Here is a 72,089-nt window from a genome sequence, read left to right as displayed (position 1 = left end):
GTAAAGAGACCCTTTATGTCCCCAAAATATTATAAAGATAAAATTCCAGTACAGTAGAGTAAATTTACTCCAGCCTCTATTTTTGGTGTACAAGGATTTATTTCTGAATTTCTGATGGAAAAAAAGGGGTATGGGTGGAGGGATTTTTTTCATCAGAGGCACTTATGCTTCAAACCCTCAGACCCTCAAGATGAAGCACACCACATATGAGTATTCCATACTCGAAAATACACGGAAACCACTAAGTTGTAAAATAAGAAACTGTATCAGATGAATGAAACTGTATAAGACCATCTGCATGAACATGAGCTGACTATAGTGGGATCGGCCTTCTTCAACTTAAATCACTGTCTTGTACTGACTGACTGGCTATTTTAGGTTAGAGTTAGGCCTAGGTCATAATATGAATGCAATGGCTTATGTATGTGATTTTTATTAGGGTTAATCCTAAACCTAGAAAATATTCTGCTTTTATGTAGGATAGCCATTTCTGCAAGCCAACCTATCCTGATAAAATTAAAATGTTATGCAATTGCTTAAGTGCAGGATGAAAATCACGTTTTCAATACAGTAGCCTATAAAACCCTCTGAATTATGGACACTTACTAAAGTCAGCCTAGACCTATCCAGATCAGCTAACTTAAAATATTGGAAAGCAGCCTAGGCCTAGGCCTACAATCTTTTTGTTTAGTGTGGGTGGAATTTCTTTCTTTTTTATATACTTACAATGACGATGAAGGTCTATTAAGGGTAATGAAGAACTGTTGTGGTGTTTGTTGCTGTACAAAACTTTTTTTTAAGAACTAAGATTGGGAAACAATGTTGTCTAATAGCACTCTATTCTTTGATGTCCTCACATCTGACATTTCACCATCTAGTGTTCGATTGTGAAATCTGGTGATGAAAAGGAAACCATGGATTTCTAGCCTGGATGAACTCAGTCCCAGACGAACTTCTTGTCTGGGTCATAATTTCTCTGCACAGGCGATTGCTAAACAAAGCAGGCGATAACTGGGGATAGCTAAGGGTCCTTCGAGAAGAACGTATAAGTGTGACGCGTCTCCTCGTGGCTGGTCTCAGTGAGAATGGAAAGCATGTGCTGTTGCTGCTAAATGGTAGGTAGCACTAGGCGATAAAGATTTAGAACTTGTGCTTTCAGTACTTATCTGACATGATAAACATGTGTGATTTATTTGGTTTGGTAAGCACCAGAGGTTCCCTAGGCAACGTTAACGTATGTTTGTGAAATGTATTAAATCCAAGCTCACACCGGGACAAACCACATGGCTAACGTGGGTGTCCTTGGTAACATTACGCCGTCAAGTGGCAAGTTAAAATTAACGTTATATTAGTTTGTAATGGTCTCTTATGATGCTTTGCACTGGGCTCTGAATTTCTGTGGCGACGATGTGCTGCTCTGCTCCTGACATGGCAGAGTCTGAGGAGATGTCTGGTAACCGCTTGTGTTTCCTTGTTTTAATTCTTGGCGGAATTCTAATGGTCTCCCTTTAAATTTACAGATGGCAGTATCCCACCGAAGTTGACTAGTCCAGAGGTGAGTTTATTTGCATTTGTTATAACGTTAATGGCATTGGAAACAAACGGTAACGTTATAAGGCCTTCAATGATGTCTTGCACTGGGCTCTGAATGACTGTGGGGATAACGTGCTGCTCCGCTCTTGACATGGCGGAGCCTGAGGTGGCTGTAAACTGGAGAAGAGCTATTGGATACGTTCTCAAATGTGTGGCTTTGTCTCACTCAAAATTGTTTTTCCTTTCAGGTGAATATTGAATCAACTGGAGACATCAGTCAACGCAAATGGTTAAGTTTTAAATGGGTGACCAGTGACGTGTTTAAGGTTTAGCTTTAAGCAATGTAACAGTCACTTTTGGCTGCACGTGAAGGACCGAACACACAACCTTTAGGGAACGTTCCCTAAAGGTTCTCTGAAGGTAGCAGCTAATCCCTTTAGGGAACCTTCCCTAAAGGTTATGTGTTTGCTGGGCGCTAACTTTACTGTGAATAATCAGGTTGGTATGTCCGGGCCCTAAAGCCCTCCTTACACTGACAGACTTTGCAAATATTTGGAAAAGACTTTTGAAAGACTACAGTCTCAGACCCTCTCACATCTAAAGACAAGTAGAGTTTTAAGTCACAGACTATGATTTTGCAATGACTAGGGATCTTGCAGGGTCACTATTTACAAGACTGCAACAAGATTCCTTTAAATTATTATCCATCCCCTAGCGGAAATTCCAGTAGAAATCCAGTTGAAAATCCAGTTGAGATCCAGTAGGAATCCAGTTGAGATCCAGTAGGAAACCAGTAGAAAATCATTAGGAAACCAGTTGGAAACCAGTAAAAACTTCAACTGGTTTTATTGGTTTTTATATGGAAATTGGAACACTTCTACTGGTGGGTAACTGGTCTCTACTGGACTGTATTGGTAAGGTCCAGTTAAAGAAACCTACTGGTTGATGAACTGGTGTTAAATGGTATGAACTGGTTTAAGATTATATTATATTTTTTTACTGGTGGGTAACTGGTCTCTACTGGATTGTATTGGTAAGGTCCAGTTAAAGAAACCTACTGGTTGAATGAATTGGTGTTAAATGGTATGAACTGGTTTAAGATTATATTATATTTTTTAACTGGTGTGAATTGGTCTGTAATGGTTTTAACTGGTGACAACAGGTTTGTACTTTAGAAAAACAAAAATAGATATGACTCAGCTTAAAACTCTAGTTGTTTTACATAGGCCTACAAATGTTTTCAATTATCAACTTCTCCTTTTTTAAAATGTGCAATTCTATTTTCCTACTATTATACCTACTCCCAGAACAATTAACAAAGAACAACATATTTCAAAAGGTATGATTAAGGCGGTTTTTATTTTTTTCTGTTAAGATCTATGATTTTTTTCTGAAATGAATACTCCTATTTTCTTGTGGCGTACAGCCACCTCAGCTTCTCCTACGCCATTGTCCACAAGCCATCACTTGAATGTGTCTGAAAAACAAAAACAAAAATATCAGAAACAATTCATGTTCATGTTTTTGTTTTGTTATATTTTTTAATAGAAATAGAATCGGTTCTCTGTTAAACGTGAATGAATTGAAACCCTTTACTGCCTGATATTTCTCAGGAGTGAGGGGAGGTTTTGCTGTAACTGTTTTGGTAAGCTATGGTTTGAATGTATCTTGCCATCTGAGCAGGGAGGCGATGGCAAGGTACATTCAAACCATAGCTTACCAAACCAAGCATAGCCTTGACATACAGTGATCTGCGACTCCGATTGGGCTGCACAGGATATTGACAAAACATATTGTTAATCAGTTTGATTCAATACACGTCTTTTAAAGAGATTGCATTTGAACTTGCATTTTTTTATTGCATTATTATTCACTCACCCATAGGCTGACCTCCCAACACTCGGGAAGTGTTTGTATGAATTGCCTCTATGGTTGCCCAAAGACCATCCCTCTCTTTTTTTATTTTTGTGTTTCCAAATCTTTGTATCTGTCATTTAACACGTTTGAGAGAAAAACACAAAAAACAAAACAACTCAAATAGTTATCCTTTCTTACACAAGCTGAGCGTGTGCGTGTAAGATAAGATCTTGAATTTACCTTTGTTTGAGGTCTTCATTTTCGCAGGATATTTTTTTGTTTTTGGTCTTTAATTGCTGGTAAGCTTTTTTGATGTTTCCAAACATCCTTTGGGGAACAACACCATCATCTGATACATCAGAATCCTAAATGCGAAGTAAAAATAAAGTATGTAATTTATGTCAGCACAAAGGGTCATCAGAATCTGTTTTTCTGTAAAACCATACACATTTTCTTGTAAAAAACTTAACATGCAGTCATCATGTGCAAAGCACTTTACCTTGTCATCAGACATCCAAAAAGTCCTATAAACACAAAAACCTTAGTATATTCAAATGCAGTTTATAATAGTTGGATCCATCTAAAGCAATAGTAAAGATGGGATATATCCCCACAATTGCAAATGGACATGATAAGCATTTCATTACCTCAGCATCAAAGAATGTGGGATTCCGACTGGATGGTCCGACTCCCTCCAAAGCATCCTAAAAACAACCAATAAGATTTTTTGCTGATTGCTTCTTTTCTGTTCTTATCGTTTACTTGTATGTCCAATGAACACACTCAGTGAGGTGAAGCACACACTAACCCGGAGCAGTGAGCTGCCTTGCTAAAGTGGCGCTCGGGAGGCAGTGAGGTTAGGTGCCATATTCAAGGACACTTCAGCCGTGGATGTGGACATGGGAGAGCAGTGCTCAACCACTTCCCCTGCACACATTTTTCCTACTGGTTGGGGATCGAACTGGCAACCCTTTGGTTTCAAGCCCGAACCCCTAACCAGTAGGCCACAGCTGCCCCTGCCTGTGTTGTGTGTCATGAAGGTTTGAAGATATGGGCATTGTGTGAGGAAGTCTTACCTCAAACTCAGAGGGGACCAGAGCCACTTGGTTGGGAGATCCCTCCACACCATGCTATATGACAAAAACCTCAGTAAACTAATATGTATTCATCATCATTCATCAAATATATGGTCAATGACTGTAGAAGTCTTACCTGAAACTCTGAGGCTGTTTCATTTTTTTTGAGAAGTTTCTTTTTTTGGGGGATGGGTGATCTCACAAAGGTTGCGTCCTGTAAATAAATACCTTTGTAAAGGGTTCGTTTTTCGTAAAGACTGCAGTTCTATTTGGTATGTTGTTATGTATCCCGTTTAATACTATTTATCTTAGCCTTGTTTAGCCTTAACTTTACATTAAAGAAAGCAAACTTACCAAATCTGACTTTTGACAAAGGGGTTTCCTTTTCTTGGCAGCTATTTTTTTTCCCCTATTATTTTCTGCATGAATTGTCTGTCCCCTTCTCTTTCATGTGTCTTAATTATCTGAGAGGTGATTGAAATACAATGTGCCGTTTTGGGCTTGTTAGTGACAAAGTGGCAAATTGCAACTTAAGACAGTGTTGCAGTTTTCCTCAGTTGCTTTGGTGCTTTTCTCAGATCAGGAATAAAAATTCTAACTATTCACAACTATTAGTTCAACCTCCACAACATTTATTCATTTGTGCACATCATAGTAGCAATTTCTCCTTCCTCTGAACAAATTGCAAATGTGAAGCGTACATATTCACTAACTGCTGTGCAAATGTTAATAGTGATGTGAGAAAAGCATCAAAGTGACTGAGGAAAAACTGTAAATGTTGTGGGGATGCAAATCTTCTTATTGCTTTTTCACAAATGCTAAGGTATTAGCAGGCTTAGTGCTGTGTTAGTGAATGGCAGGCTTACTTTTTTGGTGCCATGGAAGGCTGTTTTCTTTTCTTTTCTCATTGGCCAACAAAGGCTCTTGCCTGATCTTGGGCACAGGAGGTCTTTTGAGCTCCATTTGCTTCCTCAGATTGTCCTCATCCTCTGTAATACAAAAAGATAGATAGACAGAAAGATAGATAGATAGATAGATAGATACCAGAGGGCAATTTTAGATATGCAGCAACTTATACAGTACATACACACATATCTCACACACATACAATAAATGTAATCACCCAGTTATATAAAAGTAAAGAGTGAGGATTACTAGGCCTGATAGTGCCAGTAGGGACTGCACCTATGATACATTGACCCTGATTGGTGCTATGGTGGAGTATGTGCAATGGTGGTAGTGCAAAAGTAAACAGTGCAGGGGCATCATCAGTGCAAGCACTGTTTTTGTTATAAGAATGTGGAAAAATAAGAGTATGATTAATTGACACAATTAATGTAATTACTTGACACAAAAAGATATACTAGGAGAACACTAGCACAACAGGAAGTCAGAATGACAGTCAGGCCTACATTGTGCATTATCTTATATATAATAGGCCTATATTATTTTGAACTAGTTAAAATCATTAGGCCTACTACAGCAAAGGCCTACCATGGCCTAGCCTACACTCATATGTCTACAGTGGTTACAATGTGTGAGCCTAGTTATTTGTTAGATGATAGGCTACAGTCCACATGTAACGTTAATAAGAGAGGCGACCGCCTGACACAACATTAACGTTAGTGCGGCGACCGTCTGTATCAACAGGACATAAGGTAACCCAAGCAAGCTGTCACCCCTACTGCTCATGATGACTTCATGTAACTGAAGGTAAGCGATCAGGCTAGTGGACGTTTCATAAGCCTACACTCAGCAAATGTGTCATACCTAACCGCTAAGTTAAGTTAGCTACCTTTGGAACCAGATTTATGCATGAGCCTGTCTGACGGCTATGCTAACGTAACGCTAGCTAACGTTAGCGCTAACAGAGTCTAGTATTTGTTACTACACCGTATCAGAGAGCTAAATTAATAATGACATTATAAAGTCTATGTAAGCCTTTTATACACATGGACTGTAGTGTGTGTTATTCATACTTACCAGACAAGAGCAGTAGCATTTGGGCTTGGTGGTAGATCACATCACCCACCACGTCAAACAAGGGATTTGTTTTGCTGCGTTAACGTTGAAGTCCTTAATGTCCTCTCAGGAAACAATTCTTCTATAGCACTTCTAATTGTCTGCTAAATATCGTAAGTTACTAGGGCAAACATTTTAAAGTTAAAATGTATAACGTTAGCTTCCACTATTGTACGTTAAGCTGTACTCGCTATGGCTATGCACACAATACGTTATTAACGTTAGTAATTCTAGAGTGCTGTAATTTAAATAGTAGCCTATGTGCGCGTGACCTTATTTTCGCGTGAGAATTTGGTAGTTTCAGGCTCGTGCAGTAGGCTACGTTAATGCAGCCAGTGTTATCTTTTCGTGGCTCGTAGGCCTACTTGAATTCATGACTGGACAGATTAGGCCACATTGTCACTAAGCACGTGATCGTTTTCCATTTCTAAAAAGTTTTGTTATTATAAACATCCAATATAAGCAGGTCTGTGTTCATTTACTCATATTTGTATTTATAGGCCTATGCATATCCAAGAAATGACCTCAAGGACTTACAAACAGTTTTTGGACCCACAGAGAGTGTCCTGAATTCCCAGGAATTCAAGATGGAGAAAGACCAAGACCAACACCTGTACAGACCAGACCAAGGTAGCCTACAGTCTGTTGATGGCAATTTAGGACTCTATAAGAAGAATAAATTAGCCTACTGCAATCTAATAAAATTGATATCTTTGACAGGAATGTGACAGAATGATCTGATGCTGTTCATTTCAGTCTAATGAAACTCAAGGATTTCTATGTTTTTTCAACAGAGACATGAAGAAGATGAAGAAGAAGGTGGATATTGTATAAGGAACAAGAGGTGCAGCCACACAAATAATTCACAAATTCATATTAAGGAACACCTTGCTAGTATTTTCAAAAAATGCATTTCAAATAATACCATTTTAGCATATGACTATTGACAATGCGCTCTTAAAATAACATACAAACAACTCGCCATAGACTTCTGACCAGGTGTACAATAGCGATTTTTAGACAATGCGCTAGGCCATTCCCTCGGTTGTTAATTGCCACACCCCTGGGCGCATTGTTTAAAAAATCAACGTGCAAAATAAGGAATTAAACTTTGCGCCGGCTGGAAAACGAGTTTTACGCCATGCACCAGGGTGCAAAATACAGCCCATAATCTGTTGGTGATTTATCTCACAATGAAAAAAAAAGTTATTTTGAGAAAAAGGAAAATCTCATAAAGAAATAAATATTTTTTAACAAAAACATGTCGCTCATAATTATTGGCACCCCTGCTTGTAATACCTTCTTAAGCCTCCCTTTGCCAATAAAACAGCTTGTAATATTCACCTATGACACCCCATAAAGTTGGAGAATACAAAGCAAGGGATTTAAGATCGTTCGTCTTTACAAAATCTCCCCAGATCGTCCAGATTCCTAGGTCCACACTTATGCATTCTCCTCTTTGACTCACCCCACTGTTTTTCTATGGAGTTTAGATCAGGGGACTGAGATGGCAATGTCCGAAGCTTGATTTTGTGTTCAGCAAACCATATTTGTTTTGATCTGGATGTTTGCTTTGGTTCATTGACCTGATGAATGATCCAATCATGACCAACTTTTAGTGTCTTGGCAGAGATTGACAGATTTCCTTTTATTTGAAAATGTTTAGTTTTTTCTTGGTGTTCATGATACCATGCACCTTAATTAGGTTCCCACGGCCTTTGGGAATAAAAACAGCCCCACAATAGCACAGCCCCTCCACCATAATTCTTATTAGGCACGGGGTTCCTTTCAGTATAGTCATTCTTCTATATATGCCAAACACACCTAAAGTGTTTCTAGCCAAAGAGCACAATTTTCATTTCATCTGACAATAGACCACACTTCCAGACAGAGTCACTGTACCATTCAGTAACTCCTGCCATTTATATTTGGTAATTAAATGACTGGACAGGCTTTTACTTGGCATGCCCTCTAAATAAGCTATTAGCAATGAGGTAACTTTTGAAGATTTTTGGGGGGACTTTTTTTGACCCCCAAGATGGCACCTTTGTCTGTAACTCTCCAACAGTGGTTCTTATGGAATGTTTTGCCTATCTTACCATCCTCCATACTGTACGTGTGGACAAGATAACCATGGGTCTTTGTCCATTTTAAACAAAGTACCTAGTTTTCATAGACATTCTCTGACTTACAAATGTCAACACACTTTCTTTTTATTTAAGTTTAGTGTATTATCTTGTCTTTCCGATGTTGAGAAATGACTAGAGGATTTAGCCTCAGTGTGACTTTATTTTCATACCATAGTGAAAAAGAAAGTCATGAACTACTTCAGAAAGTTCACAGACACTCTGATTAACTTAAATAAATTGAAATTAGATAGGAAAATACATTTTTCAGGGATGCCAATAATTGTGAGCAACGTGTTTTTGTTAAAAATATGTATTTCTTCATGAGATTTTCCTTTTTCTCAAAATACATTTGCTTACCTTCAAGGTTGGATTTTTCCTATTTGTTTTCAATGTGAGATTACAATAAATTACCAACAGATAGATTAGCAGAGATGCCAATAATTCTGGAGGGTAGGCTACTGTAGATTCAAAAAAGAAAAAAACAATTCCAGAATGCAATTAACAAACAATACATTTGGAGAAATCAATCAAATTCTTACTTGTAACTTAAGTAGCCTAAATCTTTCAATCTTGGTTACAAAGTTGTAAATCTTGAATTTCCCCTTGGGGATCAATAAAGTATCTATCTATCTATCTATCTATATCTAAACACAATGCATATAACTCACAGATAAAAACATGATTGTGTCACCAAGTGAAATTGTAAGTAAATGCTTAATTATTAACCACACTGATAAACTGTATGTATGTACATTTCCCAATTTTTATGAGCGAGACTATGGTGAAGTAAGAAAAGAAAAATAAATTACATATCAAACTCAAATCTGGTGTTTCTGTCATTTACATTACCCGTTTTTGTGTTAAGTTTTCTGAATTGTGTTGTTAAAATATGTAAAATACGTAGTGGGCTCAAAATAGCACGGTTTTGCATAGGCTATTATTCAATGCAGAAATGTAAACAGTATTGTTATTTTTTTTCACATAATAGCCCAAGGTAAATTGAAATGTCCTATCCATTGTCCATTCATTGTAAAATTGTAAATTGGTTTACTTCTGGTTTGCCAGACCAGTTGAGACCAGTTACTGAACCAATTGAGACCCATAACCATTGAAATTGCAGACACCAGTTACATTCAACTGGTTTCAACTGGATTGAACTGGTGAGCATCCCCAGTCCAAAAGTTCTATTGGTTCTATTGGTATTTAAATGGTTTCAACTGGTGTTACTAACTGGGTAAACCAGTAGAAAATCAAAAACCCAGTTGGAACCAGTTGCAACCAGTACAGACCATTTCAGACCAGTTCAGACCAATAGGCTTCCTATTGGATTTTCTACTGGAATTTCCACTAGGGTCGTGCAATAGATGAACAGGAACATAAAATTATAGCCTATTAAACTCAAAGTCGTATTTTCGTGTTTCTGCAGCATTGTTTCATGCGTGACATCCTTAACCGATATAGAGGAGTTCTGTCACGTGGAAGAGCCGACTAAATATGTATAAGAAATGACAAGTATTATAAGAATAACATAATTATAGGCTACAGCTGTCGCCTACACTTTGCCCCTTCCTGTTTGGTGTTGGAGAGGTCACTATTGTTTTTTTTATAAACAATTGTTTTCACGTCACTATTTGCATGAGCCACGACTAGAAAGACTTGCGATAATATCAAACATGTTTGATATTGTCGTAACGGCAAAACTAGAAAAAGACTTAAAACCGCTAAGATTGGCACCTTGCACTTAACGATCTAGTTGACGGGAGCGCGCCGCGATTCCAGTAGGCTACAACTCTCATGACTTCTGTCCGACTTTGGACATTTAGTCGCTGACTGTGAAAACAGACCAAAATCGTACAATGTAAGGCCGCCATTAGTTGTAGTCATGGGAATATTGTGTTTAATTTGTCTTTGTGCTATGTTACTGTAAGAACAACATAATGAAACATAATAAATTGCTTTAAAATTGTGCCTTTTGTGTGTTATTTGCAAGAGGATTTGGTGCATTGCAAACAGTTAGGCCTATAGTGCAGATCTTGCTATTTAAAGTGTGTGTATATATATACTATTTGATCGTGAGGGAAATTTTAACTTTGCACAAATTTTAAATAATGCATGGATTAGTAAGTCATATTCCTCCAAATATAAAGCACTTTGAGCTGCATTCTGTGTATGAAAGGTGCAATACAAATAAAGCTTAATAGCCTTGTGACTTGTCTGTAAAGACTTAACATTTTAAATGGACAAAAAAAACCTTGTAGCCTACATTTGTGTGGGGTGATTGCTCATCAGGCCCCACTTTACTGTTTCTGAGCACCTTAAGTGTGTATGGGCATGCTCCTTATTGGCTAGCCTACTTATTTTCTGTAGCCTACACACCTGATCTAGAAGTGCCATTCTTTTAAGGAACATACCTGCAAACTAGTCACCTTTCGGCGAAAATCGCCGTTTTTGAATCAAAATATGGCATTCACGTGAATCGTGTAGATCCGGTGAGTGGAGTGAGACTCGTCGATTTCATGCGAGATTGATAGGCAAGTGATTGGCCTCTATTTGTGCTATTTTTGAAGACCTACCTATCAGTTTCTGAGGGCGGGCTTTATCTCACTTTCTGTTACGCATAGCCTGCCTGCTGTGGCAGCAGCGATATGACCAAGGAATAAAAGAAAATGTTAGCTAACAAACACGGGCCACATGCTACACTCTCTCTGACTATAAACTCAAGGTAAAACATATTGTTAGGATACTTTTCTCTTGCCCTCGGTGGGTTAAATGAAAGACTTGCTGAGGTGAGGTTCAGGGGCGCCTGCAGGAATTAATGCTATGGTACGCACACCCATCACCCCCCCCCCGAAAAAAAAAAATCACTCGTGAACAATATTGGTCCGTGCATTGGTCAGTCAGCAAAAAAAGTAGCCTACATAGCATAACAACATCCACATGCAATAATACAACGACAACGTCTACAATGACCTATTTATTTGGACAACTTGATACAGCCCTATACAGGCTAAAGTTACCTTTAGTTTTGTTCTAGCGTAACGTGACGTCTGGCTTTAGTGCAGTCTAACGTTCTGACAAGCACACCGATTGCCTACCTTGTCCATCTGGAATAACTCCTAGCTTTGCTGCCTCCATCCTTTCTGTTTTCGTTGTTTAAAACTTGTGATATCCATGATGAGTATTAAGTTATTGAATTAGCTCAACATTGTGTGCTGATAACCATATATAGATAGCCGAGTAAAAGAAAACAAGTAGCCTATTGCGTGCCTGCGTGCGTATTCTCTCTCCTGCTCAAACAAAATGTGTGCACGTTAATTTTGATAACGTGTTCACTAACTTTACGTAATAGAAAATGGTAAATAGCCTGATGGCATGCAGCTAATGGGATACTGTGCATAGTTGGGAAGGTATGGTAGGCCAATTTGGTGTGAATACACACACACACAAGGGAAATTTTCTCTCGCTGTTGAGCCTGATGGTACGCACAGTGCGTACGGACGTACACCTGCAGGCGCGCCTGGTGAGGTTAACAAGTGTTTACTCGCAAATTCACATTCTCGCAGCTGGCCTTTTTGAATTGCTTTGCGAAACAAAACGACTCTGAGTGCGATTGTGAATTTAGCTCGGCTTAATAGTTTAATATTGTCTTGGAAAGTTATTGTTTGTTCACGAGTTTCATTTAGCATTATATGTTCCATGTGTCGATGATGGTTAGACATGACGTTCTCAGGGAGCGCAGACCTTTCCAAGGCCAAATGTAGGCTAGTTATTTGCAACAAATCTGAAAGTGGACCTAGCAAAAATGTTTGACTTCCTCAGTGATAGGTGTTTAATTTGTTTGTTTTCTGTGTAGCATATAGATCATAATTCTTGATAATTAGCATGTAAACAAGCGAGACCTAGGCTTCTGGAGTAGACTGACATAACGCACCTATTGCTGAGACCCGCCCCTTTAGTCGGAATGTGATCATTGCAACCTCTGTAGACACGAGAGGAGCAGAAAGACACCAACATAACATGAGGGATAGATGTATTTCTTCACACAAAAAATATCAAATAATAATGGATTGAAAAGAGGTACTAATAAACCAGACATGCTAGAACAGATACCAGATAATGGACATCCGCAGTCCCTTTCTATCAACACAGTGATTTTCATAGATAAGGATTAGGCTTTAAAACAGATTGTCAACATTTATGTTGTTTGGTCTGTTTTTGGCTGCATACATAAAGCCAAGGTGGGCAATGTGTTTTATATTAAAATATCTCCTCCATCATTGTTATTCAATTAGGCTAAACATGGCCTTAACTCAAAACAGCTGGTAGGCCACTGACACTGTTAGGACTGTCATTTTAATATGTAAAAGTGTCAAATGCAGCCATATTTAATTCTGCTTACTGCACGTTTATTATAATATATGATAATATTCAATATTCATTATTGCAGGTCTACCCATGTGTATGTAATGGAAATGTCGGTTAATCCCGATATCCTTTCATTTACGTGTTAAAATGTAAAATCTTTTTCAAATCTTCTGTGGGGGGGGGGCGTCTTTCAGAAATATGTCACCTTTTTCAGCCCTTCTGAGTTTGCAGGTATGAAGGAAGAAATTATGGGGGAAACCCGGCCTTTGGAGCAATACCAAGAAAAACCATGGTAGTGTAATTTTTTTTGCTGAAAAGGTTTTTACTACAGACCTTTTTGTGAACAGGCTTCATTGCTGAATGTTGTGCGATTAAAAAGCCATATTAAATTGACCACATGAGTAGAAGTAATTCTTATATTGTAGCACCAAATGACCATGGACACTTGGCTTTGCAAATGCAGTGTATTTTTGGCCAGGGGAGTTGCTCATGACTCCCAGTTACAATGTTTTGACCAAATCACTGTATTGGTGAATGTGCAAATGCAGAGGTCACTGCATCGTGAAGATGTATAAACAAACAGTGACGATATAAGCATATTGCTGTATAGTCTATTATCCAAATTTCTTTTGATTAAGTGCATTTAAGTCTGGCACGTCAACTACAGTGTGATCAGATCAGTGTAATATGAAAAAGGCTAGACACCTTTAAAGAGCACTCAAGAGCTGCTGTAGTCATGCACTGTAATTTACATCAGTCTTGCACTATAATACCACTTAACAAACCAGAAAATCAGATGTTTTGCTGAGTACACTCTCTATTGGAAGTCGCACCAAACAGAAAGAAAACACGTTCCCTGGGGAAAGAAGCAGGCTCGTCTGGAAGCATCACACTGTAACAACTCACAGAATTATTCCTGCATCTTTATTATAACTAATAATTTATTCATATCTTAAAACATTTTTAATTCTTATATATGCGTATATGAATGTGTGTATATGTAGATCACATATACATATATAGTCTGTAAATAATCTCTCTTCTCTTCATAGTTCATTTTTTTCTTTAAAGGAAACAAAAACAGATGCTCTCTACACCTCCTGGCCAGCCACCTCATTCATTCCACTTTCCTCCTTTTTTTGTTTCCTCCCGCTCCTCAACCTTGTGTACTTGGGCACAGGCCACTTGGGTGCCCGGAAGAGCACTTAAGTGACCTGTCGCCCCCGTCACCAAAAAGAAGGTGGCCCAGTCAGAATCTCTGTCCATGCAGATGGGGTACAGCAAAAAATTCACAGTGGGATGGAGCAGGTCTAAGGACTCGGCACGGGCCACCGGCCGAGCCTCTGAGGCGTTTGGGTCTCCCTCACAGGAGGTGGCAGTGAGCGGTTGTGTCGAAAAAGACAAGGAGGGGGGAGGGGGGAGGGAGGGGGGCGAGGCAACTGCGGAGCAACGCAAGCCATGGAAGAGAGGGAGACTGGGGGAGGGAGGGGGGCAGCGGCGGAGAAAGAGCGGGGGGCAGATTGTGTAGAAAGCATTCTGAATAAATAACAAATCAATCTTTTTTTTTTCTCTCCATGTTTAAACAGTAGCTGGAAGACAGAGATTGTTTAGAACTTTTGAATTCTTTTTTTTTTTTAAGTAGTAGGTTTAGGATGATCATGTGTTTCACTGTCCTTGCTGTCATCACACTGACAAATGAGCCAAATTTGCAAAGAAATAAGAAAGGGGTAAAAAAAAAACAGTGAGGACATGGATCCTCATTTTAGCACGGTGGACGAAATATTCTTTAGTGGTTTTGGTGTGCAAAAGAACTCCACTGATGAGTGAGAAGGCTAGAAGAACGCAATTTATGCCAAGCACATCGTTAAAAGGAAAGGAACAGAAGGATGGCTCCAAATATATGGTTTCTGGAAAAGAGATGGAGAGAGAAGAAATGGGTCATGAGGAGGATGGTCATCAACAGAGCAGGGATGGGCTAAGCTGGTCATGGTGTGGGGATGGAGGAGCCCTTTGTATTGATTTCAGCAAGTGTGAGTGATGTGGTGAGAAGGGGAAGGAGAGAGAAATAGAGGGGCAGAGCACCAACAGGATGACACATGGAAAGTTCCAGAGATAGCCAAACAACTAAAAAAAAAAAAAAAGTGCAGCCCTTCTCACCATCTTTTTTTTTTGTCCTCTTCCCTGCAAGTGATAGTCGCTGCATTAAAAACATATCAGTGGTGACTTGAAATATGAAGAGCTCTACATTTTTGATTGATGTAAGCACAAGGTGGCTGAGTAGTCCAGAGTGAGGACCTCCTTGGTTTATGATACAGGGACAGATTAGTGTTAAAGGAAATGCAGCTTTCAGAGCAGCTTTCATTAACACATGGAAATCAAGATGTGGATATCGAGGTGCTGAAATGGAGCAGTAAGCAATGTTCAGCACACAGCTTTCATCCCAAAAACTCACACCACTTGAAATCTCTGCCATGACATGTCCATAGCCTTACCATGGACAACACAGTGGAATTCGGACAGCAAAAAAGGGGTAAAAGACGAAAGATTAAGGTGATAACAACGAGGCCAGTGATATTAATGGCAGCAATAATAACAATAATTCTCTATATCAATAGCAGTATTCCATACCATTTTTTTTCTCAAAGTTTAAAAATTGTTAGAATAACAATTGTCGTATTAAAACAGATGTGAGTGCGCATCCCTTTTGCAGCCTTCCTCTTCCTCTTCCTCCTCTGCTTCTGTAGAAAAAGTGCCATGTGGATTGTCCCGGGGCAGGGGAGGAACGGGTTGGGAAAGAGAGAGATTTAGGCAGTTTTGACTCTTTCCTCCTCCTCCCCTCCCCCTCTCCATCTCACTTGTTCTTCCAAATGGGACTGTGACCACCCCCCCCCACTCCCACCCCACCCACCCCTATGGTAGCATTGGAGTTGTTGGTCTAGCAGTCAGTCAGTTCAGTTCCTCAAGTCTCTTGTAAAAAGTTTGACAATTCTTATAGTATATTTTTTGTACAACGTTACATCTCATCTTACAGAATAGATTTTTTTCAATGTCCATGTCAGTGATGATTCATACAGACATTGAAGGTGTCCCATTATTTCTAATATACGAAAGATTGATTGTGTATGTGAGTGTGTGAATGTATGTGTGTGTGTAGTATACTGTATGTGGAAGGTTTTGTTTTAATTGTTCTGTACATTTGGTGTCTGTTTCCTGTAAGATTGTGTTTGTGTGAGTGTGTGCATGTATGTGTGTATGATCTACTGTTGGTCTGGGCACTTATTTTTGCTACAGATTTGAAATACAGTGACCAGTCTGTATATATATATATATATATTTATATATGTATATATGTCATTGTAAGATGATTAAGAAGCTGTAGCGAAATACAACAGAACCCAGAGGTCTCTCTCTGTGGACACCAAGCCCCCCCACCCCACCCCCCCAGTGGTGAGGTAAGAACAAAATAAGCAATCATGCTGACTCCTACCAAACACGTCTCCACCAATCACATTCACACTATTACAAAGGGGTGGGGTAGGGTGGGGTGTAGGACAAGGGAGGGATTGGGCTTTTTTTCAAACTGCTGGGGTAACTTGGTAACCTGGCTGCTGGCGGAGTTCCCCCTCGGATGCGATGCAAACTCTGGCCAAGCCCACAGCGTTCCCAGGTCACTCCACAGTGCGAAGCGAGCCAACCTACTTAACAAGTGCATGCGTAAGTGCCACCGATTAAAAATCTGTTACTCTAAAGTCTTCATCCGCTCCAACGTACACATTTCACCAATCATACCTCTGGCTTGGGTAGACCTGTCGCCGTCACAGGATGGATTATCTTCTGTGGGTGACAAGGCTCTACAAATCGCCGATGGCAACCACTCCTACTGAAGACTCAGCCAATAGTGTTTGCTTGCACCGAGCTTCGATGATTTGAATTAAGCTGAGAGTTTTCATCCGCAGTAGAGATGGCTCTTTTGAGAAATTAACCCAGAGGCTAAATAAAGCACCGAAACTCAAAGTCACTGACAGTAGTGTGGAGAGACGAGCAGACAGGCTTAGCCTGGTTCTCCTCTGTTTCTACACACACTCTTTCTGAATTGCTTGTTCTAATTCACAAAAGCTAAAAAAAAAAGCTAATTTTTTAAAAGGTAATTGATTGTTTCGGTTATTTTTGGCTCTTTTTCACCAAGTTGCCTGTTATTTTGGTCATGGTTGGTCATGAATTACCTTTTGTTCATTCAGGATATTTTTCTTAGTGAATGTGCTTGTATAGTTATGTGTCTGTGTGTGTGTATGTGTGTGTGGGGGGGTATACGGATATGTGTTTACGATATATGTGTTGCTGTGAGGCACGTGCTTGTCAGAGTGTGTGTGTGTGTGTGTGTGTGTGCATTTACACATTTAGGTGTATTTGAGTGTATACCCTGGGCATATTCACATATATTTATCTTCAGCCCTTTAGCCATCCAATCCTCAGTTGTGATGCATGTGATGTCTGTTGATGGTGAAGTCCTTACACTCCAGGCCGTACCATTTGAAAAGTCACCTTTGATAGCAGCAGTGGTTGAGTCTCTTCTTGCCTCTGCTTTCTTTTTCTTTAATTCTCGATGTCTCACTCTCTTTCTCTCACTCTCTCTCTCCCTCACACACTCACATACACACACGCACACACACACACACACACACACACACACACACACACACACTTTCATTGTCCTTTTTTGTACTCCGCTTCAGCTTCTCATTCCCTCATCCCTCCGTCTCTCTGTCTGTCCATCACGAGGAGAGAGAACAGAGATGGGGAAGGGACTGCTGGAGAGCCTTCAAAAGAGTAAAAAAAAGGAAAAGCAGGGTTTGTGTTTGATAAGCTGTACCTCTATATCTCAATCTCTTTGCATGCTCTCACTTTCTGTCTCGCTGGTTTTTTTCAACACTATGGTGCAAAGATCAATCATGCATGTCGCCAAGAGTTGAGTAGTCTGGAATTGGGAGGTATGCCTTGGCAGACACAACTGCACCATCTTTCTCTCTGCACCATCTTTCTCTCTCCCTCTCTCTCTCTCTCTCCCTCTCTCTCTCTATCTGCCTCATCTCTCACCTCTCTCACCTGTCCATCACGCGGCGCAGTGCCCTCTCGATGTTCATACGGTGGCCCACGCGGGTCACCCCCAAGTCCAGATAGTCCTCCTTGGTGAGGGAGGGCAGGTGTGTGCCGTCAATCTCGTTGTCCAGGAAGCGCTCGCGGTGCTCGGCCAGGTTCAGGTAGCCCAGCCAGTCAGCCACGTCGTACTTGGTCCAGTAGGGCAGCGGCTTGGAGGCGAAGGGCTTAGAGGGCGAGGGGGGCGGCAGGTGCGGGTAGCTGAGGCATGTGGGGGGCGGTATGGGGTGCAGCGGCGGTGACGACGTCCCCGAGAGGAAGTGCGTGGGCGAGAGCGAGCGCGACACCACCAGCGAGGCGTTGGACGGCGGCGCCCCCGACTGCGCGAAGAGGGGCGGCGACGGCGAGAAGTAGGGATCGCCCAGCGGGTTGGCGGGCGACGGCGGCGTGATGGAGCCGCGCAGGTCGTACAGGCTGCTGTAGAGCGGCGTGGTGGGGAGGATGGGCAGCGAGGAGGGCCGCGGTGGGCCCAGCCTGGGCCGCTCCGATGGCGAGATGAGCGGGCTGGGGGCGCGGCGCCGCTGCTGGACGTCGCCCTTGCGCTCCCGACTAGGGATGAACTGGAACTCCAGCGCTTTGGTGCGGTACACGGGCCGGTGCTTGGGGGACGTCGGATACGGGGAGTAGGCGCTGGGGGAGACGGGCGAATGGGAGCGGGCCGGGGCCGCCTGTGAGAGGCCAGAGGCGCCGGACGGGGGCTGGGGCGAAGGTGACCGCGCCCAGCTGGAGTAGTGACCCGACTGGGAGCCGGCGGTTGGGGAGGGGGCCAGGGACGGCTGGGAGTGGGACATGGGGGAGGGAGACGGGGACCGGACAGAGGGAGGGCTCAGGGCAGCCGTGGAGTCCTCGGAGAACCTGAGGGAGGGAGGAAGGAAGGAGGTGAAGTCGAGCATGAGACATGGCAGAGCTGGAGACAGATGGACATGAGACTGTAAGTAAAGAGTGCGCGGTCTCTGGGCACGTTACCTGTGTCTAGGTGATTGACACACAGACAGATGTTGGGGGTGAGTAAGCGCAAACACACGGTTGGTGGGGGAGGGAGGACACAAAAAGAGAGGCAGAGTTTAAGCACAGACACAACAAACAGACTCGACTGCAATATGCACACACCTTACAGACAAATAAAGCACACATTTCCAGCCACTGACACAATAATAAACAGACACTAAACAATTTAACAGTGGTTTCTGAAAACACAGTAGCAGGGCTATGGGAAACCTTATAACATGAAAACCGTATAACATGAAAACCTTATAACATGAAAATAAGACAAACATTAAGCAAAACATTTCGCAAACAGAGTGTGCAACAATAACACATTAGCAATTCCATTAGATGAAAACAGTAGGCTAATATTTATCTATTTACAGGGCAAACTAAAGTGCCTCCACTGACTGTCATTTAGTATACAGTAGACTGCCCTGAAGTATACAATGCTGACATTTTTGAAAATAAACAGCTGAAGCCATTACTCCCTTCACCCTTTCCATCTTAAAGTCTAAACCAAGGGGTCGCAACCCACAACTGTCTGCCTCTTCACCCCCTCCATGTTTGAATACTGTCTGTCCACTAGCCACTTTTTACCACTGTCTTTCTGCCTCACTGTTTGCGTGCTATATTAGCATATGCATAACCCCTCCCTCCATGCCACAGCCGAATTGTGGTCACACTTATACCTTTTCTTAATATATATAGATATAGTGTTTTTATATTACGTTGCCTACTCGCTGATATGTCCATATTTATTTTATGCTGGTCTCTAGACTTTATTCTTGCACTGTTGGACTTACTCATTTGCACCATCACCATGATACTCACTCACACAGAGCACCTTACCTTACCTTAATATGCACAGAGAATCACAGGCTCAGTCCCTGCCTCAGTCATTGGAAGCACCTCTTGATTAATCACCCACTATGTGGTGTTTTTAGAATTGATTTAGATTAAGTGTTATTTAGTATAATTTGTATTTTAGTATATTTAGTATATTCTTTATCTTCTACTGTCCTTATTGCTTAGTTGTGTTTTTATATTATATACTTTTAATTACTTTTTTCTGCTGTGAATGTGTGCGTGATCTCTGTATGCTACTGAGACATTGAATTTCCCCTGGTGATCAATAAAGTATCTATCTATCTATCTATCTATCTATCTATCTATCTATCTAAATACTCTCTCAAGAGGCTCCCTGGCTTTGTCTAAAAATGGAAATGAGTGAAATATTTCACAGTTTGATACCTTTTGGTAGAGCACAGCACACTTTAAGACACCATATATTTATTCGAATTTAAACATATGGAGCCATATCTACCACTTGAGTACTACATGTTAAGCATAAAATATTTGCTCAGTACCCCTGTAATGTCGAAGGCCACACCTTCTCATCATACGCGATTTAAGAAATTAATTTACACGATTTCGGCCATATTTTGTGGAGTCACATCTACCAAGTCAAAAGTAAGACTTTTTTTCTTCATTATTATGTTAAAATGAAGTGGAATAACACATGTATTAACTATATTAATATATATTTTTTCATGGTCAAATATTTTTTTGAAAACATGCTCAACCAAACAGTTGATGAATTAATTATATTAAGCATTATATACTGTTTTTAAATGTATACTACTACTGTAAACACGGCATATATATGTGTAAAAAAGCATATAAGCATGAAATATATCAAATATGCTTAAGTATGCAATTCAATGCAATTCAATACATTTTGGTCTGTACCATGAAGGGGAAACTGATTCAACTATATAAACCATTTATTTTCTGAAAGCTTAGACCATCAGGATATGATCTAACATGACATGAGACATGTCCCACCCTCCTCATAGTATCCTCCTAGTATGCTGTCCATACATAATATATTGGGTATTGGTAAATAGTGTATATGGCTAATACCGTTTTGGGCTATCATGTCATGAGGCGGGTGACAAATGTCAAAACCCATGTTAGTTCACATCTTGAGGGTATATGCTTTCAGACAATATATATTGTTTAGGTGGTTTAATTTGTTTTTCCTTCAAGATACAGCCCACAATGTATCAGCAATATGCTTAATTTACTAATACCCAATGTGTTAGGTATGGGCAGCATACTAATGAGGAGGGTGGGACAAGTTTCATGTCATGTTAGATCACATCCTGAGAGTATACGCTTTCAGAAAATATATGGTTTATATAGTTGAAATCATTTTTCTCTTCATGGTCCAGGTCAAAATGTGTTATGTATACATTTCTTCACCTAAATCCATAAAATCCCATTCATTTCAATGGAGGATTTACTTAAGTGGTCTACCAGGTACAGTGGGAATGAATTTATTTCTTGTTAACATGATTGTTCTTAAACTCTGGGACCAGGGTTACAAGATAATACTACTTTTTTCAGATAACGGACTTTTACCATAAACTGACGCCTCAAGCGTTTGGTAGAGGTTCATAGAAATTGAATGGGAGGGTCCTTTGAAAAAAAGAACATTTTTTTTATACTACAGCCTAATAGAGCAAGATAAAACAAACAAAAACAAAATTCCATCACTTTTATCATGGTGTGCCAGTTAAAGGGTTTTAATGTGTCCTGGTGTGTGTATGAATTCATCTGCTTCTTTCTTGTCCTTCAAACCTCTTGCCAACCCCAGCTCATTTCAGTATCTACTAGTTGCCTTAGTACTTGCTTTAGGGGGTATCAGATCTCAGTTCTGTTAAGCATCTAGAAACCATTTCAAATTTTCTTGAACATAAATATAGTTGAACTGAATTGAATCAATCATGGATCGAGCCTGAGTTCTGAAACCAGGGATTTCCTTTCAAGAGCTAGATGTGAATAAAACATACTTGTCCTTCAATCCTGCTCTAAACACACTGTGATTGCTCTTAGAAACCATACATTCACATGGCTACAAATGCCTCAATAGTCTTGAGAAGAATCAGTATTGCCATGGTTCACTCCCTCTCACACACACACACACACACACAAAGCACAGAGAACATAAATAAGCACAAGCTTAACACAAGCACATAAACAAGCTGCACTGAGAGTAACATAACAAATGTTTTACTGCCTCAGTCATGTTTTATTCCACAGCCCACTGTGTCAGCAGTACTCACAGGCACACCATGACCGAACACACACACACACACACACACACACAATTACCTGTGTCTGGCAAGTGACCTCTGGCTGCCCCAGCTCTCTATGCCTTTGTTCCTCTCGTGCAGCTTGCTGCTCAGCTCATTGATGATGCTGGCCTTCATGCCGGACATGGGCGGGTGCATCTTGCGCCCCTCGATGAAGCTCTGCGCTCCACCCTCGTCCCTGCCGGAGGCCCCTGTGGACATCTGCGTCCCGTCGCCCCACATGGACTTCATCTCGGGCGTGCGGGGCCTCTCGTAGTACAGCATCGAGGAGCGGCTGAGGTTCTGCGACTCCCGCAGCCGGTAGCTGTCCTCCTCTGCCTGCCGCTCCGCCGCTGCCGCTGCCGCTTCCGCCTCTGCCTCTTCGTCATCGTCATCTTCCTCCTGGCGCTGCTCGCGGCGACGGTAGGCAGCGGGTGCCGTGCTGGTCTGCCGGCGGGCTACGCCCTCGCGGTAGCGCTGCACTTTGGGGTAGGTGGAGACGGCCGAGCCGCTAGAGGCGGCTGAGGTGGACGCGGCGGCAGCAGCGCTGGCGGCCGTCTTGGTGTTGTGCATCTCGAAGGACTGTCCATCCAGGTAGCTCATGTAGGACTCGAGCAGGTCGGTGCTGGCGCGGTCGCTCTCGCTGGGCAGCACACCGCCGCCCCGCTCCAGCCGCTCGGCGCGGCTCATGGCCAGGATGCTGTCCAGGTGGTGGTCACTGCTACTGCGGCTGTCCAGCTCCTCGATGCCCGAGTCCACCACTGTCTCCTGCGACTCGCCGACGCTCTTGGAGGATGTGGTGGAGGCAACTGTGGGTGTCCGGTGGTCGGACCCCCGTCGGATCCCACCGCCCGTGCCCACTGTGGAGACCGTGGCCGGGCGCTCACTCGGCGCGGAGCTGGTCACGGAGGCGGCGCTGGACGTGGCGGTAGCAGTGGCCAGTGAGACGCCCCTGTGGGCAGCAGAGGATGCAGATGTGGGCACGGGCGACGGGCTTCGGTAGGCGGGTGGAGGAGGCACTGTGCTGATGGACTGGGGTGGAGGGGTGGGGGAGGAGGCCCGTCCCGTCACCGAGTGGGTGCTGTTGTACAGGTGGTGCTGTGCCTGTGTCTGGGAGAGGCCGTAGGACCGGTGGTGGTGGTAGGCGGAGGTCGACGTCGGAGGAGGTGGAGGTGAGACGCTGGGTGGGGGAGGAGGACCGGACGGCTGAAGGGCCGAGGAGTGGGAGGTGTGGGAGTGGCCGTGGGACGGGGAGGCCGGGTGCTGGATGTGGGGGGAGGAGGGCGAGGGGGCCGACTGAGTCAAGTTGGCCACCTCGCTGTCATAGGACGTGAGGCTGGACGTGGTAGAGTCTCCGGCCTGGGGGGAGGGCAGGGGCGTGTGCGGTGAGTAGCCGGTCAGGATGTAGGACTCCTTCTGGGGTGGTGGGGGCGGAGGAGGTGGAGGAGGCGGAGGTGGAGGAGGGGGCTGGGGGACGCTGTACTGCTGCTGCTGTTGGAGGTGCTGCTGCTGCTGTTGGAGGTGCTGCTGCTGTTGAAAGTGCAGCTGCTGTTGCTGTTGCCGTGACACCATGCTGTTGGCCACCAGGCTGGCGTAGGCGCTCATGCCACTCGACGAGATGCCCCGGTCGAAGCTGTTGGCGAACTCCAACGGCGGAGGCAGCGGGTCGGCGAACACAAACTCGTCGTCGGCATCCACGGATGGCGCGGGGGGTGGGAGGACCATGATGCCAGAGCCACCGGCGGCAGCAGCGCTGCCCCGTTCGCCCGCTCCTCCTCCTCCCTGGGTCTGGCTGGCCACAGCTGGTGGGGAGGGAGGTGTGAGAGACAGGATGTAGGAGCCCGCTTCGCTCTCCATGCGCAGGAAGGACGGCCGCCGTGGCTGCTGGGATGCCTGCTGCTGCTGCTGCTGCTGTTGTTGTAACTGATGCTGCTGCTGTTGTTGTAACTGATGCTGCTGCTGTTGTTGTAGCTGATGCTGCTGCTGTTGTGGCGGCGTCTGCGATCGCTGTGCCCGCTCCGCGTCTCTCTCCCGGGACCTCTCGCGCTGGCGCTCCCGCTCCTTGTAGCTGGGCTGGTAGTGCTGCTGCTGGGCCTGGTAGTGGTGCGTGTGGACCGTCTTGTCTTCCGAGAAGCGGACTCGCAACCCTTCGCGAGGCGCGGCGCCGCTTCCACCTCCTCCGCCTCCCGCCGGTCCGCTGGTCTCCCGCTCGCGATCCGAGCCGGACCCGTCCTCGCCCCAGCGCAGGATCCTGGGCGAGGGCGGCCGCGTGGACGTGGTGGTGGCCGCCAGCGAGGACGAGGTGACCAGGTAGGAGGAGGTGCCCGAGGAGTGCGAGGGCGTCGAGGATGAGGCCGCGGGGCTGGCGGACGGGTACACGCCCACGCTGGACAGCTGCCGGGTGAACATGTGCTCGGCTCCTCCGCCTGCCGTCCGGTCGCGCCGCATGCGGCTGTCGTCCTTCAGGGCGCGCTCCCGGGCGGCCAGGGCTAGGCCCAGCGGCGACGATGGGTCCAGGACCTTCCCCGTCAGCGGGTGGATGAAGGTGGTGGTGTGCTGCAGCTGCTGCTGTTGTTGTTGTTGTTGCTGCTGCAGCTGCTGCTGTTGAGTCCGAATGCTGGCACCGTAGAAGTCGACCGGGACCGACTTGGGCTGGTAGTCGCCCAGCTGCCCCGTGGCGGTGGTGGAGTACTCGGGCAGCCCGAAGGCCGGCGGCATGCTGCGGGCCTGGTGGATGAAGGTGTCGCCCGAAAACATGCCCTCGTCTATGGACTTGGACGGGCGCAGGCGGGGGGTGGGCTGGGCGCCCAGCTGATGCTGCTGGGAAGCTCCCACTCTTCCTCCAGTGCCCACTCCGCCTCCTCCTCCTGCTACTCCTCCTCCTACCATCGCACCCCCGACGTCCTCCTCGGCCGAGAGGAAGAAGGAGGCACTCTTCCGGCGTGCCTCGTGGAAGCGTTCGCGATCACGCCGGGCCGCCCCGACGATGGCGGCGCCGAACTGGCTGGTGAAGTCCATGCTGTCCTGTGCCCGGATGGAGGGCAGCGACGGGGGCAGAGCCGGGGGCATGGAGGGGGGTGGCGGGGCCGGCGTGGACGGGGGAGCGGGCGGTGTGACGGCCGGGGGCGGCGGGGCCGCTCCGGGCGGGGGCTGAGAGCCGTCGGCATCTGCGGAGGTCCCCTGGGGAGGCTCGGCCTCCACGCTGCTGCCCTGGCTGCTGCGGCCGCTGCTGCTGGTGGAGGGCGCCTTGACGATGATGGTGGGGATGGGGATGGAGCTCTTCTCCACCGAGCCCTTCCCTCCCAGCGCCGCCAGCTGGGCAGAGCGCATGTCCTCCACCTTGGACTGCTTGACCAGAGGGCCCTTCCCCCGCCGGGCGCCGCCCTTCGGCACGCCACCACCACCACCACCGCCCGCCCCTGCTCCAACCCCACCGCCACCCCCTGCGCCGGCGGCCCCTCGCTGGTCCCCAGGACCCCGTGGCTGGCCCTGGGATGCCTGCATCTGCTGCTGGGGCATCACTGTGGCGATGCTGGTCGGGGGCACGGCATTACTGTAACCCCTCCTCAAGCCCGCCGCTTTCCCGCCACCCATGCCCATACCGGCAGCACCCCCGGCCCCCGACACCCCGCCCACTTCACCTGGGTAGCCAATCACCTTTCGGGACGCGGTCCTGGTGGGTGCCTGGTGGGCGTAGGAGGCGGCGGTGTGGTCAGGCGGTGGGCCTCCGCCACCCCTGTCCCTGCCGGTGTAACCGGACTGCTGGTAGAGCTGGTAGTGTGTGGAGGTGGCGGTGGACTGGGACACGGACACGGCGGACGACTGCTGGGCGGTCTTGCCCCTCCAGCCGAGGGGAGGCGCCGAGGAGAAGGGGGGGTCGGGCGGAGCCGTGGTCGGGGGTGGGGGGATTTCGTCTGAGCCAGGGACGGATAAGCTGCGCGCAAACTTCATGCCCGGAGGATGGAGGTAAGACTTCTCCTCCTCAGGGACCCCTACAGGGAGTAGGAGAAAAGGAGAGATGAAAGAGAGGCGGAGAGAAGGAGAAAAAGAGGGAGAAAGAGAAGGCAGGGGCAGAAAGAGAAAGAAAGAAAGAAAGAAAGAAAGAAAGAAAGAAAGAAAGTAAGAGAGAGCAAGAAGGAGAAAAATAGAGGGAGGAAGAAGGAGAGGGATGGAGGAGTCATAGGAGCAGTAGATTGAGTGAAAGATGTCAGAGGGGGAGATGTTGTGGAGAGGATGAATTCACCTTGAGGAAAAGAGTGGAACAATGATGGAGAGAACAAGGCCACATGATGGACAGAGCAGCCTGTGAACAGATGACATGGAAGAGGGAGAGAGAGTTTATATGAACGGGACATGGAAACATGTGGAGAGGAGGGCACCTGGTAGATGGCATGCGCAAAATGAGAGGAGGATTCTGACTGTGAGTCTGAAATGATTGACATAAGAACACATGCCATCAGGGTACAAGTGAGAGTGTCCATTTTGAAGTTGGTCTGTCTGCCTGGTCATGTTCAAAGATGTGCTTTCATCTTATGTGTTATGTTTCATGAGAATGATATCTCACAAGTACTTTTATCTTACCTATAATTTCCATCAAATGGTATGGTATGTCACAGTACTTGTGTTTATCATTTGCCTGCCCAACATCAATGTTTCACCATTTAATTTCCTCAAACATAACTAACTTAATTGACATGAAATTGTCCACTTCTACATAGTTCTAGTATGGAGACTTGAACATGGACACTTGTTGCTTATTCCAGGGTAGCTGCATTACTTCTCTTGTCTAAATAGATGAGCTTATTCTACCCCTGCACCGAATGGCACTGTCAATTGTCAGTCACTAGACACACACAGAAACTCAAACACACATTAAGCATAGATTTGACTCCGCTGAAGCTAAAGACTCACTCTAGAGCAAGACAGATAATGCCACAACCTGCTATCCCTTTTTTTAGCGCTACATGTGCTATAGCCCCCAGACGCCGCTACTGCACAGAGAAAGAGGACTAGGGCACGCGGAGGTTGCGCAGACAGAGGCTTGAGGTGGGGCGGACAAACAGACAGGCAGACAGACAGCTGGGAGGTCGGACAGTCTCACCGATGGACTTCTGTCGCAGCATACCGTGAGGAGGGGCGTGGCCAGAGGCAAACTGGCCCCGGTCATAACCAAGCCCTGCCCCAGACGACATCATCCCCATCCCCGACTGGTCATAATTTGGCTGCATAAGGAGAGCGAGAGGAGGAGGGAAGCACAGTCATACCACAGACAGACAGACAGACAGACAGACAGACAGAGCCTGCATTATATCACCAGTAATGGGCTTGAATTTCAACAAGTGCCACACACCACCACCACAGTGGATAACATCAGACTACTCAAATATCATTTTACCAATATGTGAATTACTGCTCCCTTGTGGTGAAGATTTGCCCACACAGACAATTAAAATGATATGGAGAGTTTATGAATGCACTTTCAAATAGGGGTAAGTGAGACATTAGAGCCATAATTGAGTTCAGTTTGAGTTTGTGTTTACACAGCTCATGTGATTCAGTGTTCTGGAATCATAGACACACACATACATTATGCAGTTTAAATGGAACTTCGCCACACATACATTGGCATACATACACAACCACACGCACAAACACACACACACACACACATACACAGAGCACTACATATAGGCTGCATTATGTAAATATATGTAAAAATATACAATATACATGCATACCTCATTGCCGTAAAAGCTGCGGCCTCGCTCTCTCTTTGACCCCTGCGCCCGAACCCCCGGCCCCTCATTGGTGCTGATTGTCTGTTGAGCTGCAGCCAAAATCTCATCCAGTTTATCTGAGGAACAGACAAGACAAAGTGACTCTCTGGATTTTAGGAACTCACACACAAATTTTTTTTCCAAAGAGCTGTTTTGCTAAGTTTGTCTACATTTGAAGAACTACTTTTTTGTATCAATCTAATATAGGGACTTTGGCTGTTTGGGAAACTAGTCTAAAACCACATAGCCACAGGAATGTCACAGACAGACTTACTCAAAGCCATCTGATAGACTGTCCTCTTCTTCTCGGTAACTTGGGAGGATTCGAACTCTACGAATATAACACATTAAAAAGTGCACATTAATAGGTTATCTGCAGAAATAATGAAGTCATACTATCCAGTGTCCTGTGTTTCAACTTGGCAAGTATAGCTAGTCTCTTAAAAAGGATTGAGGAGTTTTTTTTCCCTAAAACTGGCAGGCTGATTTGATGACCCACTTGCTTTGCAAACATCCACAGCATAGCTGACTAATATAAACTGGCAGTGCAACCGGAAAGTTTTCAGACTCTTTCAAGTTTTCCACATTTTGCTATGTTTCAAACTCATCTTAAAATGGATTAAATTGATTGAACTTTCCGGTTGCACTGTTTTTGAGGATGTTCTGTTGTAAAACCAATATGTTAGATAGCCTGGGTGGCCATTTCGGAATGAATTTCAGGATATCAGGACAGAAACCTTCCTAAAACAATGATTAAAAACACTTACTAAATATTAACACTTTAACATCTGTGTCACCATGTTTCCCAATTAATTATTTTTCTCAAATGACTTCTTTCACATTACAGTCATCTCTATGCCCAGTCATCAAACCTTGTGTTCAGCAATTGTGTGTGTAGGTGTGGGTTAGTGCACAGACTGGTCATCGTACCTGATTTTTTTTTCCATGGCGTAGCAGCTGCAGATGGGAAAAGAAGAGAGACCGGGCTCAGTATTCCACAGGCATATGGCCAGTGCGCATTGCTACGGATATTTATGCTCACTCCAATCACAGCTATATCCCCTAATAACAATAATACGACTGCGCTCTCACTGGGTCCATTACAGTATCTTACCACTGGCTCTGCAGAATACTACACACCTACACGCACACACACACACACACACACACACACACACACACACACACACACACACACACACACACACACACACACACACACACACAGATACTAACCATCCGCCACTGCCTTTAAGCACACCCAGAAACTCACACAGAAAGTAATTTATCTCTACGTATTTACTTTGATCACATACATAAAAACAGGCAAACACGATGTCTGAAAAGACACACTCATTCTCTTATTCTCTCACAGGACTTTGCATGCGCACACACACACACACACACACACACACACACACACACACACACACACACACACACACACACACACCATGCAGCTCACCTCTGTCCACTGTTAGGTGTCAGCAGGGACGGACAAAGAGAGGAGAAGGGTCAGAGGTGTTAGTGGTTAGAGCACAACTACAGCACATGTGGAACACGAGAGTGCAGGGAAGGGGTTTTAAGAGTCACCAGTGAGGGTGTGTGTTCATATGAGAATATTATATTTATGTGTGTGTGTGTGTGTGTGTGTGTGTGTGTGTGTGTGTGTGTGTGTGTGTGTGTGTGTGTGTGTGTGTGTGTGTGTGTGTGTGTGTGTGAGAGAGAGAGATTGCGCGAATGTAAGACTGTGTAGTGCGAGTGTGTGTGTGGTGTGTAAGTGAGTGAGTGTGAGTGTGTGTGTGTGTGTGCGCTAGTGCCCATGCTCATGTGCTTGCGTGACTAAGTGCTTCATAGTTATAACAAGCATGACGAATGTCTTTATCAGGGAGGGGAGTTTGAGCTGCATTGACTATCAGATGAGCCTCTTGTCGGAGCCATAATGCTTCCAGGGTGCGTGAGTGACTTGAGCGAGTCGGTGGAAGTCCTCGGGGGGCTCAGACTGGTGACTAATCATCAGCAATGGATAAAGACCAAAAAGCCCATCACATGTGCGAATGTCTCAAAAGAAACGACAACAAATCTCAACAAATATCCAACCCGGCGAGCAGTGATTTACATAAACACCCCTTCGGAGAAAAGTGTGTGTTGCTCTCTGGTGCATCTTCCCCCAGCTAATCTGTTACACCACCAGAAAAGTAAAGTTCGAACAACACTCAGGTCATGGGCTTGATGCTAAGGCAACACAAACATCCTGATGAACATGCACAGCTGTGCTGTGCGGCTCTTTGAATAAAATGCAAATATTTATGTGAGATGTGAAGATGTAAATAAGTCGAGGAGTTGACGAAGCGATGAAAACAAAAAGGGCTCCGGCGGCCATCTGTGCGGTGAGGCCACGCGGAGGTGAGTCGGGACACTGCAGCTGGCGTAGAGGTCAGGTGAGCGAGATCTACTCTCCCCCTCCCCCCCCTAAAAACGCCGCCGTCCTCGCCCGCCAAAAAATAAAAAGAGCTCCCGAGTGCTGCAGTCAGCATATGGTCGAACCCGGCGACCCTTGGGGAGGACATTCGTCCGCACGGATCAATTCTCTCTCTCCCACAGGTGCGTCGGCCATAATCGATTGCTCACGGCGTTTTTGACATGAAAATGACAAACAGCTGGACCATTCCTACCTCCTGAGGTTACAGTCTTCATTTGAATAAGCGCAAGTGATGCCCGAGAGCCATCGATATGTCAAACCACCACTTTAACAACCTTTGTTTTCTTTTAGCAACTTATTTGGTTTTGTTTTGTCTACCAGTCTTTACTTAGCAGACATAACACAATCTAGAAGACATCTCAAAGAATACAGCAATATCACTGTATAAAATGTACAACATAATAGAACCAATCTGCTACCATAGATACTATATATTACTGACAAACACAGAGGATGTCCTTCAAAAGGTGATTCACCTGAGCTACAACAGGAAGAGGAGGCAGTATGTGTCAAGCAAGACCTGTATGAGAGAAGACTTCTATGAGAGAAGACTACGTATGTGTTGAACGTAGTGACCTTGTGAGGGATTTGGTGGGTTTGGGAAAGAATGTTCCCAAGAAGAGGCTCCTAACTGGGCCCTGATTCCTTGCTGGTGAATATGTAAGCCTTGTATCTCATTGCTGTGCCACTTGTTGGTGTATCGCTGGAGACTACTTCAAAGTGAGACTGAAATATTCGCTTCCTTGACAATACAAATAGGGGTTTGTATTTGAGGCTGCCTTCAAGTTATTCCCTAAAAACCTGTGCAATTCTTTCAACAGAAAACGAACTGGGAGGCTTTGGGCAACTAAAATTGTGTTCGGAGGGTGGCAGGTTCACACTGAGTGAGTGGCGTGGTGGTTTGCGATTTGCTTGGAGACAACTCAACAGCTGACACTTTCGCTGGCGAACGCGATGCCAAACAGCATGTGAGTCATAGTGAGACAGCAGGACAGACTCGAGCAGCTCAGAGCACAGGCGAGCGAGCGAGATACGACTCCCTTTTTGGTCAGCGTTGGTTGCGCTAGCTAGCCCCCATGATACCGAACAGAGCAAATGGAAGAGCCAGTGGGGTATTTACTCGTTGTCAGGGGAATAAACAGGTAAACAGACTTATAATAAACAGATAAACAGACCTATACAGACTACACGATCAGATCTCAGCACATACTACAGGCAGGAGGACTGCTGGTGACTGGTGGTGGATGGTTTTTATGATTAAAAGAACCCACCAGCGCCGGTTAATTAACTGAAGTCAGCTGTAGGAGTTTTAATTCTCGGTTGTTATCAGCACGGCATCGCGGCGCTTAATCGGCCTCAGCTCGGTCGCCAGCGTGCCCACGGCGAGAGCGGCCAGGCAGGCGGGGCGCGCGGAGCACAGCCTTTTCCCTTTCAAGGGACGCCTACCCTACAGAGGGGTTGCCGTGGCAACGTGGGCACACACACACACACATACACACGGCACTGGATCTCTGTGTGTGTTTTCTTTTGTTTTTCACCGGATTGGAGGAGTAGTGGGGTTGTTGAGGGGTGGGGTGGGGGTCTGTTCAGAGGAGGGGACAGTGGGGGGGAGAGGGCGGGGGTGAGGTAGGGCCACTAAATCAAGCTGAGAGGGGTGCAGGCGGTAAGCCGGGGGGAGAATCGAGGGGGAGCGGGGCAGTGAGGGGGCACATGGGGGTGCGTGGAAAAGGAGGGCTTTTACTGGCGAGGGGGCAGCTGGGGGGGGGGGGGGGGTTACCTGTAGTGGGGGTGCTGGTAGTGACAGTGTGGAACCTCTGAAAGAACAGTGAAATGCATTGAGACTCTCATCCACACTTTCTGCACCTCCTCTTCCTCCTCCTATTATCTCCCACCATACTTCTCCTTCTCTATCCAACTCTGTCCCTGCCTTCTTCCTATGTGAACTACCCATAGTGCACTGCTGCAGTCTTCACAGTCCCTTGGCTCTCCTTTTCCTCTCCCCCTTTCCTTCAGGTTCCATCCCCCTGCCTCTTGTGCCCAGCTCTGCCCAGCTCTGCCCGCTCCCCTCAGCTCACCTGACCTCCTTTTTCTCCCTCCCTCCTTCTCACTCCTCACATCCCAATCCTCCCCTCTTCGCCTCCATTTCCTCTCCTCAGCTGATGGCTGGAAAAGCCCTCGTCCTTCCATCCCCCCCCTTCTTGCTGGCCCTTTCATCCTCTGTCCTGCTATCTCCACCCCCCCCACTCTCTTCCTACTTATTCTCCTGCCTTTATGCTGAGTCTTACCCATCTCCTCCAGCTCCGAGGTCATGGATTTGGAGCGCAGGGCTATTGCCGGCGTGCTCAGACGCTTACTCTGTTGAGGGACTGTGGATAGAGGGAGAGAAAAGGAGAAGAGAGAGAGAGAGAGAGAGAGAGAGAGAGAGAGAGCGAGAGAGACAGTGAGAGGGAGGGAGGAAGAGTTCTGTCACCAGACTCCTCATCATACAGCTGTCTTCATTAGACTCACCACTAGCAATAGCATTGTCATATTTGCATGCTTGTTTATTAACGCTAATAAACAATCAGCAGCATGACAACATTCTTCAGTGGACACAGTGGAACCTTTACTTGTGATACTAAACATTGGTAACATCATCATCATCATCGGCATCATCAACATCATCAGAATCATCTGCATCATTATCATCATCATCATCATCATCATCATCATCATCATCATCATCATCATCACCACCAACAGTATTTTTACTCGTCTCTTTATCATCGTCAGTAGAAGCATCACTTTCTTACTTTTCTTTCTGGTGCCATCGTCCAAGTCAGGATTGCGAGTTACCATGACGACCTTCACCATCAGGCTGTTTCCACCTTGCCGGATCATGTTGACCACCTGTCTGTGGCCTACCTTAACCACATTCTGCCCATTCACCTGGATAGGAAGAGAGAGAAAGAGGGGGATAGTGAGGGACTTCATCCTAACCCAATAATAAAAGTACTACATGTCCCAAGATTCAACTCTGCACAAACCTCAATGAGGAAGTCTCCCATTCGCAGGCCCGCTCTCCAGGCCACACCCCCCTCGTCAACAGACTCGAGGTACTGCAGTGCTGGGAACGCCGGAGTGGGAGTGAACTCCTCAATGGGTGTCTGGGCTGCAATGACAGGATCACACACACACACACACACACACACACACACACACACACACACACACACACACAAACACACATACACACACACAGACACAGACACAGACACAGACAAACACACACAGACAAATGCACACACATCAGCAGAGTATCTGAGTCAGAAACCCCTGCAGAGGCTGCACACACTCATATTCATGTTTGTTGAGTGATAAGCAGAGGGAGATAATGGAAGTATGCCTCTCAGAATACACTGTGATTCTTGTACGTGTATGTGTGTGTGTGTGAGTGTGTGTGTGTGTTTTAATTTGTATGCGTCTGTGTAGATGTTGGCATGTGTGTTTGTGTTAGTGAGCATTTGTGTCCTTACCCTTGGCCCCTCTTAGAACAAATCCGAAACCTTCATTGTCTTTTTTCTGCAGGAGCACTGTCTTCTCTTTGATTATGTAGTCACTGCGAGAGGGAGAGAGAGGGAAAGGGAGAGAAAATAGGAACAAAACAGATAGATGCCATGGGTAGGATGCAAGAATATAGGGACGCAGAGTGGAGCATGTGATGAGAGGATACAAGAAAAAAAATGGCAGAAAGAAAGACAAAGGAAAGAAATAAAGGGGAACAGAGGAATGAAGGGAGAGCAGAAGGAGGGAGAGACAGAGATGAAGCAGAACCACAGAGAACACCGAGATGTGGGAGAGACAGCGAGGAGAATATCAGAGACAGAGAAAGAAAGAGAGAGAAGAGAGAAGAAAAGGGACATTAGCAGCAGATTCAGAAACGCAGGGAAAAGTGAAGAAAGACAGAAAAGAGAAAAAGAAAGACATGAGAATGGACCATTAGTGGTAAATGCAGAAACACATAGAGGGGTGGAAAAAGAGAGTGAAAGAGAGACAAGAGAAAGAAAGAGAGAAGAGAAAGACATTAGCCGGAGCAGCAGTGAGTTTATAAATCTGTGAGCGAGTGGCTGAGTGTGTGTGTTAATGAGCGAGTGGGGGAGTGTGTGAGTGACTGAGTGAACGAGTGAGTGTGTGATTGAGTGAGTGATGGGGGAATATGGGCCTGCATATGCACACTGCACCACTGGGAAGCCTTAATCCAGAGAGGGGGAGGCGGGAGGGGTCAGAGACCAGCTCAGAGTGAAGGCGCATTTAAAAACCGCACATGAATGAATACATTGACTTCAATAGGACAGTCTCTCTCTCTCTCTCCCTGTCTCCCTCTCTCTCATATACATACTGCAAAACGTTCTTCTTCCTTTGCTAAGGACACAGGTCAAACTGTCACAAGCCGCTGCGAGCCCGTTCAAGGTAACTTCGCATTTAGGAGAGAGACGTACGCTTCGCCAGGGCCATAACCAGCTGAGCCTGCAGAGCAGCGGGCCAAATGGAACGCTGTCAGGCGCACACTGCCAGAGATACAGACAGCAAGATAGAGAGAGAGAGAGAGAGAGAGAGAAGGATGGAGGACAAAGTGTGGTCTTTTTGTTTGACGGCAGACACTTCAAATGGACCTGAAGCTACAAATACCCCAAGTGCTTGTGCAGAAGCTCACCACTCGCACAATACCTGTGCACACCTGCTCAGTGTCCTCCCCTATTCCATTTAATCCACCCAATGGCTTTCACTCTATAGAAGCTGCTGAAAGGAGCATCAAACAAGACCATTCAGGACCTCAGTCTAGAACTTCTCCAGAAATAAAAGGTCACAGTGGAGCCTGGAATTGTGGGTAGGACTTTCTGGGGTAACCGCCTCATTGGTCGGTTGGTGAGGGTGTCTGCTGACAGTCTGCCCAGAGATATTCCAGAGCCCACGCTTGAAGATTCTATATGTGATGTTTATGTGCAATGGGCACAGTAAGTAAGATGTTGCTGGTTGCCCCAGCAACGGACAGATCTGGAAATAGGAAATAGCCAGGCTAATATGTAGACATGCATATTTGGAAGCAGTGTGAGTGAACCTTGGTAGCCATATTGCATGAAAATGAAGTCTTCTCAAACCTTTTGTTTATAATGAGCTCCTCAATTATAGATGTACAATTTTTCTTTTTCATTTGTCATAGTAACAATGGTAACACGCTAAGAAACCCAGAAAGGTCAGCATTAGCCAAAACAGCTCAAATAAACAAAGATAAAGAATAGTTTCTCAGGGAGCATAATTGTAGGTGTAACGTTAACTGAGTCACTGAGTGAAACATTTCACAAAAATAGCCATACTGTGCTCAACTCTCTCTCTCTCTCTCTCTCTCTCTCGCTCTCTCTCTCTCTGTCTCTTCCTTTCTTTCTTTCTTTCGTGCTCTTGTTACCAGGCTTGTTGTCAAGGAAGACTACACATGGACTGCAATCACATACGAGAGCCGAGCGAAACTGGAAGCACCTCAAATCCATGCTGGGGCTTTCAAGCCCTTTTGTTTTTGATTGGAACCCATTTGATTTCAGCCAACGTGTGCTGTGATACCCAAGCCAGGGCTGGAGCAAGAGAGGGAGTGCATCAGACCACCTTGCCTGGAATCAGAGGGGTCTGTCGGTCTTTCTGTAGCCTGTCCCCCCTTAGATAATTCCTCTTCCCATCCAGCTGGTGAGTTCCTGTGTTCGAGTGCCACTCATTCCCACACTCATGCAGTCAGCCTTGGATTCTAACTATCAGTGGTTCATTGAGCAATTCTGTGAATGAATTTAATTGATAGAAGGATCATTCAGGCAAGAATCAACCCATTTTTGATTGGCCTATTTATGAACCCTTTCAACACCAGCTGAGCCATCTGACAGAGGGCCCCCTACAGTGTCTTGGTCATGCCATGATTTTACATGGTGGCTCATTTGGTTATGTTTACCAGGATATCTACCAGCCATCAACCACTGATGCCCAGAGAATTCTTTAAGTATCACATTCTCAGGGCTCAGTGTCACAGATAACATTCTCAGTCAGATGATAGTAAAGTAGGAGCAGCTAGCCAGTGATTTGTATCTGACACACACCAACATATAGCTGAAACACAGACACACACAGACACACAGACACAGACACACACACACACACACACACACACACACACACACACACACACACACACACACACACACACACACACTTCATACCCTCCCAGCGCGTAACCACCACAAACATACACATACACAGACACTGACTCATAGGTGTCAGCTAGCGTGTTTTAGCGGGATGGAGTATCAGTCAGGCAGACAGGCAGTTGTTGCCGAGAAACTGTCACTACTGTACCATACCATACTGTACCCACATGCTGATAATCCCACTGAAGGGTTACACTGAACACAGTCCCAACCTCCTCCATCTGTTCCCCCCCCCCCACCTCTCTCTCTCTCTCTCTCTCTCTCTCATAGGCACTTATGGTTTCTGCCTTTTTTCCTTGGTTTCTGTTATGAATCTCCCTTTTTTCATCTCTTACATTGTCCTTCTATTGTTTTATTTCTTCTTCTTCCACTGTCAAAACACACCTCCATATTACACTTACTGTTTGCATTCTAATTTGTCCCTCTTGCTTTTCTACCATCACTTTAACTCAATCTTCCCTTAACTCCTCTTTCTTTCTCTCTCTCTCTCCACCTCTATGTACTGTAGCGTCACCTTATCCCTCCATTTTTTCTTCCTTTCAACTACACTGCCCTGAGTCCAAATTCCATCCCAGCTCAAGTATCTTTACCTCCTTTGTCAGTTTATCTTCTTCACCTCCATGTGTCCTATCTCTTATCCCCCTCTCTCTGTGGCTGTTAATCATGAATGCTGTCAATAGTTTCTTTTGCTCAAAACCAGTTAGCACAAAGATCAAATTTAACATACAGGATGTGAATATACTGTATGTTAGATTTGTATGCATGTATTGATGTGTGTCTATATATGTTTTACTATGCGTGCAGTGCCACAATAAGTATGCCCTGGAAACTCCAATGCTCAGAGCACAAAAATGCACTCATCTTATATGCACACATATGCACACTAATAATATTCACACGAGGCTAAGGTGACACACTATTCTTATTTGGCCCATCAGTCATTTACAGACTGCAGATAAAATGATGCAAGGTACCCAGATAGAGTAAACTGCCACAGCTTATGCACTTCAGTGTGAGAGCCAAAGTCAGTACAGACAGCTTTTTATGAGCAAACCATTCCCTGTTTCCTTACACACTCAAACAGACATGTACACACACACACGCAAACAGCAAACATACACAGACACACACATACTGTACACACACACAAACAAACAAATGCATGTACCGGTATGCACACAGACATACATGCGCGTGCAAACACACACACACACACACACATACACACACACACACACACACACACACACACACACACACACACACACACACACACACACACACACATACACACACACACACACACACAGGCATGCACATAAACCAGCTCAAATGATGCAGAGCAACAGCACTGATACCTATGTCAATCAGCATCAGCTAATCACGCACACTCACACACACACACACAGAAAGAGAGGGAGAGAGAGAAACAACACACATACACACAAAAACAAACACAAGCACACACACACACACAGTCAGAAGCAGATAACAGCAGTAGCAGTAACAGCAGCGGCGACACACATCAGGTTAGCATTCTTTCCATCATAAAAGCAGTCATCCTGAGCTGTGCCTGTACAATCTGTTCACCAGAGGCAAGCTTTACGGGCTGCCTCATAGAGAGCAAACAGCATGAGGCAGGAAGAGAGAGAGAGAGAGAAAGAGAAAGAGAGAAAGGGGAGGGGAACGGGAGAGAAACAAGGATTCATACATTTATCCATGGAACTAGGGAGATGCGCTACAGTGGCTAAATAACAGCCTCTCTCTCTCTCTCTCTCTCTCTTCCTCTTCCTCTCCCTCTCGTTCTCACTCACAGGCACGCACACGCATACACACACACACACGCACACACGTCCAAGCGCGAACATTCACACATCCACACACGCGCGAACGCACAGCAGCACACGCGCACGCATTGCAACACATCCCCCTGTCTGTCGATCTATCAGTCGCCTCTCAAATCACTCCTGCTACCCAGCCATGTCCATGCGCACACACATGCACACACACACACACACGCACGCACACACACACACATCGTTGTCTCTCTTTTCCCCCCACTCTCTCTCCCCCTCCCTCTCTCTCCTTCCCTCTCTCCCTCCCTCTCTTCCTCTCTCCCGTCATCCATCCAACCAGCCAGCCAGCCAGCCAGCCAGCCATCTAGACATGCCTCCCTCCCATTCTCCCTTCTCCCTGCCTCTCCTCTCTCTTGCGACGGACGGCGGCGTAGCAGCGGCAAACCAGCCGGAGAAAAAAGCCGTACCTGTATATGAACCAGACGCTCCTGTTCATGGGGCCTAGCGACGGCCAGGAAGAAGAGAGGGAGAGGGAGAGGGAGATGTCCTCCTCTCCGCATCCCCCCATCGCCATTGCCCCCTCCTCCACCACCTCCTCCACCTCCTCCTCCTCCTCTGCCGCCACCTCCTCCTCCTCCTCACCCTCCATCTCCTCCTCCTCCTCCACCTCCTCCTCCTCCTCCTCTTCCTCTTTCTCGTCTTCCAGTGAGAGAATCGCAGCGAGCGCGAGTGGCGCGGCAAGGGGAGGAGAGGAGAGAGAGACGGAAAGAGTGAGAGCGAGGGCCTGGCTCTCCCAGCCCCATCATACTTAAGACAGAGCGAGGGAGCGAGAGAGAGGGAGAGGGAGAGAGGGAGAGGGAGAGAGGGAGATGGTTCACTGTGACTGCGACAGAGAGAGAGAGAGAGGAGGGAGTATGTTTGAGAGAGGGGGGGGGGGGAGTGAGAGTGAGGTGGTTTAGCATAAAAAGAAGTGAGAAATGAGGTAATTTAAATAGAGAGAAAGACAGGAGAGAGAAAAGGAAGGAGAGAGAGAGTGAGAGAGAGACAGAACAAGAGAGCGAAAGACAGAGAGAGAGAAGGATAGAGCGAGAGAGAGGGAAAGAGAGAGAGAGAGGGTCCAGAGGTGATTGGGTTTGTTTGCTGAGTATTCCTCTGTCTCATACTCACACAGAATATAAAGAGAATTACGCAAACATGCATCAGAACAAACACATACACAGACGTATGCGCGCACACATACACGCACACACATACACACACGTGCACACACACGCATTACACCCATACATGTGCACAGATGCACACATGGCCATTCAAACCTTTCACCACATGCTGCAATAATTAAGAGCTCGTGTATATCAGTTATTTCTACTAACACACAAGGACATTCCCTCTCTCTCTCTCTCTCCCTCTTTCTCATTTGTACATTTGTCTCTCTCCTCTTCTCAAAACCCCTGACGGAATTGAGTGACTACATGCCACAGTATCCCCTCAATCACCGTTTCCCCCCCATTCATAAAAATGGAAACGTTTCAGACAGACAAGGGCTGGCTCTGTTTGACGCCTCTGCCTCTCTGTTGCGCTCCTCGGCGAGGCGTGGCGCACAAGTGCCCTGAGTCGCCAGCAGCGGCGGGATTATGTCATCAACAACATTACTCTGCACTCCTGAAACACTAGCATGACACTGGCGTGAAGCTTATTAAAAAATGCAGGTGAATTATGCAGCAGTGACGCATTGTGAGAGACATTTTTTTTTGTTTTTTTTTTTGTCTTGGGCTGCCAAAAAATACCTCTGAATCATTTTCTGGTCTTGCCAAATTGTGTATGCATGTCATGGGACAAAAAGAGCTGATTTTTGTCTTTGGAAAGCTGCTGGGAAGTTTTCTCTCGGCTTCTCTCTCAGTGGCTTTGATGGAAATGTCTGGATGATAATCGTGGATTGATGATTAAGTGCTTTCACATCTTAAATATGCCCTTTCATCTTAAATTTGGAATTTTACACTTCATACCAATGTGGCAATAAAATTGTGTGCACACTTTGTTTGTTTAGTGACAAAAAGTATACCTCTGGCAAAATACATGGTCACCAAAGTCTGATCATAAAAGTCACAGATGACTACCTTTTGACTGATACAGCATCATACCTAGGCCTAGCTGTCCACTGATACAGTTCAGTTAGTATCTGTTTAGGAAATTAACAAATTAAAGCTTGAAGATGTATCATCTTCACTTGCAGTGATGCACATTGTCAATGCCAGAGGAGGCATCTACATTTTCAGTCTATCTGAACGGAAGAAATCCTGCCTTCTAAACTCATGGCAGCAAGGTATGTCCGAATATTTGTATAAAATACACAATACCAAAGCCATTGTAATTCCTCCATGCTCATAAAGAGGCTAAATATCCATAATAGGAGGGAGTGTGATAAGATGAATATGTTTTTTCTAAAGTTGTCCTCTAGGGATAGGCAACCTACAACCCCAAAAAAGTTGGGACGTTGTGTAAAATCTGAATAAAACCAGAATGCAATAATCTGCAAATCTCTTAAACTCATATTTAGTTGCAAAAAGGACACAGACAACATATCAAATGTTGAAAATTACAAAGTTGACTATTTCATGGAAAATACATGTTAATTTTGAATTTGATTCCAGCAACATGTTTAAAAAATGTTGGGATAGGGGTAACAAAATGCTGGAAAAGTTCTGTAATGATAAAGAAAACAAAAGGAGGAATGTTTGACAACTAATTAGGGTAACTGGCAACACGATCGGGTATGAAAAAGAGCATCCCAGAGAGGCAGGGTCTCTTAGAAGTAAAGATGCAGTGGTATTCATCACTCTGTGTAAACCTGTGTGCACAAATTATGAAACAATGTAATTTTAATGCTTCTTAACATGAAATTGTTTGTTCATCATCTACAGGACATAAAATCATTAAAACATTTAGAGAATCCAGAGAAATATTTGCAAACAAGGGCAAGAGCTGAAAAACAAATTGGATGGCAGTGGTCTTTTGGAGACTAAACCATTGTCTATGTGCACAGTTTGATACTCAATTCAAAAACTGAAGCCACAATTGTAACAGCCAAAATTGTATTGAGACATTATACAGAAAATACCATTGTCTTATCTGGGCCTAAACCTGTTTAAAATGGACTGAGGAAACATGGAAACAGGTCCTGTGGTTAGACCAATCAAAATTTGCCATTCTCTTTGAAAATCATGGACGAATCTGGGCTAAAGAGGAGAGGGCCTATCCAAGTATCCAACCTCCAACTTGTGGTTTAGTGCTCAGTTCCAAACCCAACATCTATGATGGTGTGGAGGAGCATTAGTGCCTACAGCATGGGCATCTTGTACATTTGGCAAAGCACAATCAATTCTGAATGATGTATACAGGTTTTGAGCAACATGCAGGCCACCCAGGCCATGTCTATTCCAGGGAAGACCTTTTCAGAGAAAACAATGGCAAAATAAATTCTGCACATATTTAAGTAGTATTTCTCCATAGAGGAAGAGTCCAGGTGCTAAAATGGCCTGTCTGCAGTCCAGATTTTCTCAAATTAGGTGCATAATGGAATGAAAAACATGACTAAGAATACCCCATGTTGAGCAACTGAAATCCTGTATCGGGGAGTAATGGGACACATTTCATTCTCAAAACTTTAGCAAATGGTCTCCTCAGTTCCTAAACATTTACAGAATTGTGTTAAATGAAGAGGTGAAGCAGCACAGTGGTAAACATGCTCCCGTCCCAACTTTTTTTGAAATGTTGCTGGCATCAAATTCAAAATTAACATATATTTTCTATAAAATAGTGCAAATTTTCATTTTAAACATTTGATATGTTGTCTATATGTCCTATTTGCTGCTAAATATGGGTTTACGAGACTTGCATTGTATCACATTCTGTTTTTATTTGCATTTTACAAAACGTCCAAACTTTTTCTGTTTTGGGGTTGTATATCCCTAATCAAGGATGTGAAATTAAGACTGTAGCCTACATGTACATGTCTAAGTGTGTACAGTATGTAAGAGAGATGAGAAAATATGACAGCTCAAAACAACTGGTCTTGATCTACCTTGATTTTTAGTATTCACTTTTTATTAGCTAGCAAAATTCTAAATATTGTTACAAACCATTTAACTCCTCTTAAGGTGCTTGATTTTACATAATAATTATTCATGACAATAGTACAATTTACTATTGAGAAGCAAGTCTCCTTTATGTATAAACAATACTGACATAAAAACAATCATTCAAACATTAAAAGCCGCTGGAATAATGTTTGTATACAGTATATGCCTAGTTTAATACTCAATGGGACAAAGGGTTTAATGGTATTAGGCCTAACCACATGCTTGATTGACAAGTTTTCCATCAACTAAACGCAGACTAAGGGCGTGTCTAATTTTTTTAATTACCAATGATGTTCTGAATGTGGCCAAATCGAACATTTTGCACTTCACTGGGATCTGTTTATTTTGATGCTTTAAAAGTATTGTGTTGATGATGCGTATTGTGTGAGTTCTTAGCACACTAAGGTCTCAAGGAAATATAAAGGATAACAAAAGCAAATAAGTTGAACGGAGGTAATTCGAACTGGTGGTTCCAACAGCTACATTTTGAGGAGAACTGTTGGCATAGCAATTAGAGGCAAATTTAGCTAATTAACATGTTTGCTAATTAACATACTGGCAATTAACCAATTCTGAAATAACACTTTAAACATAAATATATATAATTTATTTATGTTATACTTTTTACAAAAGTATAACACAGGTTAGTTTTTTCACAAACACTGTTTTTAAAAATAGTGAAGTATTTCAGAGAAAATAAGCTGCGGTTGGGGTGGGTTGGTTGAGCCTATGCTATTAAAGAAGGAAAGTAAAAAGTCACAGACCACTTTGCAGCTTTATGAAATATATTTCCCAAAAAACTTGAAACTGCTTGAAACTGACTTTCGAAGTACCTTACTGTACAAGTGTACAATTTGCAAATTGAATCTGCTAAAAGCCAAAAAGAGGTCACACCATTTTTTGCATGTATGTTTGGTGAAAACTATACTATTTCATTATTTTAGCATGCTCACTTTTCAAGTGTCTCTAACTTTTATACAATACAGTATATATGTCCAGATACAGGGGTCAACTTAAGTTGATGGGTCAACTTACTAACTACCTCATCTTACCTGATTTGCCACATTCATGATCTCTGGATTTTAAATAAGGTGAAATGAAGAATGGTGAAATGTTCACAGTGTTCTTCCTTGTCTTCTATTGTAGCTTGAATACAAGAAAGTAATGGATTACTGATCCTCTTAATAATTAAGATTAAGATTAAAATTATTCTTAATAATTATATGGGTAGGGCTACTGCCAGGGCAATTCTTGTTTTGTGTCGAACCCATCAGCTTGGCTAAGGAACCAGAAGTGAACTGGGCTACAACTAGATGAACCATGAACAAGGAAACTTATATAATATATATAATATATATTACTTATATCAAGCAAGGAATTAAGTCATCATGAAATCAATATATTAACATAATAGAATGTAACTAATATGGCATTCTGAGAAAAATATTAAAAAAGAAGACAGAGAAGAATTACTGAACAATTCCAAATGCTATAACATCAGACTTAATCTTTTATCTGATAAGCCTACTGTTCTAACCTTACTAATGCCTCCTGTATGTCCTCTCATTTCAATGATGACTTTATGTGCACCTAAACACATGGTACAGGCTCTTACTATTACTCGCTTCTCTCTCTCTCTCTCTCTCACACTCACACACACACACACACACACACACACACATACATAAACAGATGTGCCTGCACGCACATCTTTCTCTCTCACTCTCTCTCTCTCTCTCTCTCTCTAACACACACACACACACATACACACACACACCACACACACACATACACACACTCAGACTACACACTCAGACCCCTCCCCCTCTGCCATCACTCCTTCCTCTCCTTCAACATTGTCGGTAAACAAAGCAGAAAACATGAATGAACGAGAGACCGAGTGAAAGGCACAGAGCGAGAGAAAGAGGGGGGGGGGAGGGAAAGAGGGCGAGAGAGGCAAAAATACAGCAAGGAGCAATCGAGAAATAGCTAGAGATGAGCACAGGCAAGCAGCAAGAGAGCGAGTGAGAGAGGGTGAGAGAGAGAGAAAATGAGAGAGAGAGAGAGAGCAAGAAAGAGAGTGAGAGAGGGTGAGAGCGAGAGAGAGAGAGAGGGAAGAGAGAATCACAGAGGTAGGGGGTGGGGTAGCAGGAACTCACATCATTGCTGTCACTGCCTTCGCTGGTGGTGTGTCGACGCTGTCTTCTGTCTGTTTTTTTTCCCTCTCTCTTTCTCTCTCCCTCCCTCCTTCTCCTTCTGTTTCCCTCTCTCCTTCCCACTCCCTCTCTCCCTTCGTTTATTGCATTGTTGCCATCAGTGTCTGTGTCGGTTTCTTCTGCTCCTCTCCCTTCTTCTCCTTTTTTTTGCCTTTCTCTCTCTCTGCATGGTAAGCTAAACTGTTGTGGCCACAGTGTATGAGTGCATATGAGCGAGGGAGAGGGATAGAGGGAGAGGGAGAGGGATAGAGGGAGGATGAGAGAGAGAGAGAGAGAGAGAGAGGCAGGGAAACAGGGAGGGAATGTACGGGAGTGAGGGCCAGGGAGAGTGGTAGCAGAAGGTGTGTGTGAGCATCGTCTGTGCAAATGCATGTGTCAGTGTGTATGTGTGTGCGTGTTTGTGCGCGTGTGTGTGTGTGTGTATGTGTGTGCATGGTCTGTGCAAATGCATGTGTCAGTGTGTATGAGTGTGCATGAGTGTGTATGTGTGTGTGTGTGTGTGTGTGTGTGTGTGTGGGTGCATGCACATATGTCTGCATATATGCACCAGGGTGCAAGCTCATGTGATTGCTCTTTTCTTAAGCCAATCTTGTGTTTGCATTGCTCATTATGTGAATGCAATAATTACATTTTTAAATTAAGTACACACATGCACACAAATGCAACTGTGCTTGCATGTGTCTGCGCACAAAATTGTGAGCAGGAGTTCCTTTGCATGCACTGTGATTTGTCGTGTGTTTGTGTGTGCATGTGTGCATTTGTAAGTGCATCAGCACTTGCACGTGTCTGTGTGCCCACTCAAAATGCTTATGAGCAGAAGTGAGTCTTCCTTTGTGTGGACATTTAACAGTTTGTCTGTGTCTGTGTCTGTCTGTCTGTCTGTCTGTTTGTCTGTGTGTGTGTGTGTGTGTGTGTGTGTGTGTGTGTGTGTGTGTGTGTGTGTGTGTGTGTGTGTGTGTGTGTGTGTGTGTGTGTGTTATTGTGTGTGTGTGCGGGCACATTTGTGAGTCTTTCTGTGTGTGTGAGTGTATCTGTCTGCCTGTGAGGACGTTTTAAAAGTGCGGGTCTGCTTTCTTGTCTCTATTTCACAGACCGCTGCCCCAGAAAGGTTCCCCTGTGTTCTTCACAGTATGGCAACCAGAGGGAGCAGGGCACTCAGGAGAGACTCACACACTCAGCAGAGGCACAGGGCAGAGGAAGGGAGCTTACATTAAATGAGAGGCCTTAAAAGTCAAGGAGGCCACAAGGGAGGAAAATAGGATGCACCCGGGGAAAAAAAGGTAGTCGGGGGAAGAAAAGGGACTTTTGGGAATGATGACTTAAGATAATCTCTTAACTGTGTGCGTGTGTGTGTGTGTGTGTGTGTGTGTGTGTGTGTGTGTGTGTGTGTGTGTGTGTGTGTGTGTGTGTGTGTGTGTGTGTGTGTGTGTGTGTGTGTGTGTGTGTGTGTGTGTGTGTGTGCAGGAAGGACAGACTAGTAAACTGAAGCACAAGGACCAGTTGTCCATGCTCCACCAAATGGTGGTATAACAGTCTGTGGTAGGAGAGGCTGGGGATATGGGGATATGGAAACAACAGGGATATACAGGCATGTGAAGGTGGAAGCCGAAGATGGCATGAAACACTAGCAAAGGGCTAAAGTAGGACATACCTGCATATACATGGACAAATGGTTGAATGGACGAAAAGATGGATGGCTGGATGGATGGATGGATGAATGGATGATTGGATGGAAAGACGAGAAGAGAAGAGAGTAACGTAAACTGTACTGGATGCAAACGTCCTGGACCCCCCCCCCCCATGAGTTTGAAACAGTGCATTAGATTTGATTCCCTCACATTCTCGCCAAATTGGTATGATATGGCTGTCAGTGTGATTGGCGGGGAGCTTTCAACCTAGAGCCAGAAGATGATGTGAGGAAAGGCCAGGTCAGAAAAGAGCAAAACGTGGTCACATTAGGGCACGCAAGCAGAAAGCAATACATGAGCGCTGGGTGAGAAAAAAAAAAGTGTGCAGAGATAGTGAAGAGGAGTGGAGAGTAATTGCCGTAAGTTTCAATGTCTTATTTTCCCTCAGTCTTTCAGTCTGACCACTGGATGCTTCTATTTCTGTCAGTTACTGACAACCATTTCATTGCTATTAGGTGTAATTAAATAATTAAATAGTGACATTATCTGTAACTTGAAGACTATTGTTTTGCTTTCTCCACTTCTGCCACACACACTACTCTGTATGTTCTACTGTACTCTCTCTCTCTCTCTCTCTCTTCTCTCTCTCTCTCTCTCTGTCTCTCTCTCTCTCTCTCTCTCATTCTCTCTCTCTCTCTCTCTCTCTCATTCTCCCTCACTCCAGAGTGCCCTTCACCGCCTGACCTCCAGATGGAGACACCACAGGGGAGAAAGGGTGATAGAGAGAAAATTAAAAAAGTACAGGGGGTGGGTGAAATGGGATGAACATAAAGAGAGAGTGAATGGGAGGACTGAAAAGAAGAGAGAGAAAGGGGCAGGTGGCAAAGCCAAAAATATATATATTCTAGAAGAGTTTTGTTGTTTTATCTGTCTTTGTGAGTGCATGTGAGAGGGTGAGAGTGAAAGAAAGAATATCAGATGAGGACAGATGCTTTTAATGTGTAGGAGAGATAGTACATTTACACATGAAACTAATAGGGGTCCTGGCCAAGAGGGAAAGGATAGGGCTCTATGATGTCAATATCATTTGGCCTCTACTCAACCTGCATGTGAGGATGTATGCCATTCACACTAAACATTACACACAAACATTAAACGAGGAAACTGCCATGACAAGTATTACACAGGAATATACATCATAAGCACTCACTGCGTCTCTCACTGTGCACATTCAACATGGGGTCCAGAAGAAAGAGAGAGGGAGAAAGAGAGAGGAAGAGAAAAGGAGAGAAAGCTAAAAAAAAGAGAGAGCCCTTCAGGATACAGCAACTGGCCTATGAGTGGTAGCAAATCACACAGGGTTGCCCCTCCATTTCACAGCCAATCCTCAAGGGTTTTAATGATAGGTGCACAAGAGGTTATCTTCCAAATAAATACTGTATGTGTGAGTGAAAGAGAGAAAGAGAGAGAGTAAGAGAGAGAGAGAGAGAGAGAGAGAGAGAGAGAGGTATGGTGCCAAAGAGAGCAAGCAAGAGAGAGACAGAGAGAAAAAGAAAGAGAGTGTTGTTCCCAAACACCTGCGGGCGTTTCAGCATTTCAGCCGCCACCCGTGGGGAGCTTCACACCACTTTTATTAAGAGCAGAGGGGGTCTGGCTTGGAGTAGATCACAGGATTACCATCATGTCGACACACCCCAATACACACTGACACACCACCAGCACGCGCGAGCCCAGCACACTTCTACCTCCTGCAGAGGCTTCAGTACGACACACTCAGTCAAAGACATCAAGAAACGATCCCTTGACTTCTCACAACAGTCACTCGGCAGCACATGGTCGCCTCAGTACCTGCGAACGATGAAGTCAATACCTGGGTCCACTGAGAGACATAGTGGCTACTACAACCAAGTCAAAGGCACAGTAAACATCTGTTTTGTTTAAAGCATCACATCACATCACTTTGGTCACTGTCACACCCCCGTGCCCATATTGCTCTGCCATCCTATGTTTGTTAATCCTACACTGGGATCAAAAAAGCAGCAGCTACCAGCATGCAGGTTATATGATAGCACCCCACCACACTTAAAATAATCAGTGCATGGAATACAACTCAGCAGCTTGTCAGCAACTTGTTTGTCAGCATCTTCACAGGAATCAGATTCATTTGGAGAAAGACTTCAGTCTAGAACTTTTTCTGGACTAAGGGAGCAGTCAGCATGTCACTCAGACACACCAATCATCCACAACACATAGCACAGACAGTTTTCTTCCACGATTTTCTTCTGAAAGGGTCACTGTGACATGGCAGCACTTTGACTATGTGTCTTGAAGGCTGCACTAACAGCACAGAGTTAGAGAACACCACCGATCCGCATTCTGATGTTTGTTTAAATGCCAGGGCACACACAAGCACTCCTGGTGCGCAATGTCATTCAGATGAACCACTGAATGGCAGCACAATACACTTATGTATCATCATGCAGCAATATTGTAAGTATACAAATATTTGCATCCATGACTCTGCTGGTACAGAACATCCAGCTTTGTGTGTGTGTGTGAGTGTGTGAGTGTGTGTGTGTGTGTGTGTGTGTGAGAGAGAGAGAGAGAGAGAGAGAGAGAGAGAGAGAGATACATACATATGCCTCTCTCTAAACCAAACTGCTATTAGAGCCATCTCCTTACCTGGGCGCATCAAAGCTGTCATAGGAGCCCACGGTGTAGTGCCTGAAGAGTCGCTTGGTCCTCTCGCTGCGGCTCTCTGGAACACACACACACAGCGGAATGAGCACCTCCACCACGCCACCACAGCTGCCACCGGGCAGCAGCAGCTGGGAGTCTGAGGGTGCCAGGATCATCGTGCGTACGCCACAGCGCCAGTGGACGCATGTCCCCATGTGTGTGTGTGTGTATGCGTGTGAGAACGCTGCGATTACTCAAATGAAGAAAGCTTGTGGTATTTTCTCTCACAACACCATCTTTACATCTGGCCGCCACACTTCGACAGCTGAGCTGTGATCGTGCGAAATTGGTTTTAAAAATAAACGCGACATCTGCAGTCTGAAGTCCCAGCGTAATGCTGTTTGCCTTTGTTACTTCAGTGGAATATAGTGCTGAGCCTGAACCTATTAATAGACAGTATTGGCACAACACAGCCCCACTGCTAACTGCTAAGTCAGAGAGCTGGAGCGTCCGACAGTGTTCTCACCACAGGCCGAGGTCCACTGCTGCTCAGGGTGAGAATTAATGATGAAAGGAAAGGCAATCCCCCCCTGGAAACCTGCAGTCGTACTGACAAAGCCAATCACTAATATCAAAACCAGGTGGGTCTGTGTCTGTGTGTGTGTGTGTGTGTGTGTGTGTGTGTGTGTGTGTGTGTGTGTGTGTGTGTGTGTGTGTGTGTGTGTGTTTGCATGTGTGTACATTTCTGCAAGTGGTCGTGCAAGGGATTGTTCTAAGATGGTCTGAGACATGTTTTTTGGCTCTGTGAAGTAGGAGTATGTGTGTATTTATTCATATGTGTGTGTGTGTGTGTATGTGTGTACATGTCTCACCTGAGCGGGGCTCCAGGCTGCGGAGTGCTACTTCCTCCACACAGTCCGAGGGGAACCAGCCAGTGCGACCCCTCACTGTGCCCTCCCAGTAGCCCCCCTCACCCACACTCAGCACTGAAAAAGATAAAAAGAGAGAGAGAGAGAGGTGGGGAGAGGGGAAGATTAGAAATCAGAATTCTATGTATACTGACATATATTGTTATATTGTTTAGTCCCCTCATTGCATTGAGCCATTACACATATGAGCTCACACAAAAATGTCCAAAAACAGTCACTCAAACACTGACTGGCCGAACAACTTCTGTGAACTTGTGGCATGGAACCCCACGTGTTACTTTTACAGGCACACACTAATCAAGAGCCACAGCTCACTGCTCACCTTTGACCTTGTCTCCCTTGCTGAAGCTGATCTCGCGCTCGCCCTGGGCGGTGTGGGAGCGTGTGGCCACAAACACGCGTCCGGGAACGGCGCTGTACAGTCGGCGCCGCTGACCTCCTCCCACTGTGCCCTGACTGCTGATGGAGCCACTGGCACCGCCAGCACCACCAGCACCAGCACCACCACCACCCCCACCCCCACCCCTAAGGGATCACACACACAGACACATGCATGAGCACTTAACACAAACACACAAATAATTGCATACTTACACACACACACACACACACACACACACACACACACACACACACACACACACACACACACACACACACAAAAACAGCATTTACATGAATGCTCACACGCAAACATGGACAGATACACACATCCAACAAGCACTTATGCATAGGTACACACATATACAGTTCTGGAAAAAATGAAGAGATCACTGCACACCTTTCTGATGTCCTCCTGCAGTTGCTGAGTGACATTCAAATGAGTTGATGGTCATATTCAAAATTAAGAGACCACTGCAAATTTAAATATGACCGTCAACTCTTTTGAATGTCACTTAGCAACTGTAGGATGATATCAGAAAAATGTGCAGTGGTCTCTTAATTTTTTCCAGAGCTGTACATAGGTATAGACATATACTCAGAAGCACACAGACCCACCCACTCACACACACACACACACACAGACATATGTGAAATAGCCGAACGTCACTTTTTTATTCCAGTATAAGATATATCATAATCAGAAGATCAACGTTAGCACTGGTGTCTGACGCTGCATCTCCACAGACAGGCATAAGTGTGATGAGTGCTTCAGGCTGACGGCACGTTGTGACGAGTGTCTGTCTCTCACCCCTGTCTGCCCCGCGTCTGACGGCTCCTGTCGTCTCTGTCCACAACTCTACCCCGAGACGGCGAGCGTGTGCGGGCCCCGCGCGGACTACTGGAGCTGCGCAGGGTGCCCTGCTTATAGCCCTGAGAAAGAGAGAGAGAGAGGAGGGGGGGGGGGTGTAAGGAAGGACAAAGGAGGAGAAAGAAAGAGAGAGAGAGAGAGTGAGAGATCGAGAGAGAGGGGAAGAGAGGGAGAGAGGGTGACAGATGGAGAGAGAACAGAGATTCAGTGCTGCTGAATAATAATGGTGAAGTTTCCGTTCGTCTGTGGCGGTGCTCACACAGCGTCTCCCCCTCTGGCCATGGCACTTCCTGTGCTGCAGTGGCATTCTGGGAGCACCTCCATCACCACACATCTACTCACACTCTCGGGCTACTAGCCCATCCTCTCCAGCACTGAGAGTTCATTTGCTACCTGCACAGAGACGATGTTGGAGCCCGCGGCGTTGGGGAAAGCCATCCAGTCGGGCAGGTTCATGCTGTTATCGCTGTTGGCACGCAGGAAGGGGTGTGGGTGAGGCAAGGCCAGCGTGCGTGCACTCTCCCGCCTCTGGGGGGCGTACTTGGGCGACTCCAAGAAGGGCACTACCAATCAGAGGAACAGAGAGAGAGAGAGAGAAAGAGAAAAAAAACAAAAAGGAAGAAAGGGCACTAAAGATGAGACTGGGACATGATAATGTGCACCATATAGCCCTGATATATAGCTAACTGTGGCACTTGCATCTAACAACCCCTGGAGCACTAACTCTGTCTCACACAGTCACACACACATACACTTGAAGTACTGTGGGCATAAATGCTGGTCCATCTCACAAGCAGAATACTCAAGGGGAGCGCAGTATTTACTATGGACCAACGCACACCCACAATATAAACTAGACACAGCCACATGATACGACACGCACCAGATTGATGGCATAACTCTGACATTTATATTTACAGTGGACCAATAAAGAGGAGCAAGTCTATTCTCACAACCACCCGGACAGACATGCAAAGACAGTGAGAGAGAGAGAGAGAGACAGACAGAGACAGAGACAGAGAGAGAGAGAATGTAAAACATACCCACGTCAGTTTCCCTGTGGTTTTTAATGATCTCTCCAAGTTCAAAATGGCCAGACATTACAGCCACCTACCAAAAAAAAGCCAGGGGGAAAAAAATAAATAAACAAATAAACAAACAATTCACACTTGCCGCTTCTCTTTTGGATCATAGCGGTGGTGTGGGCGTTCGCAGGCTCATCTGAGTTTTATCTCTGACTCCGACACCCACACACTTTGTGAGAGGCACACAAAGAGAGTGTCTCAGCTGGCGTTATGCATACAACTGGGGGTAAGTGGGCTGCTACAGGCGTGCGGATATTGCACTCCACCTGGGACCCCCCCACACCCCGCCGTCCTCTCAGACACAGAGCGCTCGCCGATGTGTGTTTTACAACACCACTTGTTAGCGGCGAAGAATGGAAACACAAAGAATAGGAGTAATGCTTTAAAGGCAGCATTTAATTACAAGTATTGTAATTACATACAAGCATACTCAGTCACAGACAATCCATACATTCACACACACCCTCACACACACACACACACACACAAAATACAATACTTATCCATTCATTACCTGGAAGGGGGTCTGCCCACTGTTGTTCTTGGTGTCCTTATTGGCTCCCCTGTACAGCAGAATGCGGGCACAGCTCTCCTGAATGGTCAGATCAAATCAATGACAGCTGCCAGTCAGAAGATGCACAATACTTCACAGTGAGCACTAACAGCAGATGAACTACCAGCTTGTTTCTTTTTCTTTCCTCGAGAAAAATGTTACCTTATTGTATAAAGCACAGATGTGCAAGGCAGTGTTTCCTGAGGCATTCTGGGAAGTAGAGTCCTCTCCGTAGAAAAGTAGATGCTCCAAGTGCTGAGAGTTGCCATTTTGGCAGGCCTGGAGGCAAAGGACACATTATCAGAACATACTGAACATCTTACAATGTGAGATTAATCAAGGGACACAGCGGAAAATGTGCTGGGTTGCAAAGCAAACAGATGATGGGATGAGAACGTGGAAGAAAGAAAGAAAGAGAGAGAGAGATGGAGAGAGAGAGAGAAAAAGGTGAGCAAATAAAATAATGTGTGTGTGTGTGTGTGTGTGTGTGTCTGTGTGACAGAGAGTTTCTACATGGTCAGATAAGAGACCTTGCTTAATTAACACTGCATAGAAAGTGAGGGGAGGAAAAGAGCACATCAGCGACAAGAACACCAAGATATGCATCAGACACACACAAACACATACACACGCACACACACACACTCTCTCTCTCTCTCGCCATCAATCCATATAACACTTACAAATGCACATTGAATTCCAATTACACACACATATACACAATGCAAGCTAAATGTAAAAACAATACCACACACAAACCTGTCATGTTCTACTGAGCATACTCCAGTCCCAATGGGAGAGATAGGACCAAAGATTCTTTAGAGCACATCAACCATCTCTGATATGACATGAGGGGATGGTGAAAATGCAGAACTAGAGGATGGACGATGGACTGTCTTTTCAGGACGGGCGGATGGGGTCAAAGGTGAGGGAGAGAGTGTGGTGGCATGATGTGGAGACAAACAGAGATGATTATGAATATGAAGAGGACTGGTGTGAGATGAGTGGACTTCACAACCCACCTGGATACAGATCTGAACTGAACACAGATGCGCACACACACACACACACACACACACACGCACGCACACACACACACGCGCATGCACGCATGCACACACACACAAATACAAATACATAAATGGACTTTGAGAATCATTATATGAATGTAAGCTTCCACAGATATGTACAAACTGGCAATTTGTACTGTATGACTGAACACATAGGTTCCTCTGGTAGCTACCTGGTGGGTCTCATCCCATCCATTCTCGTCGCGGATGCCTACTTTGGCCCTGTGGAAGAGCAGCGTCTCACAGCAGGAGGTGTCGCCCCCTGTCAGCACAGTGTGGTAGAGTGGCGTCAGGCCACGCCGGTCCTTATAGTCTGGAGAGGCCCCCAGTGAGAGCAGAGTCTGGGAACACACACACACAGAGACATGCAAACAGATATTATAAATAATGCTGACTGATTTTAAAATAGACCTCCACCAATTCAATAGACCTCCACCAATTCAAGCAGACCTCCACCAATTCAAAACTGTCATTACAGTCAATGACTGTAGAATACAATATAGAAACATTGAATTCTATACTCATTATGTCAAAGTGACAATCAGTGTCCTCCTCCTGTCAAACTTAAAGAGGCTTGCAAAAGAGCAACTTAATGACATGTTGAGGAGGGGTCAGAGCTATATAGAGTATAACATGTCTTAAATCCTATCAACTGGGGAATGAGCTGATGCGGTTGTGAATTGTTGGTTGTCACAGCAAAATAGTTGGGTGAGGGTGTACCAGCAGTGCAGTGTGGCCATGGCAACGGACAGCCTTGTGTAGGGGGGTCAAGCCGTCCTTGGCTCGGAAGTCGATGTGTGCTCCCCCCATCACAAGCAGCCGAATGGTCTCCCCTGCCGACTGATCTGACTGCACTGCCAGTGTCAAAGGAGTCTCTTTAGGAGGAGAGAGAGAGAGAGAGAAAGAGAGAGATTATTAGTAAATCTGTTATGCTTTTAAGTGACTCAGTCCTCCAGGCCTAGTACAGTAATTTGTAGTGTTTTTACAGCATCCTAGTTATACATATAATACAATAGTGCATTACTAAAGCTTAATGAAGGAAGAATTAAGTTTCATATTTTGTATATTGCACATTTCAAAGGTGCACTGCTGCCACCTAACGCCCATGGTCAGTATTACGGGTTGCAGTCTGGCGCACACGCACTGAGGTGTGAAGGGGCCGTGAAGGGGGATGTTGGTTGTCGGGACAACAACCGACTTTCAGCTGTTAAAACGCAGCCAAACCGCTAACAGCAGCTGTGAATCATGTCTGGCTGTTAACCGCCAAAATGCTGACTGTCATTTATATCTCTTCTCAGAGCGGTACAAATCATCATAATTTGTCGTCGACCAGTCTGGTGCAGAATTTATTATTACCACAGACCACAGTAAGAAATATAGCTGCTTATTGACAGTGAAATGTAAAGTTATTGTCTTGTTTCATCACTTACAAGTTTACTGATTGGATGTTTGGCTTCTGTGACCATGGAGTAGCCTAGGCCTATAGGCCTACATAAAAACGAACAGTAGCAAAAATGAAGTCAGACAGCCATGAAAACGTAAGAGACTGGACGGCTGGCAAAATGTCATGGGAACGAAGGCAGATTCTCGTGTCGGGTCAGTGTTCAGGCAAGTTTTTATTGTTTGTTTTTTGTTTTAAGCGCATCTGCTCCACCAAGCATGGCGACTTTTAGCTCACCTCCAGTATCTGGGTCGTGGTAGTTTGGGTCAACACCTTTGTCGAGGAATTTAGCTATTTTCTCCACTGAGCCGCTTTGGATGTAGTCCATGAACTTCTTCAGACTGGCCTGTAGATGGCAGGTGAGACAGAGATGTAATTTAACCGCAGTGGCTACACCGTAGGGTTCTCATTTAACGCAACCTGATCCACTCCGTGGCCTTTTGCAAGGATTCTGCAAATCTTGCTTGATAGTGCAAATATAGCATAACTTTGCATATTTATTTTGCAATATGCCCATTATCAGGGATGGGCAAAAATACATCAACATGTATTTCAAAATAAAATATCAAATACCGTCATTTTAAGTGTATCAAAATGAACTACAAAACACAGTAGCCATGCCATCTAAATAAAATACTGTGTTTTTGTATTTTCAAAATGCTAAAGATACTCTTTAAAGGCAGCATGAAATCACTTCAAACCTTCCTTATCTGCCCATTTAATCTATTCCTTCATCAGTACACTGACTGTTGATTAAGTGGCCAGTGTTTGAGAGCAACAGCTTTTTCTCTGCCTGAAACATGTCATACATCTGCAAACAGTCAATAGATCAACTATGCTTACTTGCCTATTACATCACATAGCCTAAATAGGCTACTGTATCAGAGATGTACTCAAAAAGTCGCAACTGAACTTGTCAAGTGGTACAAATTAACCACCAAACCTATTAAGAGCCACAGAATGTGGGCTTAAAGCACCTCGATGCAATTCTATTACCTTAAAATAATGACTTCAAAACTCATAGTATAGTGACATAATGTGGAGAATAAAGTCTCTGACATTGTCAATGCCTTCCCATGCTTGATACATAATTGGTTTTCCAATTAAAGTTCTCAAGAAAAATAGGTTGCCCAATATAAGGGAACGTGCCAGAACAACAATTCTCAGAACATTTCTGCGAAACTTTTTATTTTGCAATATGCCCATTGATGATGAAATTATTTCTTCTTCATCTGAATAATTCGAATAGAAAACAGAGTGAGAATCTATATCATCCTAATAAGCACATTTGAAGATGAAATAATCTCTTTGGCATCGAAAGCATAGTGAGAATCTGAGTAGTGCGTACCTTTGTGTGCAATTTAGCAAGTTGTTTCTCATCCAAGTTTGTCTGTTTGTATACCCTGGTTTTGTAACGAAACTGGAGAAAGAGAATATAGGAGATTATGACAGAAAGGTAGACATGAAATAGGACAGAGGGAAAGTGGCAGAGAGAATCTTTAAGACTAGCCATTACCACCTCTGTATAACCTATAACCACATGACAATCCTAAAACGTGATTCTCATGGTTATCCCCCCTGAGAAACATTTATACTGCAATTTCGGTGGCTATCAGGAGTGAAGATCCTTTTTTGTTCCAGACAAACCATCTGTTAACCTTCTGTCAACAAAGTTAAAGGGGACAAAGTTCTGTGCAGAACTTTTACCATTTTGAAGAACCCATGGGGGGACCTTAGCCTCCCCCAACAGTGCAGAAGTTAGCCACAGAACTACCCAGAATGCAGTAGTCAAGAGAGGGCATACTGTGGTGGTGTAGCTACCTCCAGGTAGGGAACGCCTTTCTCAAAGGACTGTGGGTACTCGCGGAGGAGGCGCTCCTCCTCCAGGAACTTGGCGTCGTGTCCATCAGTGGCCGGCTGGAAGAGGCCATAGTTGAGCACGTCCCTCAGGGACTCGGTGAGAGAGCACAGCACCTGCTGCTTAGCCTTCCACACCGTGGCATCTGGGTTGAAGCGCAGGCACTTCTGCAGGGCGAGAGATGGGGACCAAGGGAACGGACCGAGGAAGGTAGGATAGAGAGGCCAGACAGGAGGTCAAGAAGTGGGGGGGGGCTCAAGTGGATGTGGAAGAGACAGAATGGATACGGTGAGAAATGCAAAGGAGAGACGGAGAGGAGGAGTGGAATAGGGTTAAGAAAGTGGACATGGACAGGAGGTGAGGTATAGAAGGAGGAGAGTGTGAATGGACAGCAGTGTGGTGGAGAGGATGGAAGGGGAGTCAGATAAGAGGGGGGATGCAGACGAGGGGCACACCCATGTAAAAGTACAAGAGGGGAAAAAACCCAGTGTAGATACGGGGAGGAGAGAAACGTGAAGGTAAAAAAGTATTTGAGAAAAGGACAGGTAGGAGAACAAGACAAGAGGAAAAGAGTCATATTGGTCATAGGGCATGGAGTGTGGGAGAGAAGAGAGGGAGGATTGAGAAACAGAACAGTCAGTCAGTAAGTCACAGACATTACAGGACACACATACTGTATGCATTACATAATGTGAACTGTTCATTACAGAATGAAATGCGCATACGCTCATAAGATATTGAGGCTAACAGAATCAATGAGTTACACGTCCTTGACCATATCCTCCCAGCAGACTCATTTGAACCACATAGCTGCAGAGAGGATAGCCCATTTTGAATATGAGTGTGCACACTTTTGTGTGTGTGTGTGTGTGTGTGTGTGTGTAAGTGTGCACCTGCGTACATGTGCATGTTTGTGTATATGTGTGTGCATGTATGCATGTTAAATATCTGTGTATTTGTATATGTGTGTGTGTGTGTGTGTGCGCGCGCACGCATGCGTGCATTAATGTTTGGGTGCATGGGTGCTGCAGAGTGGCAGCACCAGCTCAGAGATGTGGGGAGGGGGGTTGCAGGGAGAGAGGGGGAAAGGAATAGGGAGGAGAACGGAGAGAGGAGCACATTTAGTGGATATAGATTTCCTGGTTTCACGGTTTCCCATCATACCTTGTGAGAGGCAAATGCTCCAAATCATCCGTCATCACACGGTAAATTTGAAGCCATCTCAGTAATAAATGAATAAAAGAGGCAGTGTGCTGAAGATGAATTCACCTTAGCCACAAGTGCTCATCTACATTCTGTGCACCACTGACATGCAATTGAACCTCAGGGCGAGGGTGTTTCTGAAAAACTGGAACTAGAGGTTGTGTGGGGGGTGGATGGAGCTGTGTGCGTGGGGGGGGGGGGGGGGATGTGGAGCGGAGCGGATTAACAGGACTGCACCAACGCGCTGAAGTCAGAGCTGGCAGCGGAGAGGATGTGGCCCTAAGCACTGGTCCAAAGCCAGCGCTGCTCCTCTGTTCGTACTGGCTGTGGCAGCATAAGCTGGTTCCAAGTCAGGTGGGACGACCTCTCTTTTACTCTTTTTTTCTCTTCCCTTTCCCTCTCCCTCTTTCTTTTTGACCTTGAAAGGGGTTGTTTGGCCTTGATGAATGCAGGTGAGCAGAGGTGCGTTCAAATTTGACAAACAGTGGCAACTGTATGTTCGCAGAGAACTACCTCCGCAGACTGTTTGCGACATTTGTTCGCAAACGTTCACCGAAAACTCCAGGCAAACGGAAAACTGTTTGCAAACGTTCGCGAATTTGAACGCACCTCAGATCCCAATACCACTATCCTCTTCTCTTTCTCTCTCTCTCACTCTTTTTTTGATGTCTCTGTCTCTCGCTTTGTACTAAAGTCCCTTTTACATCAACTACTACTATGCTTGTTAGTATGGTTTGTTTAAGGGTATCATTCTCTGTGTCTGTGTGTGTGGCTGTTTGGGTGTGTGTGCTGTATGTGTGTGTGCGCGCGTGTGTGTGTGTGTGTGTGTGTGTGTGTGTGTGTGTGTGTGTGTGTGTGTGCACGCATCAGTGTGTGTGGTTGTGAGTACAGTTAAATCCTCCCTCTCTTTCTTCTATTCAGTCTCACACTTTGCGCACAGCCAACCCCGTCACCATGGAAACCGGTTCATTAGTGGAGCAAGCTCCTGGTTGCCTTGGAAACATCGCAGAAGTCCTAGGAGATAGAGCACTATAGAATGAGCTGTGTGAAAGAGTGTGTGTGTGTGTGTGTGTGTGTGTGTGTGTGTGTGTGTGTGTAGAATGCGCTGTTCTGAGTGTGTTTCGTGTATACACCAGAGGAGTGTGACTGTGAGTGAGCTGGAGAGAGAGCGAGTAGGGAGGGGGAGCAAGAGATTAAAAGAGCGAACTAGTGGGCGTGTCAGAGATGATGTCAGTTTCAAATACAGGCAGTATTCCATACTCAGAAATGAATATAATTCTCTCTCTCTCTTTCACACACACACATACATACACACACACACACACACACACGCACACACACACACACACACACAAGCATTGTATGAAGGGTTTATAAAAAACAACAAATCCATAATTAAACCACACTGTATATAACAAAATGATCCACGAGCGGCGCTGAACACATTCATATGTGAGGATAATTCATACCATTATCGTAATTATCATTTGTGAGATTATTAGCTCAAAACCACTCATCCATAATTGTTTTTAATAACTATAATTCAGTCAAAGTGCATCGTTCCACCGTGCCATGAAGGTAAACGTGCCTGAAACCAACCAACAGAGAAGACCAGAGACAGCTCTTTCTCAGCAGTGCCCTCATTTGAAGCAACTGACCTGGAGTCTGTGGTGGTATTTCACTTGTAATGACTCCAATAAGAACCGCGGTTCAGGGAGCCAATCCCAGATCAGCTACCGAGGGCAAACGGCTTCTGAGATTCAGCAGCCATTTTCAGACTTCATTTTCTGGGACTCTGTCGGTACATGGGAGCCTTTGAAGTGCTTTAGATAGGGGCTGGAACATAGTTTAATCCACGGTCCCATTTAAGTCATGTAAAGATAATTGATTATCCTTACAGAAATAAAGGCTCCCACAACTCGCCTGATTGGATTCACCGTTCTCACTCGCTCCGCCTCCAGCCTATTCAGGATTAGGGTGGAAATGTGCCACTGTGTGGTCATTCAGCAAATGTGGATGGACATTTTTGTTTAATTTTTTAATTTTGAATTTATTTATTTTCTTTCTGGCTTAAATTCTCCATCTGCGAGTAATCGATGAACAACAGTGGCCGCTCCAGGGCATAATCTGCAGTTGCCTAATGGTGGTGGGTGGAAAATATCCCATCATCTTCTCACACCAGGGGTGAGCCCCGGCTTGTTACGCACTCGAGCCACTTGGGGCAGAGACGCTCCAAGATGTGGCGGAGAAGGAGCAAACTCAGCAGATACTCCTTGTTCCCTGCACCCCGCAGGTGTAATGGGGGGGGGGGGGGGGGTGGCGTTAGCGTGGGCACACCCTCAGTGAGCACTACCTACCCAAACGTGCTGCCTCTGGAGCGAGTTGCCGCCTGTTCGCGCTCCTCCGGCGGAGTAAAGAGACGCAGAGGACGTCTTCGACAGCAACGCTAGAGACTCTCTTACTCATCTTACCCCGCAACAGCAGTCCCACAATGAAATGCATGTCACATTTTTATCTCTCCCCCTCTGTCCTGTGCCTCTCTTCTGCTCTCTGTCTCTTTATCTCTCTTTCACTCCCTTTTTGCTTTCTTTCTCCCTCAAAAGATCCAATGCCTGTCACAGAGCTTAAGAGCTTCATTGATAAAAAGGAAACATCCGCAAGCCAAAGCTGTTTGTCTCACATTCTTTTTTTTGTTATCATACCTCAATTACATTCCCCCATTCCCACTCTTCTCTTCCTCCCTCCCCTCACTCTCTCTCTCTCGCTCCCTGAGTCATCTACCATTTCCCCCTAAACACGCCATTATTATTATTCCTGTTTGTCTGTCTGTCTCCGGCTCCTTCCCTACAGCACCTCTATCTCTTTGTATTTGCATCCTTTATTTCTGCTCCAGATTGTGTGAGTTTTACATAGTACCATATTTCTCTCTCTCACACGCACACATCTGCACACACACACACACACACACACACACACATACTGTACACATACACGCATTTGCTCTCACTCTTTCCCTCTGGTCCTTTTCTGCAGAGCAAGTGCAGGGGGATTAGAAGCTTTTAATGAGATCTGTGGGGAAATAACCTCCCCCTTCTCTCTCTCTCCATCATTCCCTCTCTCTCTGTTCCCACCCTCCTCTCTACACCGTCCCTGCGCCCCCATCCAACCTTGTCACCCCACCCATTTCCCCATTTCCTCTGCCACTCTCTTCCAATGCACATCCTCTTTATCCAACCACACACACCCTCTCTCTCTCCCTCCCTCCCTCTCTCTCTCCCTCCCCCTGTCCTCCTTCATCTCTGTCCCCTTATGCTGCACCCCTCTTATCTTCCTCTCGCCCTTATCTGCCGTGTTGAGGCTTACTGTCATTTTGACCACTGGAGCTTTACAAGACAGTTGTGTGTGTGTGTGTGTGTGTGTGTGTGTGTGTGTGTGTGTGTGTGTGTGTGTTTGTGCTTGTGCATGAGTGTAGTTGAGCATGTTTGGGGTTGTTTAAGTGTGAGTTTGAAGTCAATGGGTCATGAGTCATGAGTTAATAGAGAGGGAACGAGAGTGACAGAAATGGATAGAGAAAGAGAGATAGAGAGGAATAGAGAGAAAGCATGCGTATGAGGTATACTATAGGTGTGAGTAAATGGAATGTATACTGTATGTTGCATACAGGTGAGTGCAGGTTAGATTGTGTGTGTCTATGTGTTTGTATGTGTGTGTATGTGTGTGTGTGTGTTTAAGAGGGGTGGGTCTCCCTGTGCCCTTTGGGGACCTCTTTCCCAGCAGTACTGTTTGCGTGCCACGCCAGCCTCTCCCTGATCTCATTAAAACACAATTAACGAGCAATTAGGGTTTATTGAGGCCGAATTAGCCGGCATGTAGAACAGGCCTAATGTACTGGGATTACCCAGACACATTACTCAACACAGGAGAGCAGGGGACAGAGGAGCAATGGATAAAAACAGCAGGAACAGGGAGCACTAAAGGACGGACGGACGGAAGGAAGGACGGACGGAAGGAAGGAAGGAAGGAAGGAAGAATGGAAGGATGGAAGGACGGATGGAAGGACTCCCCTACACACCTCTCCATCCCCCTCTCAATCTCATCCTCATCTCATCCTTCCCTTACTCTCATGCTAGTGACATTCTGTACATCTCTGCTTCAAGCACACGTGATGGAAGTCTGTGTGGTCCTAATTCCTCTGACTGGCTGTAACATACATGGTGGGGAGACATACAGAGTGAAGGGGTCTCCAGTAGCAGGACTGAGAACCTCTGGTCTATACCAAATAGTAAGGGTAGACACACCAACCCAAAACATACCAGAGGAGGGGGATGTTTCACATTGATCCAGTCCAGCTTTAGCTGTTACATGGGGTATAACACTCAGGGTAGGGGCCAGTGTGTGTGTGGGTGTGTGTGTAAAATATCTAAATATTATCTCTATATTCCAAATATTAAACTCTCCACCCTACAACTGGTGAAGGGAACTGAGTAAAGAGGGCGTTTTTGCTGGTTAGTGGTGATGCGCTTGGAGAGTGTTTGAGAGTTGCATGTGTTAGCATTGCATGTCTGTGTATGTACGTTTGTTTATGTGGGCCAGTGTGCGTGTGTGTGGGGGGCTCGCGTGAGTAGTGCCTCCGTTTTGTGTGTGTGTGTGTGTGTGTGTGTGAACTCCCCACACACACCACTGAAAATTTGATAGCAGCTTGTTGGATTAAATAGGTGGCCATGAATAATTGATTCAGACATGGACACACAAAAACGTGCCCATCACCACACACACACACACACACACACACACACACTCACATTCACACCCATAGAGGCACACCATATATACAGAACTCTGCATCACACACACCACACACACACACACTCTCACAAATGTCTGCACATGCATGAATGCACACACACACACACACACACACACACATATCAATAATAAATCACTCAGTTGGAGACAGGAACAGTGAATAGCTGGCAGATTTATGCAGCTCATTGGCTTCTGTGGTCGGACAAACAAAAGCACGTTTGCACACACACAAAGGCACCAAACAGCCGACCTAAACAGGAAGAATAAATAGAAACACACACACACACACACTCCCTCACACAAACACAGTCATACACACACACACACTGCATAAAAAGGCAGGCCTCAGGCAATTCACCATCCCACTTAATTTAATTATCTGCACAATGAAGCTCTTGATGATAAATTAAGTCCTTAACGCTCTGCCTAACATTTAAGACCTCAGGACAGGCGAAGGGAGGCAGAGATGAAACGTCCTCCTCACCAACCCAGGGCACCTGAGAGGTCTATACGTGTCAGTGCCTCTGGAGGCAGTGTGCCAGGTAAGGGCGACACCGGTGGACAACACAGCCGCTGATGAGGAAACACTTGGCAGTGCCCTCTGGCCAACGGCCCAATCTCTGATATCTCCACGTGGCATCGACAAAATTGCATGCCACGTGGAGATGAGAAAGCTCTGTGCTCTGAGTCTGACTCTCTCATTTACTCCGATTCAGGCTTTTCAAAGGTCCTCTGAAGGTTTTTAAAAGTTTGCCTCCCTCTCTTTTCCTCTCTGGCAGCTTATGGTAGGTCACCTTGACAAATGCAGATGCAAAAATCTTTTTCACGTTGTCTGAAACTGCTGCTACTGGGTTGTCAGCCCTTTGCATTTCTGCTGTATTTGCAACGAAGAGGGAGATCTATGTGTCTTTCTTACAAGAAACAAGAGTGCGCCTTCTGACTGACTGACTGTCTGTCTTGCCTTGACTTTTTGTGTTTCTGTTTGACAAAGAGAAAGTTTGTGTTTTGTTACGACCCTGCCAGGTCTCCACTGGCCCCGCCCACTTGCGCTCATGTTTGTCTGTCTCTGTGTGAAGCAGGTTGCCCGAGATGTGCAGGTGTTTGGTATTGCCCTGATGAGCACCTGTATTTGAAGGCCTGGGTTCCAAGCGCAGATGGGCTTCCTCTCCTCTCGACCGTCGTCTTTTTGTTTTGTTTGAACACATCCCTAGACATACACTCGCACTACACCTTGCTTTTATTCACTACACTGACTTTCTCGTATATTACTTTAATAAATATTCTTTATTTACTCATTCTGGCGTGGAACTCCCTTATGTAGCTCATGCGTGAGCCAGCATGCGTTACAGTTTGCATGTAAGTGAGATTGTGTTTGTGTGTGGTGTGTGTGTAATACAGAGTTCTGCATATATGGTATATATGGTGTGCCTCTATGGGTGTGAGTATGAATGTGTGTGTGTATGCGTTTTTTTCCTGACTTGAGGGGATTCTGCCGAGCCCTGCAGATCTGCATGGGAAAGGCGGCTACAGAGGGGAGTTGCTCTCTCTCCCTCTCTCTCTTCCCTCTCTCTCTCTCTCTCTCTCTCTCTCTCTCTCTCTTTCTCTCTGAGGCCCATTTGGGAGTTCTGCCTTTGATTTCAATGCAGCCGGTCGGGCCGAGGAATCTTCAAAGCCCAATCCACACAACTCTCCGACTCTCGCACAACCTCTCCCCTCCTCATCGTGCGAGGAGAAATGGTCTCGTCTCGAGGTCGACACAATCAGTCTTTATTCCGATAAAAGCAGTAATGACGCATGCAAGAAATATCATGAAGTCGCACAGAGCTACATTTTTTATGCCATATTAATAAATGGCCCTCTTGATGCAAATGGAAAATTCTGGAGGTCTGCGCTAATGAAATTTCAATGCACAATTGTCTGAGACAGTCCTTGATTGCCCACTCCTGGTCCAATTCTGTAATTAATAAATCAGCCATCCTTTGTCTCTGTCACAAGGAGGCCCTTGTGTGGACTGGGGATTTTCCCATTTCCTCAGGCCCTAATCCTAGCTCACTATCGGGGGAAGAATCGTGTTTAATTACTTACACCCTCAACGCATCAGTCACAAAGAGTCTACTGGCCCCAGCTCCATAACTTGAGAAAGTGACATAGCACTTCCTCCCTAAACCCCACCCCCAAAACACACACACACACACACACACAAAAACATCATACATCACTTTCTCACAACAGATGCCCATAAGGGAGAACAGGTTCCCTAGATGGAATGGCTCTGCTGGGATTGACCCTCTCTTTCTCTCTCTCTCTCTCTCCCCAGAGATTGCAAAGTGTCAATCACTCAACTCAAGCTCTGAGCCATGCTCACAGCGTGATGAAGCACTGATGCAAGTGAAGCCGCTTCAAACTTGCCTTCTGGCAGTTCAAAAGAACAGCAGGGACTTTGGACTGCGATTAGGGAGAAAGCCCATCCAAACAGACACGGGGTAGAGTGATCGGCCAGCCAATTGCATCCAATTTAAACTCGCTGGAATTAGATAAGATTGACTGATCAGCTCTAATGCGCTTCATGTGATGACACTTAAGATACTAGATACTAGCCTGATTGCAGACCTTCGATATTAGGTAGAGATTAAATTTGTGTGTGTGTGTGTGAGAGAGAGTGTCTGTGTAAAAATGGGATCATGCATAGGCTGTGCATTTGGTATAAGTATATACAATCTTTTGATCCCGTGAGGGAAATTTGGTCTCTGCATTTATACCAATCCGTGAATTAGTGAAACACACTCAGCACACAGTGAACACACAGTGAGGTGACGCACACACTAATCCCAACACAGTGAACTGCCGGCGCTCAGGGAGCAGTGAGGGGTTAGATGCCTTGCTCAAGGGCACTTCAGCCTTTCCTACTGGTCGGGGTTCGAACCGGCAACCCTCCGGTTACGTCCGAAGCCCTAACCAGTAGGCCACGGCTGCCCCCCTGGTTGAGACGCTGTTGCATTTATAGAGCCAAAATTATTCTGTGTGCAGAGACTTACTTCCTTACTGCTACTAGATGACTAAATAAGTATTTGTTTGTTTATATTTAAGTAGTGTGTGAGTAGGTGTGTGAGTTTGGGTGAGAGTGTTCATGTGTGAAATAGAGAGAGAGTGTGCGGTATGTGTGTGTGTGTGTGTGTGAGTGCATGCGTGCATGCGTGTGTGTGTGTGTGTGTACAACAAGTACGTGTGTGTGTGTGACTGACCGTCTGTTTAATGTCAGGGATGCCTATGCGAAACACCATCATGCTGATGTGCGCGTCATCAGCAGAGGGCGCTGTGGAGGAGCTTCGCTCCCGGAGCCGCCTCTGCTGCTGCTGCTGCTGATTGGCTGTCTGTTGGTGGGGGGGTCCTGGGTTGGACGAATAAGGGTTAGCGGCGTGCCCGGAGTTCCCGGGCCGCAGCTGTCTGTCTCCTGTCACTCGTCCAGCCATGTTGCCGATTTGCCTGTGCCCCTCTTCCCTGCCTCCATGATATTGGCTACTGCCACGTCGGATGGAAACTGCCACTTCCTCTTCCTCGTCCTCCTCCTCTCCGTCCAGCTCTCCGTTCTCCTCTCCATCCTCGTCCTCATCCTCCTCCTCCTCCTCCTCCTCCTCTTCCTCGTCCTCCGCCCCTGGATAAAGGTGTTGATTGTTACCCAGCATCCTTTGCTGCTCCTCGTCACTGGAGAGGGGACTAAGCGGCATTGTCATGGCGACAGGGAGGGTGGCACCAGCGGCAATGGCATCATCCCCAGAGACTCACTGAAAAAGACAATAAAAGACAGAAAGAGAGAGTAGAAAAGTATTAGACTCTGAGGTTGAATGAAAAATCAACAGTGAGAGACTTGGGGCTAAAGGGAGGGAGCATGGCAGAAATGCTTGATAACTTCAACAAACTCAGAGAAGATTAAAAAAAAAAAGAGACAGAGAAGGAAAAAAAATGTTGACCCACTTCACAGCTCTGCACCCGCCTTTACAACCAGCACTACCACAGTTGGAGACCACCGGTGTGGTTGCCATGGTAACAGACGCACTCCTATCGGCCCTGCTCTCTCTCTCTCTCTCTCTCTCTCTCTCTCTCTCTCTCTCTCTCTCTCTCCGTAACAGCATGGGGCCTGCGCTCATTCACACACTCTGTGGTGTTGCGGATGCTGCCGTCCCAGACCACCTGAACGAGCTCCTCAAGCGGCACCACTGAGACCGCCGGCAAAGACTCAGCAAATAGACAGAAATAAATTCCATCCTCCTCTCTCTCATCCACTGATGTAGTTTACACATTCAGTGGACTGTATTCATCTTATATGTTCAATATCTTGAGAATATAATCTCGTTCATCATCACCGATGCCCACAAAAACAACGATTTACATATCATTATATACACAAAACACAAGTCAGCACATTTAGCGGCTCAACAGTGCAGATATTTTGCATTAGTTTAAAACCATAGACTGTATATATAGAACTATATATATAGACTGTATATATAGAACTATATATACAGTCTATGTTTAAAACAAAGTAGGCTATGGTGCTACTACAACCCAATCTATATATCTACACTTTAAAGTGTTCTATACAATTCACACAAAACTATAGAGTTCAAATAAAGAGAGGGTGCTTTTTGAACAAACTAGGTCAGACTATAAAATTTATGATCCAAGTGACAGGTTATAACAACTTCATTTCAGACCCAATCCACCCTCGGATTGTGAAGAACACAGTTATGGCTGAGACTACTAAAGACAGTGTGCTGTAGCCTACATGTACTGTTAGAGTGAGTGTGTACCATATCAACATGTCAAGAGATGAGAGTTAAGATAAGTTTGTGTACTGCTAAAGTATTCAAGGTGTTCACTACAACTCTTTGATGAAACTATTAGGAGCAGCTTGTTGAGTCATAGGACAATTGTGTTGTTTCATTAACAACACCATGCAACTCTGTGTTCTCTGCAAGACACCTATCTTAGAAACTGATTTAACACTTTTGTATTCAGTGGCTTGGTTTGCTACTGAATACGTTTTTGAGAATTGAAACAATAGATCATTGCTCCACACTGGATATAGAGCAAGAAAGAACACTCATTGGTATTGATTTAACACAGAGCTACTTCAGTACAAATTCCAAAAAGTTAACCTCCTCGCTTTATTGCATTTCTCCTGCCTCTGGAACATGAAAACAATCGTCTTGGGAGCAATGAAACATTCTGTGCAGAGCTGATAGCAAGGGGCTGAAAATTGCTCAAATATTTCGTGATACACCCACCATGTTTATTTCTGTGCCTCTGCATATCATTTAAATAATCCAGATCAGTGGTGGTCAGGACTCTACACTGAGATTTTTGTCTGTGTTAACCCAGAAGCCCACAATACTCAGTGGTAACCTCAAGATCAATATCCATAACCTAGGGTTAATCATTTATTTTAAGACTTAATTTTCAAATTAAGACTCTAGGTTCTTATAGGCGTATGCATTGTAGTGTGTCGTTTGGCTTCAGTCATTTGGATGTGTGTATAGGAAAGGGTCACTGTTCAAAACAGACCGGCAAACTGAGACCCCCAGGTTGTGGAAGAGAAAAATTCACACCAAATGAACACCACTTATCAGGGAAAGTAATTACAACACAGATATGGGAGGGGAGTAGCTCTGGGTCAGCCTGCTGATCGAATCAGACCCCCCACCCCCCGTCCTTGCACAGAGGCAGAAGTGTTTCACAACCCAGTTCCTGGCCCTGTCCTGTCCCCTACATCCACAGCAAATGAGGTAATCAGAGTCGCAACAGCAGAGCAAGAAAAGAGAAGCACCACCACGATACAGAGGTCACGGCACAACAACGAACGCGACCGTTGTAATCATGCCGGCGCACTAGATATGGCAACAACAATGAACACTCTGTATCGGAAAACACCTCCAATAACGAACAGGCAGTGGAGGACACCTGGGAGCACTTCATCATTTAGTGGAGCATTTTAAAGTGCGCCCAGAGGCTGTCATCTTAAATGTATACATCTATACATTTAGCAGCATATACTGCACTCTGTGAGATATTAACCAAGCCTGTCTGATGCAGTAGATGTGGGCTACTATATAAAAGCGCTAGTGTTTCAGCTGAGTGCCATGAATGTAAGAGGTTGCAGGTCACACACTAGCAGGTCACTTAATAGTAATTCTGTGGGAAACCCATTAACACTGACATTGCGCGTGAAGTAGCAGTTACAGTATAATGCAACAAAAAGATATTCTTCACAGATGCCTGAGTGGTCATGGGGTGTATTTACTGTAAATGCACTACTAAACATTTAATGATACACATGCAGTAAAAGGGTGGACTGAGTGAATAGTACAAGAAATGGGCGTGGAACAAGATGACCAATCATAGATAAAACCTGACATCTAACATGAGGACTGAACAACAACAGCGACAGTAGAGATGATTGGAGTACTAGACACCATGCTGTTACAGCATTGAACATCCGACATCTGAGGTAACCACAGCAACCAACGCCCCTATAATGGAAGGGACTACAGCCTCGAACGGCCAACAACGAGGCTAACCGACTTTGCAGCGGCGTGTAATTGGCGTGACGGCATACATGAGCAGCCAATAAGCTAGAGAAGACGGCTGGAGCTGAGCTTTTAGTGGTGGCTTCTTGTCATAGAGGCAACCTTAATGAAGTGCTTGCATGTGTGTGTGTGTGTGTGTCTGTGTGTGTGTGTGCCACACTACGCCGCTCCACCACTGCTCTCAGCTCTTAATCTCCTGCCACCTATTTATTAACTCATTTCGACCCCCTCCCTCCTCCTCCTCCTCACAGTCAATATCCTGGCCCGCACTGCGTTGGAGACCCTGATGCCTCTTATACTTAGGCAGCGACTATGCATATCAGGCCGCGTGTGTGTGTGTGTGTGTGTGTGTTGGGGTGTTGAGTCTGTCGGTGACAAAAAAAGTGTGTGTTCAGGGGGAAGGACACTGGGGAGAAAGGGCTGACAGAAAGGGAAGATGTGTTTGGCATAAGATGACAAGAGTGACCCTGAAAGACAGTGAGTGGCAGAGAAAAAGAAAGCCTGTCAAAACTGACAATGAGGAGAAAGGAAGGAAGGAAAGAAGGAAAGAAGGAAAGGGAAAAGAAACGGAGAGACAGAGAGAGATAAATAGAGAGCGAGAAAGAGACAGCAGTCTAGCAAGTGGAAATCGTGGTTTGGGGAGAACAAACTTAATCACCCTGATGCCCAATTGTAACACACAAAGAAATCATTTTACAGCCTTATCATTTTGTGTAATGCATCAAATAACACAGAAAAGACCACGAGAACAATTAAACCAATTTGTTATATAGTAAGACACCCCTCTAGTTCAAGAGGTCTGCTAGCCTGGGTGTTCCCATGCTGCCTTGCGCGCGATTTGATTCACGCTGCTAAGGCAGCCTGGAGACCATGGAGCAAATTTTCGCCTGAGAAAGGGGACCAATCACAGAACAAGGGGGAAAGCAAGACGATGATGAGCTATGCACAGACGCATTTGATAGACATCCGTGGCACCCAATAAACGGATCTGGGCATTTTTTTCAAATACGAGAAAATTAATGTTTGGTTCCCAGACCACGTCTCATTGAGAAGTGGTGGCGCTAGCCAGGCTAGAGGTCTGCATTAGTAGCCTCTAATACCAGATGCCGATTCACCACAAACCTTGACCATGCACCTGAAACACCACCCCTCATTAGCCCAAAACACAGGATCGTGTGTGTGTCTGAGTGAGGGTTGTAGTGAGGCTTTCATCGCACACACCTTAATTAGAATCAAGTACATGATCTAGCCCGGGTAGGGATCTGCGTGCTCATAGGTCACGACTGACAGAAAAAGAAATGCCACCTGGCCTAATTAAGGCTGATGGGCTTCATCGGCGAGAGTGAGAGAGAGGGAAAGAGAGAGGGGAGAGAGGTTATTTGAGAGAGCCTCCGTTCGCCACATTTACAACTCAGATCGCCGCTCTCGGCCCCACACTGAGGGCGAGGCGTCAGGTTCTTAAGAAGGCAAGCTGTCAAGGCCACGCACTAGCGTTCAGTCACGCTTGGCTGGGTCCATTGTTGACATGGAGGTGAGCCCATGGAGAGTGTAAAGACCGCTCATGATGAGGTCAGACTTGGGGAGAGGCGCCGGCCAGATGGAAGGAACTGTCTGAGTATGGAAGCGTGTTTGTAAATGGATTTGGTTGGTGGTTGGCAGGTGTCACGCAGTGAGACCAAGGCCCGCAGCTGTGCGATCAACAGTTCAGCCACAGTTTTGGAATCCTACCGAAACGCCGGTGGTTAAGACATGAAAAGAACTTGTGCAAGCCCCCCCCCCCCAATCCCATATCCCTCCCCTACAAAACCCCCACCTGCTTCCGGCTGTCTCACCCCACACATAACTTATCACGCGTCGGCCTGCATATTTTAACAGAGCATTAACATTTAATTGCCGCTCTGCTACCCTGTGTTAAAACACAAACCCACACACATGACAGGATCCGGGGATAAAAAATTAATTTGGCCAGAATTTTAAAGTTCTGTACCAACAACTCCATCCAAATAATACAAACAGACAGAGCCAGAGAGAGAGAGAGAGATGGCCTGACAGGAGGGCAGACAGATGCAGAGGTGGATAAGGTGGCAGAGGGCATTGTGGTCAG

At 45.4% G+C, this 72,089-nt stretch overlaps 1 protein-coding gene, 2 long non-coding RNA genes and 2 other non-coding genes across 6 annotated transcripts; 3 read left to right on the top strand and 2 right to left on the bottom strand.

The window, feature by feature from the left end:
• Nucleotides 1-1,055: 1,055 nt before the first annotated feature.
• Nucleotides 1,056-2,222, top strand: LOC143102221 (uncharacterized). Its single transcript, XR_012982562.1, has 3 exons — nucleotides 1,056-1,115; nucleotides 1,521-1,555; nucleotides 1,782-2,222. It is a non-coding gene; the product is annotated as an uncharacterized LOC143102221 (long non-coding RNA).
• On the top strand, nucleotides 1,361-1,449 carry LOC143103395 (small nucleolar RNA SNORD88). The gene has a single exon (XR_012982812.1). It is a non-coding gene; the product is annotated as a small nucleolar RNA SNORD88 (small nucleolar RNA).
• On the top strand, nucleotides 1,617-1,705 carry LOC143103394 (small nucleolar RNA SNORD88). The gene has a single exon (XR_012982811.1). It is a non-coding gene; the product is annotated as a small nucleolar RNA SNORD88 (small nucleolar RNA).
• A 697-nt stretch (nucleotides 2,223-2,919) lies between the features above and the next one.
• Nucleotides 2,920-6,534, bottom strand: LOC143102220 (uncharacterized). Of its 2 annotated transcripts, none has more exons than XR_012982560.1 (9): nucleotides 6,450-6,534; nucleotides 5,333-5,455; nucleotides 4,821-4,930; nucleotides 4,603-4,680; nucleotides 4,467-4,520; nucleotides 4,038-4,094; nucleotides 3,631-3,755; nucleotides 3,412-3,520; nucleotides 2,920-3,010 (listed from the first exon to the last, which is right to left on the bottom strand). It is a non-coding gene; the product is annotated as an uncharacterized LOC143102220 (long non-coding RNA). The 2 variants fall into 2 exon arrangements; XR_012982561.1 differs by lacking the exon at nucleotides 6,450-6,534 and adding an exon at nucleotides 3,890-3,914 and having other exon boundaries at nucleotides 5,333-5,423.
• A 10,787-nt stretch (nucleotides 6,535-17,321) lies between these two features.
• shank1 (SH3 and multiple ankyrin repeat domains 1) lies at nucleotides 17,322-67,132 on the bottom strand. Its single transcript, XM_076266913.1, has 29 exons — nucleotides 66,644-67,132; nucleotides 57,356-57,559; nucleotides 56,883-56,954; nucleotides 55,772-55,880; nucleotides 54,814-54,968; nucleotides 54,267-54,434; nucleotides 53,186-53,302; nucleotides 52,985-53,062; nucleotides 52,429-52,495; nucleotides 51,779-51,948; nucleotides 51,326-51,447; nucleotides 50,456-50,604; nucleotides 50,077-50,190; nucleotides 49,208-49,283; nucleotides 34,035-34,117; nucleotides 33,546-33,670; nucleotides 33,312-33,447; nucleotides 32,805-32,885; nucleotides 29,503-29,511; nucleotides 28,968-28,994; nucleotides 28,312-28,368; nucleotides 27,999-28,114; nucleotides 27,362-27,482; nucleotides 24,470-26,252; nucleotides 24,283-24,427; nucleotides 23,810-24,183; nucleotides 22,301-23,737; nucleotides 18,086-18,991; nucleotides 17,322-17,799 (listed from the first exon to the last, which is right to left on the bottom strand). Exons 1-29 carry the CDS (start codon nucleotides 67,130-67,132, stop codon nucleotides 17,712-17,714), a joined length of 7,578 nt encoding a protein of 2,525 aa, XP_076123028.1. The 3' UTR covers nucleotides 17,322-17,711.
• Between the last annotated feature and the right edge of the window lie 4,957 nt (nucleotides 67,133-72,089).

Source organism: Alosa pseudoharengus, unplaced genomic scaffold (genome assembly GCF_046254945.1).
Source record: "Alosa pseudoharengus isolate Yale_2024_CS ecotype anadromous, Long Island Sound unplaced genomic scaffold, YU_APseudo_1.1 YU_APseudo_1.1_scf_4, whole genome shotgun sequence".
Taxonomy (NCBI): domain Eukaryota; kingdom Metazoa; phylum Chordata; class Actinopteri; order Clupeiformes; family Clupeidae; genus Alosa; species Alosa pseudoharengus.
Note: the sequence above shows the minus strand (reverse complement) of the source record. Positions and strands in the feature narration are given on the sequence as shown.

Bases quoted from the DNA above. Each gene is read 5' to 3' on its own strand.
- shank1 (XM_076266913.1), bottom strand. From the start codon at position 67,132: ATGACAATGCCGCTTAGTCCCCTCTCCAGTGACGAGGAGCAGCAAAGG. The intron at 50,605-51,325 runs GTGAGAGACAGA...TGGCGGTGCCAG, and splicing joins CAGACGCGGGGCAGACAGGG to TGGCTCCATCAGCAGTCAGG. The intron at 24,428-24,469 runs GCGGGAGACCAG...AGGAGGTGGAAG, and splicing joins GGGTCCGGCTCGGATCGCGA to CGGCGCCGCGCCTCGCGAAG.